At 44.8% G+C, this 69,582-nt stretch overlaps 8 protein-coding genes and 1 pseudogene across 10 annotated transcripts; 5 read left to right on the top strand and 4 right to left on the bottom strand.

The window, feature by feature from the left end:
* The first annotated feature begins 3,917 nt into the window (after positions 1–3,917).
* On the top strand, positions 3,918–5,448 carry LOC133885243 (protein MIZU-KUSSEI 1-like). Its single transcript, XM_062324924.1, has one exon. It carries the CDS (start codon positions 4,209–4,211, stop codon positions 5,100–5,102), a length of 894 nt encoding a protein of 297 aa, XP_062180908.1. The 5' UTR covers positions 3,918–4,208; the 3' UTR covers positions 5,103–5,448.
* An 18,254-nt stretch (positions 5,449–23,702) lies between these two features.
* LOC133885352 (probable auxin efflux carrier component 3b) lies at positions 23,703–26,007 on the top strand. The gene is made up of 6 exons (XM_062325051.1): positions 23,703–24,819; positions 24,931–25,219; positions 25,319–25,404; positions 25,491–25,648; positions 25,724–25,800; positions 25,938–26,007. The coding sequence occupies exons 1-6, from the start codon at positions 23,703–23,705 to the stop codon at positions 26,005–26,007; spliced, it is 1,797 nt and encodes a 598-aa protein (XP_062181035.1).
* A 740-nt stretch (positions 26,008–26,747) lies between these two features.
* On the bottom strand, positions 26,748–29,916 carry LOC133884188 (homeobox-leucine zipper protein HOX3-like). The gene is made up of 4 exons (XM_062323534.1): positions 29,823–29,916; positions 29,437–29,687; positions 28,294–28,367; positions 26,748–27,168 (listed from the first exon to the last, which is right to left on the bottom strand). The coding sequence occupies exons 1-4, from the start codon at positions 29,914–29,916 to the stop codon at positions 26,748–26,750; spliced, it is 840 nt and encodes a 279-aa protein (XP_062179518.1).
* A 7,215-nt stretch (positions 29,917–37,131) lies between these two features.
* LOC133884187 (homeobox-leucine zipper protein HOX3-like) lies at positions 37,132–39,284 on the bottom strand. Its single transcript, XM_062323533.1, has 5 exons — positions 39,209–39,284; positions 38,793–39,049; positions 38,268–38,347; positions 38,005–38,134; positions 37,132–37,239 (listed from the first exon to the last, which is right to left on the bottom strand). The coding sequence occupies exons 1-5, from the start codon at positions 39,282–39,284 to the stop codon at positions 37,132–37,134; spliced, it is 651 nt and encodes a 216-aa protein (XP_062179517.1).
* A 4,285-nt stretch (positions 39,285–43,569) lies between these two features.
* On the bottom strand, positions 43,570–48,798 carry LOC133884915 (mitogen-activated protein kinase 17-like). 2 transcript variants are annotated; one of them, XM_062324517.1, is made up of 11 exons: positions 48,272–48,798; positions 46,964–47,363; positions 46,741–46,868; positions 46,596–46,655; positions 45,908–46,057; positions 45,264–45,419; positions 45,017–45,154; positions 44,865–44,944; positions 44,624–44,725; positions 44,095–44,275; positions 43,570–43,934 (listed from the first exon to the last, which is right to left on the bottom strand). In XM_062324517.1, the coding sequence occupies exons 1-11, from the start codon at positions 48,575–48,577 to the stop codon at positions 43,860–43,862; spliced, it is 1,776 nt and encodes a 591-aa protein (XP_062180501.1). In that variant the 5' UTR covers positions 48,578–48,798; the 3' UTR covers positions 43,570–43,859. The 2 variants fall into 2 exon arrangements, with proteins under 2 accessions (XP_062180501.1, XP_062180500.1); XM_062324516.1 differs by having other exon boundaries at positions 44,086–44,275; positions 48,272–48,797.
* Positions 48,799–50,352: 1,554 nt separating this feature from the next.
* Positions 50,353–55,257, top strand: LOC133884916 (protein CHUP1, chloroplastic-like; annotated as a pseudogene).
* Positions 55,258–56,631: 1,374 nt separating this feature from the next.
* On the top strand, positions 56,632–57,755 carry LOC133885322 (oleosin-like). Its single transcript, XM_062325019.1, has one exon. It carries the CDS (start codon positions 56,950–56,952, stop codon positions 57,430–57,432), a length of 483 nt encoding a protein of 160 aa, XP_062181003.1. The 5' UTR covers positions 56,632–56,949; the 3' UTR covers positions 57,433–57,755.
* A 3,945-nt stretch (positions 57,756–61,700) lies between these two features.
* Positions 61,701–64,094, top strand: LOC133885635 (probable 2-oxoglutarate-dependent dioxygenase AOP1). Its single transcript, XM_062325368.1, has 3 exons — positions 61,701–62,604; positions 62,687–63,008; positions 63,636–64,094. The coding sequence occupies exons 1-3, from the start codon at positions 62,012–62,014 to the stop codon at positions 63,876–63,878; spliced, it is 1,158 nt and encodes a 385-aa protein (XP_062181352.1). The 5' UTR covers positions 61,701–62,011; the 3' UTR covers positions 63,879–64,094.
* Positions 64,095–64,443: 349 nt separating this feature from the next.
* LOC133885636 (zinc finger CCCH domain-containing protein 39-like) lies at positions 64,444–66,704 on the bottom strand. Of its 2 annotated transcripts, none has more exons than XM_062325370.1 (3): positions 66,466–66,704; positions 65,327–66,073; positions 64,444–65,214 (listed from the first exon to the last, which is right to left on the bottom strand). In XM_062325370.1, the coding sequence occupies exons 2-3, from the start codon at positions 66,026–66,028 to the stop codon at positions 64,879–64,881; spliced, it is 1,038 nt and encodes a 345-aa protein (XP_062181354.1). In that variant the 5' UTR covers positions 66,029–66,073; positions 66,466–66,704; the 3' UTR covers positions 64,444–64,878. The 2 variants fall into 2 exon arrangements, with proteins under 2 accessions (XP_062181354.1, XP_062181353.1); XM_062325369.1 differs by having other exon boundaries at positions 64,444–65,217; positions 66,466–66,703.
* Between the last annotated feature and the right edge of the window lie 2,878 nt (positions 66,705–69,582).

The following is a 69,582-nucleotide window of genomic DNA, read 5'->3' as shown; positions in this document are numbered from 1 at the left end:
TCATGTTGGGAGCTTGACCCAAGTCGGGTTTCAATTTTCACCCCGGGTGCCCCACGGGCCTCGACCTCTGATGACCCATTACACAACGTTGGCCCATTCACTTGACCTCACCAGGACTGCGTGGCATGACCATCTTTACGTCACACACCAGGGCTCAGGAACCCTAGCGCGGAGGGCGGCAGTGTGCTGGCACGGTTGCGCAGCGGATGGCGATGCATCCCCCTCCCAGCTGTAGCATCTAGGCCTCTAGGTATATGGTAAGTGTTTCAGTGATTAATAACAACCATATCATTGTGATTAACAATTTATTTTGAAGGGAATCAAAAATTAATTCACAATGATATTTGGGTATTCTTGGTCCCTAAGGCGATTATATGGACGATTAAAGGATATGTGCATGAAGATTAAGTATCGTCTAGTTCTAAATATTACAAAAGAGATGAAAGACACTTAGAGTAGTGTAGGTCTCCTTTCTTAGTCTTTTAACCGTACTATAAAGAGGAATTAAGAGTAGTAGCTTGATCTAGTTGAGTCTAGACTTGTTTTGATGCATACCTGTAAAATTGTAGCACTAGGTAGCTTAGAGAAGTCCATGGATCAGTTGCTGAGGAGTTAGAACTCGAGATTGATTGAATTAGACGAGTTCAGAAGATCTTTTGCCTCATCGGGTGATCCGGTCCTATGTAGAGTGAACTCACCGGAGTATATTTCTTCTCTAGAGGCTGAAAGCTATTGAGCACATAGGATGATCCGGTGATTAAAGAAATGAAATCACCGGAGCCTTTTCTTAGCGACACGTGTTCAGAAAAAAGGTGAAGTGTTACACTGGAAGGTTCGATGCTCGAGCATAGAGCATCACTAGACTATTTTGAGCAGAAGTGAAAACTCTTAGGAAAATGGATTTGACCTCACTGGATGGTTCGGTGATCTGTGGGACGGATCACCGGAGTCTTTTTTTCAGAGAAGATTGCAACATGTAGTTTGAAGTGGTTCTTTGCACCAGATAGTTCGGTGATGGACCAATATTTACATCGAAGTAATTGTTCAGAGGCGATTTCAAGTATTGAAGAATGATAAGTTGACTGGATGGTCCGGTGAAGATATTGTGTACACCGGACAATACACCAGATAAATTCTAACATAGAAGGTTGCAGCTGTTGAAGTTTAATGAGTAACTCACCGAATGACCTCACCGGAGCATTCTTTGTAGTAACAGCTAATGACAGCTGACATAGTGGGGAATTAAAATTTGAACTCACCAGATTGTCCGGTGTGAGTAAGAAGATGCTGACCGTATAATCCGGTGTTAACAGAAAAAGTTGATAGTTAGAAAACGGCTAAATTTAGATCTCTGGCCTATAAATATCTCCTCATTTCGTCTCATTATGATCTCTAGCAACCCAGAGGAATTCATACACTATGTCTGTCATCAAGAAGCAAGAGAGAGCACTTGAGCTGATTTGCAAATCCCTAATTGAAGGTTAAGGATCTCATTAGTGATTAGAAAGTAGCAAATGTGCATCTAGTTGGAGTATAAGCTTGATCTTGGTCAAGTGAAACTATTGACTTGTTACTCTTGGTGGTTGGCAACACCTAGTCAGTCTTGGTGATTGAAGGTATTCTCGGTGAGCTCTTGGAGTTCTTGTGAGAGTCTTGAGAAGGGTTTATACTTGATTTGATGCCCATCAATCCGAAGATAGAGAAGTGGCAATCATGATGGAGCACTTGAGTCTTAATGACTCAAGGGGAGCAATATCCTTAGTGGATGCTCTAACGAGGACTAGAGGGAGTGCTAACTCCTCGATACCTCAGAAAAAAAATCTGATATCCTCTTATCCATCTCTTTACTATTTCATATTTACTTTGAGCATTTACATTCTTGCAAGCTTTTATTTTCGCATTTTTCTTAGTATCTTTGATTTCTAGTTTGTTAGTCTTGTTCTAGCTTGTTCGTGCAGTCATATTTCCTTTCATCTAGACTAAAGTTGCTACTTATTCTAAAAATCAGTAGAAGTTTTTATTTAGAGCCTAATTCACCCTCTACTCTTGGGTCATTCGATCCTTTCACCGGCCTCCGCGGCAGGTCCTGCTCGGCTCTTGGCTGCTCCTCCTCGGTGGACTGGCGGCAGCGATGACGGGGACTGCCCGGCCCTCGACTCATCCTCGGTGGCTACTCGCGGGGCGGCTACGCACGGGAAGACGGCTATGCGGGGGCGGGGGCGGGGGCGAGGCCTACGGGCGTGACCCTGACGGCCTGACAGCAGTAGGCTCCTCCTCGGTGGATTGGCGGCGGTGATGCATGCGGACCCCGACCCCTTCGCCACTGCTAGGTACACCTCCCGCCTACCTCTCCTACTCCCCTTTAGCCGTGGCCTGCCCGGCCGCCCAAATCCCCTCATCATCTCCTCCCCTCTCCTAGTCTCATGGTCGACCACCGGATCCCTCGTCGCGTCTTGGGTCCTTTTTCGGGGCCGAGGGCGGGCTAGATTTGCACCCAGTTTAATCTTTAGCTCTGGATCGGGTTTTAGGTTTTGGCTCAGGTGCGTTCTTGCTCCACCCAGCTCCGACCCACTCTATTGTCACCCTCAATAATTTATAATTATAATATCAATAATTTATCCTAATTAGTACTAATATTTACTAATTATAATTAATTATAACTTAATATGCCACTATTTATTGCTAATTGCCTATATTAATACTTAATTATGACTAATAACATCAAATTGTTACTAATACATAACTAATTGTTTGTAATTCTCACTAATACTTACTAATCATTACTAAGTATATATAGTTATAGGAGCTCATAGATCCTATACAAGATCATTCGGCTAATTTTTTCGTATAAGATGGTTTAGCATCTTGACAGCATATTCTTAAAATCTATATCACTATGTCTTAACAGACTAATATCATTCGTGCAACCAAATACAGATATGTATCATTCCATTCATGTATCACCGTACAGGTAACCAAATCCTCCCTTAGTTAAAGCTGCAAGGCCACGTGTTTGCATATTTTAAGGAAGATGCTTCGGTGGTTGCATTTATTTCACTTGTTCTGAGAAAGATCGTTGGCTTCTTAATTACGAATAGTTCTCAGCCGTAAGTCAATTCTTAGTGACAAGTGACTAGGCACTTCAACAACAAGGCTTGCAGGTGCCATAAGCAGAGAGTTTGCTTATACTCCCCCAGATGAATTCAGGAGAACCCCAGTACAGGTGTACATCAATCAGGCGATCGAGTCTGTGTTTGTTTGGAAATTGGAATGCCGCGACAAGCAGCCCAAAACTAAACTACTCTAGTACACTTAGGTCATTGCTGACATTTATTTATAGTTCTAAAACATCTTAGTAACCCATCATTTTTCTAGCCTGTTGGCCATGAGAGCAGCTGAGAATCTGGTGATCGAGATCTCTGAGTAATCCTCACGCTTCATTACACCCTCATCGGTACATCACCATCCACTCACATGCACAATCACCACTACTACATTAGCAATCTTCTCACACACTTCACTAATAAAGTTAGCCATGAAACCAGTCTCTCTCTCTCAATTATCTTATCAGCCATAAATTTCTCAAGCCTGCCCCACTGTCACAATCTGAGTTCCTGTCTACCACTTCCTCATTAAAAAACAAGGGCAACAATAAAACCATATCCAACTATATTCCTTTCATTTTGTTTTTTTAATTCCCCTTTTCGTTTTAATACATTTTATTTTCTCTTATCTAAAACATCTTCATTTTAAAAAGTTTCGTAAAAGAAAAAAAGGTAATCTAAAAAAAAGGAGAGAGAATCTTTTTATAAAGAAAATATGTTAAAAAGTGAAAAGAAACTAAAATCCCTACATAAAGAGAACATAAACATAACTCACGAAAGTACACTATTGAAGAGATCTAACCACAGCACAAGGCAAAGGAAGGAATTCTTGCTCTGTTTCTTTCTGTTTGCTCAGTTTTGGTGGGTTCTGCTCACCAGCCTCCATCCCCAGTACAGAAGCCCCAGTGCTGCAGGGACACTAGAAACGAGTAGGAGCGGCACACACCACGCAGTCCAGCTTCGAATACACACACATCTTCTGAATATAACCTCACCTCACACAGCCCAACGCAAGCACAGCTCTCTAGTAAAGCATAGGTCCATTGCTTTGCTTTGGTTGCTCCAAGAAGCTTAACCTAGCTCGAGTTAGAAGAAGACAGCACCATGAGAACCATCACGGCAAGAAACCCCCATGATTCCCTCTCCTTCTCCAGGAGGCACTTCAAGTGGCCGGTTCTTGGCAAGAGCAGAAGCCATCGAGCTACGACTGGGGATGAGGAGTACATGAAGAACTCGGAGGCAGAGGAGGATGACGCGACCATGGCCTTCTCCTCGGCCTGTCCGTCCTTCCACTCCGAGGACTTTGTGTCCCCTCCGATGAAGGTGGCACCGCCGCCGGCGCAGCAGCACCAGCAGCCGCAGAGGAGGAGGAAGGTCCGGACGGCCGTGTCGCGTCTGCGCTCCGCGCTGGCCAATGCCGTGGCCGGCCGGGGCCGCCAGGTCGGCCTCGGCGCGCGGCTCACCGGCACGCTGTACGGCCATCGGCGCGGGCACGTCCACCTCGCGTTCCAGGTTGACCCGCGCGCGTGCCCGGCGCTGTTGCTGGAGCTGGCCGCGCCCACGGCGGCGCTGGTGCGCGAGATGGCCTCGGGCCTGGTGCGCATCGCGCTCGAGTGCGAGCGCGCCAAGGGCTCCGCGCTCCTCACCCCGACCGCCGCGCCCACCGCCGGAGGCAACGGCAGGAAGCTGGTCGAGGAGACGGTCTGGCGCGCGTACTGCAACGGCAAGAGCTGCGGGTACGCGGTGCGGCGCGAGTGTGGCGCCGCCGACTGGCGCGTGCTCCGCGCGCTGGAGCCGGTGTCCATGGGCGCCGGGGTCATCCCTGCCGCGAGCTGCGGCGGCGGCGAGGGCGACGTCATGTACATGCGCGCACGGTTCGAGCGCGTGGTGGGCTCCCGTGACTCGGAGGCGTTCTACATGATGAACCCGGACAGCAGCAGCGGTGGCGGCGGCGGCATTGGCGGCCCCGAGCTCAGTGTCTACCTCCTCAGAGTCTGATCGACCATGTCCTTGCTTGTTCACTTCACTTGTTTGCTGATCAAAATCTCCTTTTGTGGATGTCATGCTGTGAAAATGGATTAGGCAGGTGGCGTTTAGACTTTTAGATGGAAACGTAACTAATGGTGATGGAAATTAAAATATTTTTGCTGTTCTTGTTGTGATCAAGTGTTGATGATGCAGAGTGTTAGGTTATGGTGAGGTGAAAGTGAGAGTAGGGAGCCATGCTATTGTCAGCTTGTAATGCCTCTATAGCTCAATAGTGCCCCAGTAAACCGTAAACCAGCTAGAGTTGTAGTACTTGTGATGAATATGTTGTAATGATCAATAAAATAGCCTTATTAGTTTCCTTGTTCTCATTTGAGGTCCTATTTAAACTTTGAAGGTGTAATACCCTGGTCCTCTAGCGTTTCTATTTTCGGCTAGTATGTCTAAGTGTTTTGGTATGGTGTATTTAGTACCATATTGATAGTTTAGATATGTTAAGATTAACTTATAAGCCTTCAAGCTTTAAACATAACACTTCTAGATTAATTTTTTTACACGAAGCGAGCACGAAAGCTATACCTATGCCAGTCTATCCTAAGGTGAGCTAAGTTTTAAACGAATTTTAGAGACAGGAAACACATTTTATTCTTCGATTCATGCGACAAGTGAGCTGCTTTTTATTGAAATTCCTGAAAAAGTGCAAAGTTCTTGATTTCCAAACAGAGGCAATGCTTAGGCCCACGAGGACAATGGAGAAAATATACGTGTATTTTCATTCGTAATACGGGTACTTGCATGTTTAAGTCACTGTTCAAATGTGCCACAAAACATGTCCGCGGAAACTTTGGTGCAAACACTCAGCTATGTGCAAACGTTCAAACTTCGGCTCCGAACCGTCCGTTTCGCATCCAGCAGCATGCCTTCATCCCACCCTGTTGGATTTGCATAAACCCCCTCACCTTTATGATGTTTTGCGATTTCATCCTCCCACTTCCCACCTGCACTCGCCTGCAGCCGCATTTCCCAATTATGTCGGGCTCCTCCTCTGCAGTGTGGAGTGGATACGCCGTCGGGCTCCTCCTCAGCGGCGTGGCGTGGATTAGACGGTGATGGAATCAGCTGCGATGGCCTCGGCGGTGACAGAGTATGGCGCGACGGCTACAAGTGAGAAGGCCAGAGGCGCTGCAGCCAGAGGTGATGCGACCAGAGGCGCACCGGCCACCGACGTGGCGATCACAGGCGAGGCAGCCACCGACGCGATGCCCTGGACAGCGGCAGGCATGGTGCATTCATCTCGGTGCCGACTCCCTAGACGGAGAGTTGCGCTCTCAATCAATACGCCTCGCCACGGAGGACGTCCTCCACGTGAACGACGAAATGCTCCTACGAGCTAGCGCACTCACTGTGTTGCATGTAATGCATCAAAGAAAACAAAAGAAATCCGTTGATTTGCATGCATCTCATCTCAGCGGTGGGGTTCATCCTCGCAGGGAAGGACCTCATCGCCATCACGCTCACGTGGTTCTTCTACATGATGTGCAAGCACCTGAAGGTCGAGGCAAGAATACTCGAGGAGCTCAAGGGCCTGCAAAGCATCACCTGACCCTGGGACTTCTTTGTCTTTGAGTGCGACACTCTCCGGTTTGCCATTTACCTCCAAGCTGCTCTCCTCGAGACACTCAGGTGAGACATCTTTCACCTTCTCCACCGGTCTCCTCCTAACCATCTTGGTCACAATTAGATCTTGTCTCAACCATCTAACCAACAAACCGATGCACTGCTAGTGTTTCAGGCTTTTCCCAACGACGCCATTTGGCCTCGTCGACGACGTTCTACCAAATGGCACCAAGGTGACCAAGGGCACAAGGGACGTCTTCTTGCTCTACGCCATAGGGAGGATAGAAGGGATATGGGGCAAGGACTGCATGGAGTTCAGGCCGGCACAGTGATGTATTTTGAAGCTAGTGGCAACATACTGCTGTTGTAAACTGGAACTTTGTTTCATAAAATCGGAATTTATATTGACAACATTAATCTTGATCTTCACAATCTCAGTTTATATTGACAATCTCAGCTTAACAAAATAATATTCACTTTACAACATGGCAATCCCAGTTTACAACATGAACCTAGTTGACAACATGACATTCTCAGTTTGACAACATGACCTTCCAAGTAGCCGGTAAATCTATTGGGGGTTGCAAAGTGCATACAAAGCTAAGCAATGATGAATTATGTAACGACAATTGGAACAACATGAATACGATCATTTTGAGTGTTTAATCCCAACATTCCAATCAAGGATCATTTGGAATGTAGATTTATCATCCACATTTCACATGTCATGGGAATGGTCTTTGCACTGCCATGCATTTCATCACCAAATCTTAACCCTGTTATAGCAATAGAAGCAACCATGTGAGCGTGACGACGATGAGGTTCTTCCCTGCGAGGATGAACCCCCATCATTGCGATGAGGTGCTTGCACATCAACGGATTTCTTTTGTTTTCTTTTATGCTTTACCTGCAACACAATGAGTGTGCCAGCTCGCATGAGCATTTCGTCGTGCAGGTGGAGGGCGTCCTTGGTGATGAGGCGTACTGACTGCGAGCACAACTCTACGTCTAGGGCGTCAGCGCCGAGCATGGAGGCGTTGTGCCTGTCGCTGTCCAGGGTGTCACGCCTGTGGCCGCCATGGCGGTTGCTATCGTGCTTGTCGCTATCGAGGGCGTCACGCCTGTGGCCGTTGTGGCGCTGGCTGTCGTGCCTGTCGCTGTCCAGGGCGTCATGCTGATGGTTGCCTCTCCTGTGATCGTAGTGTCAGTGTTCGGCACACCTCTGGCCATCTCACCTGTGGCTCTCACCGGTGGCTGGCGTGTCTCTAGCCATCTCACCTGTGGCCGCCGCGCGAGACTCCGTCACCGCCGAGGCCATCACAGCACATCCCATCGCCATCCAATCCACGCCACGCCGTTGAGGAGTAGCCTGATGGCGTATCCACTCCACACCGCGGAGGAGGAGCCCAACGGAATTGAGAAATGGGGTTGTAGCTAGCGGGTGCTGGCAGGAAGTGGGAGGATGAAATAGCAAAACATCGAAAATGCACTGGGGGGGTTTCTACAAATTCGGTGATGTGGGATGTTTGGACGAAGGCATGCCATTAAATTTGGAACAGGCGGTTCAGAACTTAAGTTTGTAAGTTTGCACACCGCTGAGCATTTGCACCAAAGTTTTCGCCAAACATGTCACGTTCGGCATCACATTTCCATGTTCTCCTCAAAAGACTCAAATTTCACTTTTATTGTGGGCCTATACCATACCAACATGCATGAGGTAGTCTCTTTTTTGCAGTCATGTTTCTTTTAGTTATTTTCTCATCTATCCGAGTTAAATATCTTTTTAAAAAGTACCTAGCCGAGTTTAATGACCCCCTAAAAGGCTGTAATTTAATTTCTGCAAGTGCTAAGACTGCCTTAGTTGCACCAAAATTCACTATAGAAGCCCTGTTTTGCATGTATGCAGAACCCAAATACTCATGATTCTCCAGGCCGTACATACATGATCAAACGCCTGAGAAGGGAGCACTCAGTCAGTCAGAAGAATCAATTATGTTTCCTGCAACTCGTGTGCCCAATATCCTGTCCGTCCAAGCCGCATCGAGATTAGTTCTAGGTAATCATGCCCTTTGTATTTCGGTTATATTGTATTTTTTCTTTAACTGTATAATGACGGATACGATACGATATATAGGAAGTGAGCAGGTAAGGGAGTAGGTGGAGACCAGTAGAGCAGAAAGATTCTTGTTAGGACATTCAATGCATTTTTGAATTTTAAATTGCATCCACGTTCTAACACATGGAACGAAGAGATGTAAAATGTGGAATTGGTGCTTCCATGTGTCTAAACCGAATCAAGGTACTAGGTAGTCCACTTTTGTATTTTGAACCATAGTCATGACAAATCCTGCCACTCATGTCTTTATTGACCTTTTTGCTCCACTAGTGCTATCCAACATATGATATAAATATCATGTCTGATGTACTTTTATTATGCAGATTATATAATCTTTTGAATTTTGAATCATGTGTTGTAGGAGAGAGCTACCTTTTAGTGTAGAATCGTGTCATTGAACATATCCAAGCTTCTGTTCAGGTACATAGTCGTGCCCTTGAACATGTCTAAGCTTGTGTTCATATACAAAATTGTGTCATTGAACATGTGCAAGCTTAAATTTAAAATGAGACAAACATGTATTAATCATGACCATAACAAACAAGATTGTACATATAACAAAGTTATATAAACCTGAATGCTCAAAAGTGGAACAAACATAATCTGTACCACTAGAAAACTAAAAACCTCGTTATTTCCATTAACACATAACTAATTGTTGATTTTTTTTGTCACATGAGTTTTTAAATTTAAGTCGTTCTGGTACATGATGCATGAAGTTTTGGTTTCACACGTACACGGTATATGGCGCATGAAGATTTTGAATACATAATACTAATATGTCTTGTATTATTAAAATTTGAAGAAATGAGATATGTACCTCCTATTGATATTTAAAGAAATGAGTCATATATCACCTATATACCAGTTTCACTTAGGTGCCCCTCTATTAATACTTATAAAAAATACAAAAACTTATTGAATCAGTGAATATCGGGAGCTTGTACCTCCTAGTAATCATTAGAAATAAGGTACACTTAACCCAAATCGAGCACTAACAAGATACACTTAACCCAAATCTATAGCTTGAAGGAAGCTATGGTGGAACTCGGCGGTCCACCTCATCTTGAGCTCCTTGGATCTGATGTACCACCTCAACCGGGCATTTCTACCATCGCTACCCATCTTTGACCTAGCAAGGGACCTCGCCCGAGGGCTAGAGCTCACCAGGCCCAAGCAAGGAGAAGCTAGCAGCGCAAAGGAAAGAATCAAAGTTTCACTTTTGTTTTCCTCTTCCGGGGCTCCTGGGTCCCTCGCAGCAAGCGGAGGCAGCCATGGTGGAGCAGGTTGCTGTGCTATAGGCCACCGCCATGGATCTAGTCGAAGTGGAACCAGCCGCCATAGATCCGGCTGTTGTGGTAGAGCAAGTCGCCATGGTGGAGGAGCTCACCGTGGGGGAAGTCGTTGTGGTGGAGGATCTCCCTGTGGATCTCCTGTCCTGCATGGATCCAGCAAGGAGGCAGCGGATCCATCCCTCATGATGTCGTCCCGCACGGATCCGATGAGAGCCGGTGCAGATCCGACGATGGGAGGAGTGGATCCGTCCATCATGAGACCATCCCGCACGGATCCGGCTGTCTTGAGGCTGTTCTGCACGGATCCGGTGAGGCATATCGCGAGGGGAGGGGTGGATCCGGCAGCTTGCACCAGCGAGGCATATCGCCATCGTCGTCCGCCCGTTGCGCTGCGCTGCTGTTGCATGGTTGGGGCGACCTCCCAATCGCCGCTGTCACGCACCATCATGCCAATCCCCAGCGTACCTCCTCTTGTATGGTTCTGTATCAGCTCGTCGGCGGCAAGCTCATCACCATGGAGAGGACAACGAGACCATCGAAGGAGGTGAGAAGGAGGAGAGAGACGGTGTGAAAAATGAGCGAGAGGACTCGTCCCTGTATTCTGTATCCCACCAGTATATATACGCTGGGTCCTGTGTATTAGTAACAATTACTGTATATATTTATTTTCTTCTGACATCTAGCTTATATCTTGGTACAGCGCTGAACGGTCAGGATACCGGTAACCCCAGTTGCCGATCCTTATTCGCACTCAGTCCTCCTCGATAAGCTGCTCCTGTTGTGCTACAATGACAGTCACAGAGCTGTTTGCACTGGTAAAGATTGAAGGAACGCTTCAGGTTTTATCTCTGCGGCAGGATTAGTATCCGACCAGAAGTATCAATAGCTCAGGCTCCCCTGGCGCGGTGTCATGTGTCCTCCTTCTCTCTGTCAGTACCTTCTTCCTTGCCCAGTTTAAATCAATCGCGTCAAATTATCCACGGGATATCATGTGAAATTTATGGTTTCGAAAAAAAAATATCATGTGGAATTTGGGGATCATTACTTGTGAAAACGGCCATCGATCACAGCTAGCCAGCTAGGTGAGTGCACCAGCAATCCAGCGTCACTCAAAACGGAAAGGGAACCCTCACCACACCACTGAAAAACGTAGCTGAATCAGCAGACAACAATGCACAGTTCGTGAATGCAACCTCTGTTACTACGTGTGCTTTATTGTAGAGTATGTGCTGGACTGATGAAATCGGAGCGAGTGGTGTGTGTGGCAAAAGAGGAGCAAGGACAAGAAATGTGGTCCACTTCGGGGTGCGAGACCGCGAGAGGTAGGCATGCATGTCCTGTCCTAGTCGCATTCTGTTTGCCATCCCGAGGCAAGCATGGCGCAGATTGCAGCGGCCTGCCGGAGTAGCAGCACCGCTACCCATACTGTAGCACAGCACCTCAGCTGAGCATCAGGATTCAAACAGACATCTCCAGGGGCGGCAGAACACCACCAGCAAATCAATGCCGTCATGCCGAAAGGATAGAAATGAACAGGTTTGCTTACGACCTGTGCCTTTCATTATTCATCAGTGGTCGTCTTCCAGGGCCCCCAGCTCTCAAATTTTCTGACGCCAACCGGTACTGTACTAGTGCTGCTAGTAACGAGTAGATTTTAATAGTAGCATACTCCATTTTGGAGAGGATGGACCCATCATTCTGGTATCATTATCACCATCACTACGCTAGATGCTGCGAGATGAGGGCCGAGGGGTAGTGTTATGATAACCATGCATAATGGCGCCCGCTTTTGCAGTCTCATCTCCCTTGTGGAGCACAGTCCTCGATAAAGAGCAAGGTGCACTGGGTGAGACACTGAGAGGCGGTCTGTCTCTCTCTCTCTCCATCTGACCCATGTTTGCTTTGCGAGATCTCTTTTGTACAGGAGAAGCCGGCATGTGATGGCGATGCGATGCGATCTCTCACTTTGATCGATCGATCGATCGATCCGAGGAGCATGGAGCGGACTGCAGAGCAGAGTGGTAGCCTCTATCTACCTCAGATCTTCTTCTCGGGTTCTCGTCGAGTATAGCACGATGCTCAGGGCCTATTGACATTTTGCAAGGCACGGGACAGATCAGATCGATCGTCTGATAACGAAGCGTGTTGGAGAACGGTTGCAATCTTATCGAGACTGTGCAGTCCAGCGGGGCCATCCCCCGTGAGGCGCGCTTGGGGTTCGCAGAGACGGTGGCCGGCACCGTGCATGCAGCCGGCTTGCGCGAAGGCTACCCAACCATGCCAGGCACCCGGCGTCTGCTGCCGCGCCGGCGCTTACCCCAACCTACGGAGGGCGTTCTTTCGTTCCATAAACGGACGGGTTTTCAGAGACGGATGATGGGGAGTAGGATACGAGAGCCGACGGTGGAAGGCCAACGCCCGTGGCGAGATGGCGACCGTGGCTGGCCCGGCACAGTGGAGTAGTGGGCTCGGCGCTTTCACACGCTTGGGATGCGGGACTAGGCTGTCAACGAGACTATCTCTAGCGAGCCTACACAGCAGCCGAGCCTGGGGACGGGGCTGGTCAAACTCGAATAGGCTTAAGTTCGGTTCGTGTAAGCTTGATAACGGAAGAAATCTAGAGAATCATTAAGTCTGTCTTGCCGTCTTCATTCGTGGTTGTGATATGATTATCTAGATAGATTTAAGGATAATCTCTCATTTGTGTTCCTTGTAACGTCTCTTCGAGCCTTAGAGATACACAGAGAAAGTTAAGTTTGTATAGATTTGATAAGTAACAAATTTAAATAAAAATTATAACATTTATTAACTCAAGATTTATGGAGCTCAAGCTCATGAGTCTCATGAGTCCTGTCCTAGACTTGACTTTGACTCGTAAGCTGAGCTTAAATGGAGTTTAGAACAAATTGAGCTCAAGTTAACTTGTAAGCTTTGAATTTTTTTTCAGGCCTACAAGACACTAACAACGGAAGTAAATTTTATAGAAACTTTTTACGAAAGATTTCTGTGAGATCCTGATCTAGTTACACATCTTCTGATCCAACGACTAGGCTGAAGAGAAGAGAGATAAATAAGACAATAAGATCATTTAAGGAACTTAATCCTATAAAATTTGCTTTTCTAATAAAAACCTGCTATCTGCTAGCCCCAGCTTGTGGGGGCGCGGGCACATGTTCGGGAAAGGCCGAGAGGGCATAGCCCAGCAACTAACGGCTAAATCCATGGGCCGCCTTCTCCAGGTTTTTTTTTTTATCACGTACGTATTCACGTTGGCCCTTTTTGTTTTCTCGAGAGCCACACATTTGCTTTTGACTCAGACTACGTACCACCGCAGTCGTTGCTCCTGAAGTGAAAGCATGTTCAGTCATCAGGAGTCGATGAGCCAGAGCTCAGATGCAGATAGCATGTGAGTGTGCCAGCCTAATCGTGTTCTTGCACTCGATCTGCGCGCAACGGAAGTACATTACTACCAGCCGGGCCTTTCGATGGCCAAATAAGCTTCATGCGGATTGAAATCCTTGATTTTACTACGGTGAAATTAGAGAGAAATAGTAAAATATGAGATGGTAAATAGTATCTTGTGATTTCAGAGTTCTATAGCAAAACGTATCGATTTTACTGTTCATGCTATATTGTATAAAATCTGATCATCTATCTATCATCCAACGGTTCACATCAATTTAAAGTTATGTGATTTCACGGGTTGATGAAATCAAAGGATCTAAGCTTCATGCACTGCAGCTACTGGCGTCGTCCTGTGTCACTGCATGCTCACGGCTAGAGCCAATTAGTTGCCGTACGGTTGAAAATCCTGTACTCAGCACTGGCAGGCTCGAAGTACCCTGCTACCACCGAGCAATGCACATCCATGAGTCCACCAAATACATAGTCTTTCACGATAGTTCGACGTGACAATACACACTGGGCACATCAACTCATCTATCATAAAATTGTCTAGTTGTTGTCCGGTACATTCGACTGATTTTCAATTTTTTTCAGTGGTGCCATTTTCCAAGAATTATAATTTAAAAAATTGGTAACTCTATATTTTAACCATCCATACCATAGCCACCGACCTAGGGCTCGATGTCAGGCAAGAGAAAAATTGATCGTAACTACAATATAGTGTTTCTTTACATTTCTAACACTGATCTAAGGTTCAGTGTCATAAATCGCGACCAGGGCTATAACGTAGTGTTTCTCTACATCTCTAACACCGATCAAGGGCTCGGTGTTATAGATCACTTGGATAGAGCTACCATCGTGACACTCACCCATACGAGTTTGATCCTTGGGATAGACTTGAGTGCCTCAACGTGGTTTTTTTCAAAAAGGATTCCTGCACGTGCCCAATTGAATAGAGGCGCACACTTGTGTGAGAGTTCAGTGGTACAATGTGTTTCCTACACTTTGAAGATCTTGTAATCTTTGATTAGTTTCCTAGCGTGTGTTGCAGACATGCACGCATGTGATGACATGAGTACGGTGTGCATGAGTTGTGTGTTTCCGCAATGTACCACTCTGAAAACATTACATTTGGTCGAGACCACCTTTCACGCAAGCCTAGTCTAGTCACACCAGGTAACCCCTTCCACCAAGCGTATTTATTATCATGACAAATCTGATTTGGTGCATGAACATGCCAAAGTGGTCATGAAAAATGGGCAATGTGGGTCACTGCAGAAAAAAAATCTTTTGGCAGAAATAGAGACCGAAGATTCTACAGATGGGTATATGGTTGCTTTGCGAGCCAACTAAAGACAAAGTAGGAGGAGTTGAGGTCATTTCCGGGGGTAGTAAATGGTGAGATCCAAGCCCAAATAGGACTTGAGGAATCCCTTGGACTCCATGGATCCCATACAAGGCAGCGCTAGAAAATGCTTAGAAGAGGAGAGGGAAGAGTTGGATGAGGCAACCTGAGATGATGGAAGAGCTGGTGCGTGAGAGGGGTTTTATATGAGGATGTAGGGATGCATAAGTGTAATTTTTTTTCCAAGAGATCAAATGGGTTGGGTGCATATAAGCCAACAACCAAACATGGTTTAGATGCAATAAGCATGACTCCATGGATCATAGGCAAGCTAGGAAGCATTAGAATTCTAGGTGTTGCACAATGGACCTCGTGCACGCTAAACCAACATCCTAGCTCCTCCCTACCATCACCCTTATAAGTTGTGCTCTGGCCACTTCAACAACGGAGTGTGACTATCCAAGTGTACGAGCTAATCCACCCCCTCACATATCATGTGTATGGCCCGGTATACTTGAAGCTTGAGAACTTCTATTCAAGGAAGCCTAGGGCTGACTCTGACACCAATTATTACTTAACTGATCCAAGGCTCGCTAAACCTGTGTCCTGGCCCCCAAAACATTGCGCTTGCTATACTCGTAAGCCCAACTACAGAGCACCAACTTAAAAGGGGTCTTGGGACCGCTCTCCTCAAATGACTAGCATAAGTGGCGGTGTCACACTCATCCTTATAAGTTATCTTCTTACTACTCCCACAACTGATGTGGGATTATCACAAATAAATGTCCTTCACACATCGAAGTGTATGACTTAACCCTTAAGGCTTGATATATGCTATTTGGGGTAGCTGAGGTTGGTTCTGATACCGATGTTGTGCAACACATTAACTTTCATGTGTGTTGGACCCTCAAAGCCCAAATGACTAGCCTAGATGGTGTCACACTCACTTTAATATATAAGTTGTGCTCTGCCCACCTTTTACATTAATGTGATACTATCCCAACATGAGGAGGAGGAGGAGGAGGAGGAGGAGATGGACGAGCTAATGAGGAGAAGTGGCTACCTGACATAAGGGAGGAGCAACTCCTCGGAGGAATTTAATAGGAGGGTGCGGGGAGATATAATAGATGGCATGTTTCCAAGAGACAAATGGGTATGGTGCATATAAGCAAACAGCTAAACATGATTTGGTGATGCAATAAATGGACAGCGTGTCATTCCAAGAGAGAAACATGCATGATGCAACTAAGCAATGAGCTAAACATGATTTAATGATACATCATATAGATGGCTTGTTTTTCCAAGAGAAAAATGGGTATGGTACAAATAAGCAAAGAGCTAAACATATGGTCCATACACTACTAGAGTCATGGATTTTCCCATGTGCCAAAAACACAAGGGGCTAGAAGTCGACTACAATTTGATTATCCTCCTCCCTTCCAAGTTTTCTCTTACTTACTCCCCTCCTCATCCTTAAACTATTTCAAGTGAGGTTCAAACTCCCCAACCCTAACCCAAATAGCATGCCTTTCATGCAAATTATTGTAGCATTGCAAATATGGTGACCTTGGCAAATTTGATATAGCAAGATGGCTTGGGGTAGGTTGAATTTGCCCACACTACTATAGGAATGATCATCCACGCCTTCTCTTCACTGCTAATTCAAAAATAAATGATAGTGATAACATATCACTGTTGGTTCGAAAGTTCCAGGCACACATAAAAAGTCGAGCCAGCAAGAACCAACTGTGATACTAATTAACACTACTGGTTAGTACATCGCTGCCGGATCGTGTCACAAACCGGCAGTGATGTTCAAATTATCACTATCAGCTCGTCGCTAGAACCTGCAGTGATACTAGTACATCAAAAGACATGACTTTAATGACCGACAATGATAATAGGTATCACTGCCATTTCTTAAATACAACCGGTAGTGATATCCAAAAATTCGTACATCTTCACAAGCGTGCCTGCTGGGCTTCACACGCCCACCTGCTCAGCTTCTCCCAGCACCTTGAAATGTTGCTCTCACACTTGATAAACTCTCTCGCTCTCGCTCTCGCTCTCACCCTCTCCCTTTCCATCGCCTTCGTCGCTGCCGCACGATGGATTCGCCACCGTAGATTTCACCGCCGCCTTTTTCGACCACCCCTCCACACCCGCGCCGTCGTCCGGGGAGGATGAGGAGGCCCCACCGGTGCGTTTGTCGGACGAGGCGTCGATGACCTCAGACTCCGGTGACTCGACAGAGTCCCTCTACGAGGATGGGGTGTGGGACTTCTTCGTCGATGAGCCGAAGGCAAAGAAGCCCTGATCCAGCTCGTCATCATCGTCGGAGGAGGCCAACGATGACTTCGGTGATGGCGATGACGCCAAGAAATATGATGACGATGACTTCTTGTCATGGATTGAGTATCAAGTTCGGTAGTCACGCGTTTAGGGGTTTTGCCCATGCAGGTTTAGGGTTTTTGCGCTCGGCCGTGCATGATGTTAGCTTTTGGTGTACAATAATAGATTAGTGTGATATAAACTCTATTATTATGGTAATTAGTAATATTAATCTCGGTTCAATTAATGCCTACATGCTTGATTTTTTTTTATCCTGGATTGAGTATCACTGTTGGTTCGTAGTTGGAACCGTCAGTGATAAGTATACAAATCGTTACAATAAACTCAAGAACTAGCAATGATAGCTCGTATCACTGCCGTTACGAACTTGCAATGACATGTACAATCACTGCTGGTTCTGTAACCGACAGTGATAATCATGTATTATCACTACCGATTTTGTAGTCGACAGTAATGCAGTTTTTGAACCAACGGTGATAACTTTTTCTGTAGTAGTGCCAACTAGACCAAGTTAACACCATATGTCTTGGCCAGACCAAAAGTGCTTAGAAAATTCTTCTCCATCCCCATGTCAACAACACTTGTGGGCTCTACAACCTAGGCACTTGACACCAAGCAAGGGAAGATTGATGGCAACCTAATCACTTGACACTAGGCAAGGAAAGATTGATGGCAACCCAATGTTTCTCGACAGTATTGACAAAATAGACAACATATAGAACCTATATTGTAAAAATAGACAACACGTTATTGTATTTACAAATATAGCATGTATATTCGGTACCTCATTCACCGAAAATATATTTTCAGTACATTGTGCACCGAAAAAAGGGTTCATGTGTTTTCAACATCTCATGTGCCGAATACAGATCACCTATCACACGTCAAGAAGTAAGGGAATAGCTAGCTACAACTATTGATTATCTGTCAGGGCATTTACTAGCAGCAGTGGTACATTTGAATCACCCACGAGATAGAGCACATGGTAAAGCTTCCACAACATGATCTGATCATCCTTGCACTTGGTGCAAATATGCTTCCATGTAATTGTCCACTTAACTGAAAGAATAATGATTCAAGAAGGCTATGAACGTAGATGTGTTTTGCGTCGTCCAGCTTTTTCGAGTTAGCTAAAAAGAAAACTTTCAGATTAACCATGATCACAAGTATGCTTTGGGGGCAAAAGTGACTACTACGCTATTTTTTTGCATTATTGAACATATTATTGCATCTATATATCATTTTATTATAGTGTGGAATGATACATTGGAATGACTCAGTACGGAATGTTCCGTTCCAATAAGCAAAATACAACGATATATAGTCATAAATTCAGAATGGACTAACAAGCAAGGGCAGATCCACCTTAGAGCAACTTCAACTCATTCAGTACTCGGGTCGCTACTCTATTATTTGGCGAGGACGGCCAAAAAACCGACTCCAACCGATTCACTACTTCCATCCCCACTTTTACCCATTCGCCATCTCGCCTCCTCTATTTGCCACATCTAGGGAGACCCTCCCCTTCACCATCGAGCAACGGCTGCCACGGATTCGATCCTTCCCTTCTCCTGTTGTCTCCTTCCTCATACTTTCGGTACTGGGTCAATTTTAAGGGAGTGAGAGGTCGGAGAGGGGAGGGAGTTGCCATAGAGGACGCCCGCTGGAGCTCTCTCCGCCCTCAAGCTCTCGCGCCCTCGAGCTCGCGTCGATGGCTGAGCTCCCGCCACCCTCGAGCTCACGCCACTTGCGCCGTCCTCGAGCTCATGCCGTGCGCCTCCACTGAGCTCACACCGCCCTCAAGCTCACGCCTCCCGCTGCCCTAGAGGTCGCGCCGTGGAGCTTGGGGCGCCCCTAGCCCACCCACGCGTGGCCTCGGTGCCTCTCCTGGTGCTGCGTATTGCTGCCGCCCATGTAGTGCTTCGTGTTGCTGCTGGCTTTTGGTGAGGTAATAGGAGAGATTGCACAGCTTGGATGTGTGTTCCTGCTGGCTTTTGCCTGTGTGTTGTTTGGCTCCGTGTGCTGCTCGAATGTGTGTTGCTGCGTGTGCTGCTCGAATGCGTGTTGCTGCTTGTGCTATGTGCTTGTGCTGCTACTTGTATGTCTGCTGAGTGTTGATTAGTGCTACTTTGATTAATAATGCAGGTAGCTTTTGGAATGGATGGATAGCTTTTATGAAATTGTTGAGTGGCCAAAATATTGGTAGCAACCAATTTTGGGATGACAACCAATTTGCAAGTTCACCTGAGAAACAAGCGATTGAGGAAATGGAAGTTGGGGAAGGTATACCGGTCATGAAACCAATCAAGAAGAGAACAAAAAAAATTAGTGAAAAGGAGGACATTCTTTTGTGTTCAGCATGGCTAGAAATTAGAATGGATCATGTACAAGGCGTTGATCAAACTCGCACTACGTATTGGCAGAGAATTCATGAGTACTTCCATAAGCACACAGACTTCGAATATGATCGCTCTGTCAACTCTCTCATGTGCCGTTAGTCTACCATACTAGAGAGTGTTAACAGGTTTTGTGGATGGTATGCTCAGATTCAAAATATGAGGCAAAGCGAGGTAACAGAGCAAGAACAGGTATATGTTGCATGCATGTGATTCTTCTCTAATTTGATGTAACCGTATATGTTGCTTGCATGTTTAACAACACATGTTCACTTGTGTAGGTACTTCAAGCATGTGCAGTGTACAAGGCCAAAGATAAGTACAACAAATCGTTTAACTTGTTCTATTATTGAAATATCTTGCAGCATGAGCAAAAGTGAAATAATAGATGCTCTCAAAAGAAATAGAAGATAACCAATAATGCAGGTCTAGGACCCTCTACTCCTGGAACCAATAAAAGTCATCATGATAAATAAGGGGAGGGTATTACTTCAGAGGCCGCAGATGCAAGGCCAGATGGTAAGAAGAAGGAAAAAGTACGGCAATGTCGAGGTAAACATTCTATTTCTCCTGGTGATAACCTCTACATGGATGCATTAGAAAATTTGTGGGTCAAGAAGAAAGAGGCCGAAGACTTGAAAGAGATGAAGAAAAAAGAGCGCAATGATGAGAGACTTGCATTAGAGAAGAAAATCAATGATGAGAGAAATGCAATAGAGAAGAAAAACTTGAACCGAAGGAAAGAGATCTAGAATTAAGACAGATGATTGAAAATGATAAAGTGATGAATATGAACTTGAGTAGCAAAAGTGAGCGACAACAACAATACAATACGAGAATGCAAGATGAGATCATTGCTCGACGGTTTAGGAATGCATGATGCTTTATTATGTGTGAACTTGTCCTCTTTATTATGTATGGACTATCATCATATTTTGGTACTCTTTGTTATGTGCACATGATGAGATTGGTATTATTAAATTATTATAATTTGCACAGCATAATACTTTTTATATTGTTTTATGTTCTATGTTGTTTCTGTACTATGCGTTTATTTAAATTGTCTCATGTCATGAGGAGTAGCAAAGGCAAAAGGGAAGAGAAAAGTTGATGGGAGTGGCCCTTCATGCTAGTTTGTGAGAGAGACTACATGCAATGACAATTGCCACTGATGATAAGATAGCAGTTGCTAAAAATTCATCTGGCTTGCTCAAAATCAGAACTCGTTGCCCAGTTTGTTCGAGTGTTGAGGCTTGAAACCATATGGATGAACGTTTAGGAGATCCAATGCCCGATCCTTCTGAACTTCCCCTGCCAATAGAAGTGTGAATCATGAAATATTTTATTAGAGAAAAACAATATTGGATTAATTATGCATTGTAATTTCAGTTACCACACAACCACACATATTATAATAATTTGTAAGAGCAGTTACTACACAAGAACACGTGTTGTAAGAGAAGTTATCACACAAGTACATGTATTATAAGAGCAGTTACCACACAAGTAAGTGTGTTATAAGAATTTGAAAGAACAGTTACCACACAAGTACACACATTGTAAGAATTTATAAGAGCAGTTATCACACAATCACATAAGTTGTAAGAGAAGTTAACGTAGAAGCACACGTATTGTAATAGCAGTTACTACATAAGCACACACGCTGTAAGAATTTGTAAAAGCAGTTACCACATAAGCACAAGGGTTGTAAGAGCAATTACCAACAAGTACACACGTTATAAGACTTTGTAAGAGCAGTTATCACACAAGTACTCATCTTGCAAAAACAGTTACTAGACAATTAATGACAAGAGAATTAATTATGCTTTATTAATATAATACCAAGTACATGATTAATACAATATTGAGTACATGATTAACATAATACCAAGTATATAATTAATACAATACTGAGTACAATAATACAGACTACATAATTAATACATATTTCCATGACGTTGCCAGAGGTGCTCGATTAGATCTTCTTGAAGTTGAGAGTGAGTTTCCATATCTCTGATATTATGGTGAACTTGAATGAACTCACGTAGTTCACGTGTACGCACATTCGAAGGTCTCACAAGCCGTCCAACACCCTCATAATTGAAGACTTCGTCTTCATCTCGTTCATCTTCAATGAACATGTTATGTATGGTGACACAAGCTGTCATGATTTCTTTGAGTGTGTTTTTATCCCAAAAACAGACTGGTCCGCGAACAATGGCAAAACGAGATTGTAGAACTCTAAATGCGCGTTCCACATCTTTCTTAACTGCTTCTTGTACCTTGGAAAATATTTTCTCTTATTGCCTCGCGGAGTTGATATTTACTTCACAAATGTGGCCCATCCCGGATAGATGCCATCAACAAGGTAATACCCCATTGTATAATTATGACCGTTGATGGTATAATTAACTTTTGGAGCTTTTCCTTCGGCTAGCTTTGCAAAAAGATACGAATGGTGAAGAACATTGATATCATTGTGAGACCCCGGTAAACCAAAGAAAGCATGTCAAATCTAAAAATATTTTGAAGCAACGGCTTCTAGAATGATTGTGGGCTCATGCACATGACCGGTATACTGACCTTGCCATGCTGCAGGGTAGTTTTTCCACTTTCAATGCATACAATCTATACTCTCAAGCATTCTGGTAAAACCTCTTCGCTCTCCAATAGCAAATAATCTAGCGGTGTCATACTCATTTGGAGACCTCAGGTACTCATCTCCGAAGACTTCAACAATAACTTTGACAAACCTTCTAAGATTCTCTATAATATTATTTTCACCAATACGAATATATTGATCCATAAAATCTACTAGTACTTCATAGCTTATCATCATGTATGTTGCTATAATCTTCTGTAAACAAGATAACCCAAGGCGTCTATTTGCATCTCTTTTTTGTACAAAATAATCATCATGTTGCTCTGCAACTTCCACTATACGAAGAAACAATGAACGAGCCATTCTAAACCTGAGAGGAAAACAAGAATAAGAACACATGCGCAAAGAAATAGGATGAACAGAGAATACGAATAAAAATAATGGACTACTTGCAAACTTGCACCAAAAGAAAGATGACCCGTAGGTTGGATCATCTAAAAGATAGCCGTTGTACAACCTCCAATGCCCGTCTTTTTTTGTCGCGATAGATATACTGACGTCCGGGCACATAACCGCCCCATCGTGGAGCACTCATAGCCTGATATTAAGTGTGTGTTTGGTGTAATGTGGCAAGGATGAGTATGATGACGACGAATCTAAGAGAGCGGTGACTCATTTCAGATAGAGAATGAACAATAAGGTCAATGACTCATTTCAGATAAATATATCCGTTGAAAATATAGCTGTTAAAAGTATAGCCATTGGAAATATAACCGTAAAAAATAATAAAGTTTAAATATGAAATGGTTATTTATTAGTTATAAGATATTAATAAAATAGAGATGAATGGATTATAGGGAGTTAAATTTAGGGAATCGGTTGGAGAGTGCTAAAAAGTAGGGGGAAAATCGAAATAGGAAATTTTCTATTTAGGGGAATAGGGAACCAGAAATATGAAATAGTTTGGAGTTTCTCTTATATCACATGATGCACGAGACATCGATTAAATTTTTGTTTTCCATTGATTCATCCTATATAATAGCTTTGGTAATACTTTTAACTAAAAAGTAAGATAACCGGATCTCTAACAGATCAATCTGGAACATTCAATTATTTTTGTTTTAGGTTCATCGCTGCTAACGAGTATGCGGGTGAGACCACGGGTGGCGGTCGAAATGACACTACGCCTTTTGGGTGTCCCGAGCTATTGGCTGGACTTGAGGGTGGACACCGGCAGCAATCCGCTGCTGGTGGCCAGCCCAACTTGAGGCTGGAACGGAGCGGGCACGACATTCAGAGATGTAAACAGTAGTAAGTTGGTCGTGCCACGGTATCATGGCGCCCTCAACAAACTCCCTCTTTGCATGCAACTAAGTTGATCCTACATTCTCGATCGATCCGATCGGACTCAATCAACAAACTAGCTTTTCCGCAACCCAAGAGGATCGGCAGAGACTCCCGCCGATCGACCGCCGCCGGGCGCCATGATACCGTGGCACGACCTGTACACGGTGCTGTGCGCGGTGGTGCCGCTGTACGTGGCGATGATCCTGGCGTACGGCTCGGTGCGGTGGTGGGGCGTCCTCACGCCGGACCAGTGCTCCGGCATCAACCGCTTCGTCGCCGTCTTCGCCGTGCCGCTCCTCTCCTTCCACGTCATCTCCACCAGCGACCCCTACGGCATGAACCTCCTCTTCATCGCCGCCGACACGCTGCAAAAGGTCCTCGTCCTCGCCGCCCTCGCCGTCTGGTCGCGTCTCCCCACACGCGGCGGCGCGGCCGGCAGAAGCTGGACGCCGCTCGACTGGTCCATCACGTTCTTCTCCCTCTCCACGCTGCCCAACACGCTCATCATGGGGATACCGCTCCTCGTCGCCATGTACGGCCGCTACTCCGGCGACCTCTTGGTCCAGGTCGTCGTGCTCCAGTGCATCGTGTGGTACACGCTCCTGCTCGTCCTCTTCGAGTTCCGCGCTGCGCGGGTGCTCATCGCGGGGCAGTGCCCGGACACCGCGGCTTCCATCGCCACCGTGCACGTGGATCCGGACGTAGTGTCGCTCCAGGGCAGCCAGGCGGAGGCGCAGGCCGAAGTGGCGCCGGACGGCAGGATGCGCCTGGTCGTGCGCCGGTCGACGTCGCTGCCACGACGGTCCTTGGTGGCCGCCGCGACGCCGCGGCCGTCCAACCTGACGGGCGTGGAGATCTACTCGGTGAGCTCGTCGCGGAACGCCACCCCGAGGGCCTCCAGCTTCATGCACGCCGATCACCTCTCTGCCACCGGCGTCGTGCTGCCGCACAGCGCGGCGAAGCGCGTGTCGAGCTTCGGCGCGGCGGACCTCTTCTCGCTGCACTCGCACTCGTCGAGGCAGCCAACGCCGCGGCAGTCCAGCTTCGACGAACATGCGGTGCGGGCCAGATCAGCCGCCGCGGTGGCGCCCACCAATGACCCCAAGGACGTGCACATGTTGGAGTGGAGCTCCGGTGGTTCCGCGACGTCGGAGTTGAGCGGCTTGCCGGTGTTCCGCAGCGGCGACCTCCACCGCGCCAAGGATGCCCGCCGGCTAGTCCCCAGCGACGCTCCTTCCGTTGGCTCGTCGAGAGGTCAGTCTCGACATCTCCAAACTCCTTTCGATCACATGTGAACACTCGAATCCAATACAGAACGTACATGCACTGAGCCACTGATGCACAAGCACGCGAGTTTTGTTTCAGCGATGCGGCCGGGCGAGCGCGTCGCGAGCTTCAAGGCGGAGGCCGGACAGGACACGCTGGTGAAGTTGGAGTCCGGTTCGACGATGGCAGAGCAGAAGCAGACGGTGAAGGATGCCGGTGGAGAGAGCGGCGGCGGAGGCCCGGGCGCGGGGGAAGCGGGAGGGCAACAGACGGCACCAGCCGGTGTGATGATGCGGCTCATCCTCACTATGGTGTGGCGCCGGCTGATCCGCAACCCCAACACGTACGCCAGCCTCGTCGGTCTCACTTGGTCGCTCATCGCCTTCCGGTAAATTAAAGTTCTTAATTTTGTTGCTAAGTTGTATCAGAAAATTGTATCTTTGCAAATTGTAATCACAGATTCACAGTAAGTCATCGTGTTCTGCAGATTCCACATTTCAATGCCAACCATAGTGAAGAATTCCATCACCATACTCTCCGATGCAGGCCTAGGGATGGCCATGTTTAGCTTAGGTGCGTTCAGCTCCTCGACTTCACTAATCAAGCTTTCGTTTAGTTGAGCCAGCACCCATTCACCCTGTAATCCTTTTGCTGCCCAGGGCTGTTCATGGCCATGCAACCGAAGATCATCGCCTGCGGCAACTCCGTCGCGGCGGTCAGCATGGCGATCCGCTTCCTCTTCGGTCCCGCGGTCATGGCCGCCGCGTCCGTCGCCATCGGCCTTCGAGGCACGCTCCTGCGTATCGCCATTGTTCAGGTAAACACTGCCGGGTTGGCGCTTTTGGTTTACACATTGAGCTAGCCAATGCTGATTCCATGTGCATGTTGCTAGGCTGCTCTGCCACAAGGAATTGTGCCTTTTGTGTTCGCCAAGGAATACAACCTGCACGCCGCCATTCTTTGCACCGGGTAAGCCAAACTGCCACCTGATTACTTGAAACTGCTCCACATATATACCCTTCATTCTACTGGTTTGCAAGGTTGTTAGTGAACTGTGCATCAGTGCATGTGCCTAATTTTGGGTCGAATATTTACATCCTTTTCAGGGTCATCTTTGGCATGCTAATCGCTCTCCCTATCACCTTGGTCTACTACATCATTCTTGGACTACTATGACTGGTCAAGAAAGACCGTGCCACAGCTCACACGTGGCGCATATCGGATGATGCAGGACTGCGGATCGACGGTGCACGAGCATACAAATGTAGATCACTTCAGGCTGCATATGAGCTAAGCATGCAGTTACTTGCAGCTGCTGACTGGGTATTCCTTTCATCTAAAGATCACAGAGAGGGCCCATGGAACTTCCTGGCCATGATCAATGGAGTTCACTACAAGTTGCTCCCTGGCGGACTGAAGAAATAATTATCATTCGTGACAAACGCCAGCTGAATCGAAGTTTCGATTTGTTGTGGGAATGAAGCTTGTTGTCCATACATGTCCCTTAACTATTCTTTTGATCGGATTCTTGCAATGCATACCTGAAAGTTATTTGTCATCTGTATTCCCAGTTCCCAGCAGAGTACGTGCATAATAACATCACATGTTCATTCAAAATAAATAAAAATATCATAGCATGATTTGGAACCACATTTTTTTTCTGGTTGGAGGGATGGAAATAGATCATGGGGAAAATCTATAAGTCGATCCTTATGATAAACACATTATGATCAACGCTAAACACATGATCAACACACAAAGTTCAAACGGAAGGAAGAAACAAACGCTAATCTTGACAATTCCATCATTAACCAATGTAACGCAGAATGACTACTCTCCCAACTAATTGACGCCAATGACGATGACTCTTGTACTCCATCAATCCTTGCTGAGCATACGTCCAAGTGTCCAACACATCAGGTGGAGCCGGCGGCGGCAGAGGAAGGCGGCGGCGGAGTGCTAGTAGTAGCACTAGCACCGCCCTGCGGCTGTGCAAGGGAAACTGCCGAGGCTGCCATGGTTCTGTAGGTGAGCCTGCAGTCGTGGCACAGTCCTACAGATGCCTGAACCGTCCCCGGGACCGGGGGCAACACAGGCGCGGCTGCCATGGTTTTGAAGGTGAGCCCGCAGTCGTGGCACAGTTCTACAAATGCCTTAACCGGCCCCGGGACCGGGAGCAAAACGGGCTCTGCTGGTGGCGGAGGCGCCATAGGCGTTGCCTTGAGCTTCGCAAGCTCGCTCTCGAGGCAGCGCTTTTCCTCAGTCAGTGAGCTGACTTGCTGCTTATATTGATCGCGCTGGATCTCGGTCTGCCTGAGCAGGTTCTTCAACCGACACCTACACGCCACACGGTACGGTGAAGCTATTTTTTACGAGGAAACAAGATATTGTATGTAACTAAATGCTGTGAGAATTCTGCCTTAACTACATCGTTTTATGATCTAGACAGACGATATGATTGTCACAATGTCACTAAATTATATTTATTTGTATCTGGACGACACAGTTCATTGGGTTAACTGGGTTATTATCTTTGGGATTCATAGTACTAACTACTGCGAACCAATTATGAAATGCATAAATAAGAGTATAAGAGTGTCTCTAACAATATAGTCAATTACTAGCTATAACCTATAAATAACATAATAGACAACATTTCAATAGATAGAAGTATGCATGTGTCCTGAATCATGCTATAGACTGACTATTAATTAGTAGCTAGTTTTTCTCTCTCTTCGTCAATCTCACTTCCACGTAGAAAAAAAATCTGATGTGTCCTTGCATGCTTAGAGCATCTCCAACAATCCATATCAGCTAGCTATAAGAGACATTATTTTTTTGCCTATTCGGAAGAGAGAATGAATCAAAATAGAGAAAAGCTAGCTACTGATCACTGATTTTGTAGACAATGTTACAATTATATTATTGGAGAAGTTGAATATTATACTATCTATTGGTGACATGTACAACTCAGCTATCTGTATTCTTAGAGATATTATTTATAGCTAGCTGACATGTATGTTAGAGACATTTTAGGTCTCCCTCAATATATGATGTTTATACATTTTTATTAGAGGAGAGAATAGAAAAAATACATGATAAAAAATAACCTTTCAATGCATAATGTCTACAGCTTGTGTCTAGAGAGCTTTCTATGATAAATAGATAAATGCAAGCACATGCACAAAGGCCACTATCTAATCCCAAATACATATTTACTTATTTCTTATCTCTTGTATTTTGAGTCTAGCTTGTTTCTTCCATAAGACAGTAGCGCATCATCTTTTCTCATTTAATTTCTTGACACATCACATTTCATCTTACGTGGAGATACATTTAATATCTAAGACATAAGGTGGATCATTGGAGTGGCCTAGTAGTATATATGTGTGTGAGAGAATTAGTGAAATCTAGCTAGCACTGAATCACTTTTTGTTCAATCGATCAATACAAGTTTATTACCTGCGGTTCGCGAACCAGACTTGCACTTGCCTCGGCGACACCTTGAGTCTCTTAGCCAAGTCCTCCGTCGTCCTCTGAAAAGCGTTTCATTATTCATTTCATATATCAGTAGAGCTAACTGCATAGTGTGTTCACGTTGAACATTACTGGCGCTTGTGCATATTAGCAAGCAGCTACGCGAGTGTTTACGCCATGGTGCTGTGGGCAGCCCGGGGGTGCGGCGCGTTTGGCCGGTGTTCCGGCGAGCGGTGAGGAAAAGGCCTCGGCGGTGCTGCCCCTGGTCGCGCGTGTAGTGTCCAGTGGCGAGGAAGAGGCCCTCGGTGGCGCGTGTATGCTCATGCGTGGGCGAAGCCTCAGCCGGCGACGAGGTTGAAGATGAGTCTTTCAGAGGCGTTTGTGTGTGCTGCACTTGAGCGTGCAGTACTGTCCGAGGACGAGGCCCTAGGTGGTGCAGGTGTGTCGCGCTTGAGTGGTTGGGTGGTGCTGAGGCCGGCTGCGAGGAAGCGCGCGGTACGTGCTGGTGTGCGTGCATTGCAAGCATGCCGGTGCTGAGTGTGATCAGTGCGGAGTGCGGCAAGAGTTGATGTGTAAGCAGCACGTACTAGGCTTAACTTCTAGATAGAGGTAGTTGTTCCGGTGCTTAATCGTCCTTGGGATATGTGTATTGCCGTTCTAGGCTTAACTGCTAGGCAGTTTTCCTACTTGTTCGTCTCAACAAAATATTGAACACAATGAATTGGGCTACTAGTACAGCTAGCAGCGTACTAGCAAATGGCATGCAAGATGAAACAAAAGAAACTGAAGGAAACAAGACCATATGTGTTCACTCTCAGGGGTGGATCCACGTTAAACGTGAGGTGATATTAGGTAGTGTTTCGTTTTCCAGTGATTTATTACATGTACTAGGCTATATACTCTAATCTAATGAGTGTGACACCAGGATATTTTGTTCTGAATCTGTCACTATTCACTACTAGACAGATCGAAGTACAAAATTAAACATGAAAACAACTCTTTAATTTGGACCTGGACCTAGTCCAACCAAAACACTAAAGATCAAGTATATTAACACGATATAATCACCAAAGTTAATTCAAGATGGTGCTTCTATGGACTGGAAACCAAACTAGTTAAGAAACTCACCTTGTCTAGGAAGGGGCATTGCTCAAAGGCTGCTTCCAGCCAGCCAAACTGCCGGGGGTTGAGCCGCATGTACTTGCAGATCCGGGAAGACGACCCGCCGGCGGCCCCCTTCTCCTCTTCGCCCTCCATCTCCATGCTGAATATAGGAACATCCTCCTCCTCCCCGCCGCCGCTCGCCGGGTGGCTGGTCGTGTCCATGAGTTCCAACGCCCACGCATTCCCGTTCTTGGAGCCATTACCACCATCTGCACCTACGGATTACAACTAATCATGCATGCATGCTACGAATCTAAGATCTACCAGTAGAATAACATCAATCCTGAGACAAAGACGAAATAGAGAAGCTATATGCACGGAGTGTATATACGTTTGTTTTACGAACTTACTGGAGCCGGAGGAGGAGTACTTGAGGACATTTTGTGGGGTAACAACGGTGCGCTCCAAGACCGAAGGGGACTCATGGATTCCCTCGGACTCCATGGCTCGCAGGAAAGCAGGCAGCTCTAGAATGCTAGGAAGAGAACGAAGCGGCTAGCTGAGACGAGGGAGGAGCAGGCGCCTGAGACAATAGGAGGTGCAGGGAGGCGGGAGCTATATATGGCATGCTTTAATTTTCCATGGGACAACTGGGTATGCATGGTGAAGTCAAACAAACAGCCAAACGTGATCTGGTGATTCATGACGCATTTTTTTATTTAATTCATTCCGTTTTGGAGGATGGTTCTTATCTTTAGTATCAACACTTTCGGCTATCCATTATTATTGAGAACTTCAAATTTCAAGTTACCAATTAGAGTGTTATTGAGTATAGTGGAACTCACTTCGGAAGAACTTATTTTCTTTGAACCGCGTATAAAAGCGCTAATCAATATTAGTGCATCATATTTTACATAATTTAAAAAGTGTAGGACCGAAAATGTCAATAATAGAGGGGTGAATAGACGACCTATTAAATTCTTACGAATCGAATCATCTTCTCCTTTGTTTCACCTAACGCAACTCAAAACTTAAATAGAAGCAAAATCTAAAATAAGCAAGTTGTATTAAGAAAACAAATGAAATCATGGCTCTCATGTTTGTATATGAATCCTAAGTTTTATTGAAATCAATTACACGAGTCATAGCCATAAAAGGTTACAACTTGAAGCAAGAAATAATTTGATCCAAAAAGGATAGACACCGGGGGAAGAAACTCTCCAAATTGATGATTTAGAGACAATAGAATTCAATACTCAATTATATACGTTTGTACACGAATTTTATGCCTCCAACAACAAGAAGAATGGCTCCAACAAGATGAAAAATTTCAGCATAATTATAAAAACGAAAATCACAACCGAAAATCCAAAAACTTACAAACTTGAAGGGAACTAATAGAGAGAAAATAGAAGAAAGTGAATACAAACATGAGAAGAAAAATAACTTCACTACTTCCTAAGATCAGCTCTATTTTAAGCAGATTATAAAGATTTTTCTCACAAAACTCTCACCTAATATATAGGCTAAACACTCACCTTCATCTCCTCCAAAACCTTAGCATAAAGCTCTCATATATATAGCTCAAGGGGCTCAAATGGCTGGTTTCACCTCTCCTATAGCTCTACCCTACTATTTATAGGCCTATATTCTTTGACCCATAAGTTTTCTTTTTTTTTTTCCAAAACACATATTTCTTGTAGTACACTCATAAGTACCATCGAGGGTATTTTGGTTCATTTTCTTATCCATCTATCAGACAGCCGTAACGCCTTCATGACTTAGCTACGTCTCGATGCAAGCTTCACAATGATGCTACGTGCACCCTATTATTCCTACGATTTTGAGGTCAAACCGCGAAACAGCCTTGCACACTTCTCAAAGCATGACTCACTACCACTTACTCACACCTTGAGCAAGCACTCCGATGTCGAATCGTGTACTCCACTTTTAGCTCGGTCCAACGAGTATAGCCAGGCATAAAGCTCTTTAGCATCAAGTGGGAATGTATCTGTTGGGTGGTAGAAAACTACTTCTTGTTCTCGCAATCGACGCATGGACAATAATTCACGTCGTTCTTGTACTCTGCGCTCACACAGCTCGTATTGTACATTCATCTTTTGTCCATCTATAATTATATCATTATTGTAAATCCAAATTTATAACATATAGAAGATTTTATGATCACCAATAAATAAATTACATCGTCATCTCTTATCGGTAATTGGCCCGGGTTGAAGGAGCCGTCTTTTGCATTCTTTTACGTCCACTTCCGATAAGTATTTATTGGTGTCATCTCTAAAATTTTCTTTATTATTCAACCCCTTATATATGACTCATTAAGGAAATATGAAAAATAAATATATAAAATTTCTATATTAGAGCTTGCTAATTAAATAAAATATCAAAAATACAATTGGATCTTGCTACATACCTAAATATCATGACAAAAATTTCTAATTCTTTAAAAATCAAAATAGGGATAAGATTAACTTTGGTTTTTAAGGTAATATTTTAAGTTAAAATGCTAAATATAGGATTTAACTTGGAGATTTCAACTTACTTGAGCTCAAGAGACTCCTTTTGCTGTTTGGAAAAAAAATCAGGATTCACTTACCCAAAAAATGAAGAAAAGATAAATGAGTAAATAGATAACTAGAGAGAGCTCATCTAGACCTTCTTCTTGACTAAAAATAAGCTAGAGTGGTGGGAGAATCGAAGGGGGAGAAGGCATGAAGTGGATGCTATCATATGAGAGTTTGTGAAGGGGAGAGAAAGTTCGTATCAAACTGTCTGTTAGCTCGAGCTTGTAGAAGGTGGGGAAGAAGTGCATCACTGTCGGCTCATTTAACTAACCGACAGTGATGTTATGCTATCACTGCTGGTTGGTGGATTAAGCCAGTAGTGATGAGAGAGCAGGACATCACTGTATGCTCAATTCATTGATTAGCAGTGATGACACTTATTATTGTCAGTTCATAAGTTACGATAATTAATTCTTTCTGTGTGGCTTACGAACCAGCATATAAGTCTGGTTTTATAATAGTGATACTATCTTTGTAATCACAGTAAACCATCGTGTTCTCCAGATTAATTACACATGTCCATACCATTTGCCAACCATACTCTCCGATGCGTTTAACTCCATAACTTTATTGATCAAGCTTTTGTTTAGTTCAGCCAGTACTTATGATCACCATATAACACTGCGTAATTCCCGATGCTACCCAGGAGGCCAGGATTGCTCATGGCCATGCAACCAAAGATCATCGCCTGTGGAAACTCCGTCGCGGCGGTCAGCATGGTGATCCACTTCCTCTTCGGTCTCGCGGTCATGGCTGCCACATCAGTCGCCGTCGACCTTCGAGAGGCACGCTCTTGCGCATCGGCATTGTCCAGGTAAACATTGCCGGCTAGAGGCTTTTGGTTAACGCATTGAGCCAGCCAAAATGCTAATTCCATGTACAGGTTGGTAGCCCGCTCTGCCTGAGGGAAATCGTGCCAACCATCGTTTGCACAGGGTAATATAAACCAAAGAGCTACGTACCTTATCACCGTGCAACCGGTGCACATCTTTTTCTTCTCCTTTTCCTCGTTTGATGCTATACCTGCAAGAAGTTGGCATTTCACGGTTGCTGACTGCCGGACCAAACCAATAACATTCGTGACATACAACAGCGCTGAATCGAAGTATTAAGGGCAGCTGGCGGTGGTGCGGCTGCCAAGGCTTCATGTTGCGCTCGAAGTTGGGTCACAATTCTCTTAAGCCATCTCCAGCGGATCGGCAAACTGACGCCCACATTACTGTATTGTATTTTTTCTGCCAGCTCGCGAACGCTCTCTAGCGGAGCCAGAATCGAGCGCAACAGTGACGTAGCAGTCGGATCGTAGCAAATTTGCGGACAGGAAAGGCTATCTCTATCACTGTTCACAGATGGTGACAGTAGGTCCGAAGGAATGAGAAGACTAATAGAAAGTAGAAAATATGTAGTTGTTAGAGATAAAAAAAATAGAGTATGCTGTAATATGTTAGGGAATACTGTAATAGTGTTATAAAAGATAAATTTTTAAAATATCTACTAAAGATAATTTTAATAAGTTAATTAAACGTCCCAGGGAGCAGGAGCAGTATGGCTGGTGATATATAGTAAGTTGCTGGTGGTGGTGCCATAGAAGTTTTCCCTTGAGCTTATTGTTGAGCTTCTTAAACTTGCACCGGAGGTGGCGGGTTTCCTTGTCAGTTATTTGACTGGTTTCTAGGTCTCCTCAATCTACTGCTCCTTCAACCTACACACGCACACACAACAAGATATGAAGATCAAGATATTTTTTTTCAGAGGAAACAAGATTGATGGCAACGAGAATTCTGCTGTAATAGCATCATTTTATGATCTAGTTATGTGTGATTGTCACTAGAAGTGTTAATATCACAGTGAGAAATCTAGCACTGAATCAATTCATGTTTGATGACTTGATCATGTTAGTTACTGTAGAATCTAATACGCGCAAAATACTCTATTAGAGGGGTGAATGATTGCGGAAGCTAAATTTAAAATTTAAATCGCCCTAAACAAATATTCAATCTATTCGCTAAATTCAATTTCGGGACAGACAACTATCATGTCACTAAAAACGATGAAAAAAACCGACGGTTAGATTGACATCAATTTTTCCATACAAACTAGATAATCATACGGAACTATTTCTATAAAAACCAAGTCAATTAGATCTCTAGTTTAAAAGTTACGAAATTCACAAGCAAACTGTGATAGATTGTGACGAAAATAGATTAAATATAAATATCTTAAGAATTACGATATTTTAACTAACTAAATTTCTCACAGAGTTACTTGATGTTTGATGACGATTTTGGATAGATTAAGCCAATGCAAAATCGCAATAATCAAGGGATCCGATGGAAATCACCGCGAATCAACCAAAGCAATAAACACCAAGAAAAACTTACTAAAATTTAATCTTCATTACATAAATAAATTCACAAGATACATTACAAAACATCCCTAAAAGATTCCCTCAAAATCCCTAAAAACTCATCTATTTTTCTCTCCTCCAGAACAGATCGGTTTCTCTCGTCCTCTCTGTTCTGTTCTTCTCTTCTAATCTCTGGCGGCTGTTCTGTTCGACGTCTGTCCACCGCCCAACAACAGACCGACCGATCTTCTATTTATACCAGCCAGCTGATCGACACCAAACCGAACTCGTCGGCCTGCTCAATCCAACTCGGCTTGGACCTCAGCCACCAGTGCCCGAGTAGGCCTCCGCCTCCTGCGTCCAGCCTCCGCTCGGCCCACATGGGCCTTGGTCACCATCGGCCTGCCAACTGGTGAACACGGCCGCGAGGCACTCCTGGCGCACTGCCCCTCCTGGGCCTGCACAGCAGCAGCACACAGGCCGAAGCTCCCTCAGGCCGACAAGGACATGCACAGACACGCAGTACTGTAGCAAACCGAAAATAGGACCCTACTGTACCAACCCAAGCACACAGTACAAGCTCATTTTCCCTTCTCTTTATTCCAATGAACACACGCATGCATCTTGGAATAAATCTTTTTTCACGCCAACAGTAACACAAACTTTTATACTATAGATCGTATAACTTTTATGTACATCTCATAGTATAATCCATCATTATTACACTATAGTCTGAACATCTCACATATACGTCTCATAGTACCACTCTCTACCCTGAATTTACATGCACCACTCTCTACCCTGAACATCTCGTGTAACCTCTTAACTATCTTGACCTTAATTCCTTCTTGAACCGAGTTGCCCTCAGGACATGAACATCATCTGCACATGAACAACTTCAACAACCGATTCGAGCACAAGTTTCACAAACTTTACTCACGTCAATTTGTACAACACAATTCACGCGAGTATATTGCACATATCAAAAACACAAATCACATTATGCTATTGTAAGCATCATCGTCACATAAAACGCTAAATCACTTTTCGTCTTTTGTCAATTTCATAATTATATCAATAATGTATTTAGAATTTTTCAACATATAATCTTAGAGTTACCTTGACATGTGGTTCACTAACCATTTGCACAACATGTGGTTCACTAACCATACTTGCACCTGCTTCAGCGTCACCTTGAGTCTCTCAGCCAAGCTCTCCTTCGTCCCCTTAAAAGCCTTCCATTCATTTCGTATATCAGTAGAGCTAATTGCTGCATGCTGTTCTTACCGGCACATGTGTGCAAGCTACTAGCTAGTAGGCGAGTTAACGCCATGGTCTAGCCTATTCAGTGGTGGAGTTAGTAAGCAACTTAAGGGGCTCATCTCATACTTCCTCCTCCAGCTCTCTTCTTCCTCCTTTTTCTTCTCCATATCATCTCCCTCCTCTTCTCCTTCTCTTAAAAAAAATGGAAAGGGCACTGAAGCAGAGCTCCATGACGCAGCGGGCAGTAGGGGGCTCGAGCCCCCCCCCCCCCCACTATATTGTTGAAGCATCTACAATAGTATAACTAGTTACTATCTATTAGTCTTTCACGTCATCTATAGATAATGCAAAAAACTTAATTCTCCAATAGTTAGTCTATAGTATAATTAAAGTTTTAATTAATCCACCTACCTAGGTTCTCTCAACCAATCATCATGTAACTTTTATCTTATATTTTAATACCTCGTGTATTATAATTTATCTATAGATTAAGAGCTAGATTTTTCCTCTCTTCTTCATCTCTTCTCCATCTAGATAAAAATATGACGTGAATAACTTTATAGCTAGCTAACGTATATTGTTAGAGATTCTTATTTGGCTAATACTTTACTCGGCGTTGGTCCGGCCATTACAAACACAATGAACTCTACAAATACTACAGCATGCATGCTAGCAGTATGGCACGATTTAGAAAAATTGGGAATTTTCTGATCTCACAAAAAAAAATTGTAGTTACAGATTCAAAGCATTTGATTGTTCAAAGACAACCTGAATGAAACAAGATCATATATGCGTACACACTTTAGACAGATCGAAGTGTAAAATTAAACCTACTAATAGCTCTTCCCAATTCCCATCACCATGGTCTACTACGTTGTTCTTGGACTACTATGACTGGTCAAGGACAACCGTGCCGAAGCTCACACGTGATGAAGATCGGACGATGCAGGACCTCGGATGGACGGTGCGTGTCCAAACAATTGTAAATCACTTAGATTATGAGCTAGGCATGGAGTTGCAGCTGCTGCATGACTCGGCATTTTGATCTACACCGTACCCATCTAAGTGCCGAACCTCCTGGCCACCAAGATCAATACGGAGTTGGCATTTCAAAGTTGCTGACTACTGGACCAAACGAAATATTCGCGGCAATCTACAGTTGAATTACAATTTGATTTTTTTTTAAAAATATGTTGTTGGAAGTGAAACTTGTACCACATGTGCCTTTTGTATTGTTTTGATCTGATCTTTGCAATGAATGCATACCTGAAAACTATTTGGCATTTGTATTCCTTTTGTCTAAAGAAAGTTTGCCATATTCCCAATTTCTCATCACAGTACATCATAAAATCATAGCATGATTTGTAACCACATAATTAAACACTTATTTATTTATTTTCTCGTTCGAGAGATAGAAGTAGATGGAGGAAATATATAGTTTATGATAATCTCTGTTCTTTTCGAAATAACATGATTGGCTAAGCTAAAACTGATGTAGACAAAACCCGACTCTCATGATCAACACTAAAGCTGGACCTCGATCGACATAAGTTCAAAAGGAAGGAAGAAACAAACACCAATCTTGTAAATCCCATCATCAGTGAAGTTGCCGTAGCATCTCAGAATTGCTGACTGCCACCAAACAAGTAACGTGCTGACAAACAACAACTGAGTCGAAGTTTGAATTATTCTGGGAAATGAAGCATGTCCACATGTCCCTTCCGGTTTCGATCCGATCCTTGCATACCTGAAGTTGTTTGCCATCTATATATTCCCAGAGTAGTAGATATTAACATGAGTTTTGATTTGTAATAACCACATAATTGAACACACAAAATTTCTAGTTCGAGAAATAGAAATAGGTGAAGGAAGAAAATATATAGTTTATGACATATCAGTCCTTTTCGGAATAACATGATCGACTAATAAGCTGAAGCTGATGTAAATAAAAGATGATACTCTATTTGATCATTACATGATCAAGACTAGACACCAACATATAAGTTCAAGACAAAGGAAGAAACAAACAATAATCTAGTAAAGCCCAACATTATCGATCCATTATTCAATGCCGCTGAATGGCTAACCACAACCCCCAGATAGTACAAAAGATGAATCTTGTACTCCATCCTTGCTGAGCATAGGCCCAAAGCATCAGACGCCAGAGCCGCCGGAAGAGGGAGGCGGCAACAGAGCGGTAGTAGTAGTGGCTAAAGCAGGAGCAGGAGCAGGAGCACCCCCCTGCTGGGTAGCTGCCGCGACTGCCATGGCTGTCACGTTGGGCCACAGTTCTCCAAGTGAGTTTACCGGCCCCGGAAACGGGAGAAACATGACGGGTGGTAGTGCTGCTGCTGGTGGTGGTGGTGGTGGTGGTGGTGGTGGTGGTGGTGGTGGTGCCATATGCGTTGCTTTGAGCTTCTTGTTGAGCTCCTTGAGCTTCTTAATCTTGCGCCGGAGGCGGCGCCTTTCCTTGGCAAATGACTCGAATTGCTTCCGAGTCTCCTCGATCGTCTGCTGCTTCTTCAGCCTACATGCACACGCCACAAGATATGATCAAGATTTCTTTTGGAGGAAACAAGACTATCAATACTACTAGTACTATCGTAAGATACCGATTTAGTTAGGAAAATCTAGCACTGAGTCACTTCTTGCTTGATTACCTTGATCTACGGTTCACAAACCAGGCTCGCAACTGCTTCGGTGTCACCTTGAGTCTCTCAGCCAAGTCATCCTTCGTCCTCTGAAAAGCGTTACATTGATTTCATAGGTCATTAGAGCTACTTGCATGCAGTTCACGATGAGCAGTACTGGCGCACCGCGCACATATATGTGAGCAAGCAGCTACGCGAGTGTTAACGCCATGGTCAAGCCTATTATTATTGGCTGCTTTACTTGGCGTCAGTCCGTTACAAGCACAAGGAATTCTACTAGTAGTACAGCATGCTAGCAATACTAGTAGATGTTACAGATCCAAGCATTTGTTTTTCCAAAGACCTAAATAAAACAAGATCATATGTGCGCTTTAGATAGGTAGAAATGCAAAATTAAACCTGCAAAACTACACTCTTTGGTCCAAGATCTGTCCAACCGAAGTACTAAATATCAAGCAAGATCTATCACGAATCACGAAATTCATGCAAGAGGGTGCTTCTACAGATTAGAACCAAACTAGGTAAGAAACCCACCTTGTCTGGGAACTGGTTTTGCTGAAATGTTGCTTCCAGCTCGTCATGCTGCTCCTGGGAGAGCCGCATGTACGTGCGGGGTTGGGACGACGGCCCGGCGGCGGCCCCCATCTCCTCTTGACCTAGCTCCATGATCTCTAGCTCCACGCCGCTCATATGCACATCATCCTCTTGTCCGCCGCCGCTCGCCGGTTGGCTGATCATGTCTAGGAGGGCCAGCTCCCTCGCGTTCTCCATGTTTGACCCGTTACCACCATCTGCACAACGGATCACACACAACCTATTAACCATGCATGCATTCTGCGAATCTAAGATCTACTGCTGGAATAGCATCGATCGTAAGATAGAGACGATATAAGAATAGATCGATTAATTTCGTGGCACGGAGAAGCTATATGGCATGTATACACGCTTACTGGAGCCGGAGGAGGCCGGGGTGGCGATGGTGAGCTCCAAGCCCAAAGGGGATTTGGGGATTCCGGTGGATTCCATGGATCTAAGACAAGGCAGGAATGCTGGGAAGAAGAGATGGGAGAAAGGGAAGAGCTAAGAAAGAATTGGCTAGCTGAGGGAGGAGCGCGCTGGTGATTCCAGAGAGGGGTTTTATAGGAGGGTGCATGCAGGGAGCTATAAATGGTATGCTTTGAAAAGGGACAACTGGGAACGGTGAAGATAAGCTAACAGCCAAAGATGACCTGGTGATTTCATGATGCATATTTCAATTCTTTAATTCATTCCGCTTTAGGGGATGGTGATTATATTTAGTATCAATACCATTTTGTCCAACTATATATTCACTATTCATGAAATTTTCAATTTTTAAATATTTGTTATTAACAAAAGTTAGTTACCAGAATGAAGCATAAGATGAACCATACATACTTACACTACTACATAACTAGTCATAAGTACCGTATTTTTAGTGCCGGTTCAGTTAAAAACGGTTGATAGCAAAACCAAGCATCAATCAGTCCATTCAGATAAAAACCGACACCGATATAATGATTGGATCCAAAATTTCTATGCAATGAAATTTTGGCTTGCGATCTGACATCCGCTCAGCTCAATCGACCTTATCCTCTCACTCTCTCACCCTCGTGCCCTCATTCCTCTTCCTCTCCCTCCATCTCTCCAAAACGTATTCCTACCAATCAGCCACAGTCCCCTCGATCCACCGCAGACGATGGCTTCATCGGCAGTTCCCTGGTCCAATGGCCTTCATCATTAGATCCCTTAGCTTCTCTTCCTGTCCCCATCTCAGGCGCCCTCCATCATTAGATTCCTCTCTAGATCCACCACCTCGCGGAAGACCTCCGCCGCGGGCGCCTCTGCGGCTCCCACCCTAGCGGTTGGATCGTTGTCGTGCTATGATGACGGCTATTTTCTCTGCATCTTTCTTTTTGTTTCTTTTCTCTGTTTTTTCATTTGTCAATTGTGAATCTATTATGTGGCGGCTTGATGTTTGATGTATGTGTACACGACGATGATGGTCTTGTTTGTATCTTGTGCGACTGTACCTACAGAGAGATTGTTGTACTTACAGGGTTATCAGTTGTTACGAATCAGAAATCACTGGTACTACCTTCGAGCAGCCGCTTCATCTTGTTTTGCAGGTGTGCCCAACGGCAGCGGCGACGGGAGCGGCACCCGAGCCCCTCCCGTCGCGGCCATTTTTTCTCTTTTTGTTTATTCGCTGGAAATAGCAACAATGTCAGGTGGTGAACCGGCACTGATAGTGGCCAACTATCAGTGCTGAGTAAAGAGTGCCGGTTGAAAAACTAACACTGACACCGTTTTTCAACTGACATTGATATGACGTTCTGTAGTAGTGTTATTCAATTCCAAGAGGAGCTTTGTTATGCTCCTGTTGAATAAAAGTCGCAACTGAATTGACGTAAATAGTAGCAATTATTGGGTTGGCGTGTGTAGTCCCATTAGTAGTGAAACCGCTTCCAAACAACTTATTTCTCTTTGAGTTGCGGCATAAAAACACTACTCATAATGCAGAGTCATGTTTTGATAGTTAAAAAAAAATCTTTTCTTTGAACCATGTTGGTAGTTACAAAAATCTCTTGATCTGTTTAATTACTATCAAATTAATGTTAATGGCCTGTACTTACAACATTTATTTCCCAAGAAAGCACTTGGTATGGTGAAGTAAGCAAACAGCCAAACATGATTTGATGATGTCGTTATACATATATTCTGTTCTTCAATTTATTCTGTTTGGGGAGATGGGGCTTATCATTAGTTTCAACATTTCTCCAACTATTTACTATTAATCAAATCAAAACTATAAAAATATATTGTTAATCAATTAAAGTTAGTGACCAAGGTGAAGCATAAGAATGGTTCCGCGCGTTTATTCCGAAAAAAATGTCAATGTGCTTCGGTCAAATAAAACTGCAACTGAGTTGAAGCAAATAGTGTTGGAGCTGCACCGCGTAGCTCCTCTCTCTCTCCGATCTGAGTTGATTCACTCAACCCCTCTCCTATAGAGAACTCGCTTATGGCTATTTTTCTCTCTATTGTTTCTCAGAGACATTCACGTCTAATACAGGAGGAAGAACTCTTCTTGTGGTGTGTCTAGCAAGCAGAACACGAGAGGATTTTTTGTGTTGCTCAACATTTTGCAACCTTTCTGTTTGTTTTTCCTTGCTTTTTAACACAACAAAAGTTGAACATGGCCACAACTGCTAGAGCTATTTGTGCGGATGTCAGACTCGCCCCCATGCAAACACAGCACACGTCGAGCTAACTTCAGCCATGCAAACACGTGTGCATTTCTACGGCAAAGGCTAACGACGGCAATCTCCATGCATGGAAGTTGGAGACCAGTGGCAAGCAAGACGTGCAAATGATCCACATCGGAGAATCGGTAAGTCAAGATTATGGGGTAATCTTGATAGGTAGTATTTGCATGTAGGTTAAGTGTATTTACTAGCATGTGGTGGTACAGGTGCATGTGTTGCATGCTCACTTAGTGCGTGCATGATCAAACGAGTAAAAGTTGAGATATGCCTAGTCGCATGTGTCGAGCTAGCTGCTAGGTGGGCTCTATGGTGGACCGAGTTAGAATACATGTGGCGTAGTGCCTAGATTGGCAGTGCATAGTGAGCGGATCGATAACCAGGAGTTGAGAGCACTTTTGTGTTATAGAGTTAGCTATGCATGTGTTTTCTGCGTTAGGTGTTAAGTTTAGTTTGTCCAGTTCTGTCAGATCTGAGGAGACCTATACGAGTTTTAGATTAGAGGGAGATTGTTAGATAGTCCAGTCATTCAACATCGTTAGGCGTGTGTTATTTAACTATTTCCCCTTAATCTAGAACTCCGATACCAATTGTTGGAGTTGCATCGCGTAGCTTCCTCCGATTGAGTTGATTCACTCGACCTCTCTCCTGGAGAGAACTCGCTCATGCCTATCTTCCTCTCTGTTGTTTCTTATAAACACTCATATCTAATACAGGAGGAAGAACTATTTGTTTGCTTTTCCTTGCTTTTTAACACAACAAAAGTTGAACGTGGCCATAACTGCTAGAGCTATTTGCGCTCACATCTGACTCGCTCCCATGCAAACATAGCACATGTCGAGCTAACTTCAGCCATGCAAACAACCCACGCCTAACGACGCTTAATGGTTGGATTGTCTAACAAACAACAGTAATTATTGGATTAACGCGCGTAGTTCCGTTAGTAAACGGAATGCTTCCAAACAACTTCTTATGTTTCTTTATGCTGTGCATATAAAAATAACGCACTGCTCATAATGTGGCATGATATCTTGAATAACTGAAAGAAATTACTTCATCTATTTATTTACTACAAAATGTTGATGACAAATAATTGTAAACATTAATTTTGCTAAAGAAATGAATAGTTATCTTGTTGGGGATGAGATCTACTACATGAATGTGAAATCTGGGCATATGCTTACAAATTACAGCAATATATAGTTGAGGATGAAATATACTACATTAATGTGAAATCTGGACAGATATGCTTACAGGTTACAGTAATAATTGGGGATTAGATGTATAACATGAATGTGAAATCTGGACAGATATGCTTACAGCAATAGTTGGATACAAAACTGCAGAAATTAATAGTATACAAAATCAGCAATCCTAATCCAAGTTTGTATACAGTTGCAAGACTTAAAGGTGGGTCATGTTACACACCTTTCCATATGGACGACGTGTTGAGAAGCCAAACATTTCAGGAAAGAAATGTGTACCATGCATCGGTTGTGTGGTTGATTAACCTTTGTTGCCTTTGTGTTCTCACCGTGATCGATAGGCAATGGCGTGAGGGCCTGAGGAGTCATCACGACTCGTGTCGCTGTGTGGCAGCATGGCCACTGAGTGCTACGTTTGCAGAACGTACGAGATCGCATCGTGTCTGATCAAATGGCGCTTTGCCGGGCGGTTTCTAGCGTTGGCGTGATTGGATCGCATCGTGCCATTTGACCTTTCCCGGCGTTGCTGAATGGGCACTCCGAACTGCTGGTTCACAATCCACGGCCCAAACGGGGCCGAGTGTGCCATGTACACTTCATGCCAGCCCATAGGCCGCAGGCCTGAGCCGTCCGTTTGTACAGCTCGCGATCGAGCCATGTACCAAGAGACACACACTTCGCCGACGCGGCCTCCACGAAACATCGGAGGACGCCGCCATGTACTCTTGGTCTCCCGGCCGCCGGATACTCGATTAGTAGTATCTCTCACCGCAGCCAACGCTGGACCTGCGGCCACCGAGACAAGCCTGGAGCCAAAAGGACTGGGGAAATTTTCGCAAACTTGCATTTGCTTCCAACTGAAAAAATTTACAGGATCGTGATTGCTCCACACACAGGAAAACACGAGGAGGAGCTATTCAGTCCGTTAGACAGTTCTCTTTGCAGTAAAAGAACACAAAAGATGGGGGCAAATTTACATCATAACGGAGCTATCGAACAACGTGTTGTCTTATTAGCTGCAGATACGTGTAGTAGGCTCATTCTGAACTTGAGAACCTACCAACATGCTGCTGTACGAACTATATATGACAGCTTATGTGAGCCTGAGAAAATCAGGTTTTCAGTTGAGCGATCTTCTTCGACACCTCATTCACTGTTTCGTCCATGCTCTCGGTAAGAGATTCCTCCTAAAAGTGAAGGATACCCATGATATCATCAGTTCATGATTGTAATTTACGGTTCAAAAAGTGAAGAAACTAGCAGTTTTCGCAAGAAAACCGTACTGATATGCATGGATTTTGAGAACTAAATTATGAAGCATGTGATTGATGTACTTACATCTCTGACCTGCTTTTGTTTTTCACCTATACACTTGGAAGCACTGATGCTTTCACTCTTCAGCAAGCTCCTGGCGCTCAAGAGCGGTTGGCTTATGCCATCCGTCACTGATGCATGCGATGGCTTATCACCTACATTCAGCTTAATGCAGTACTCACCATCTCCGTGTTTATTGCCAATTACTCTTTCCCTGAGACAAGATACACGAATTGTTTGTTTCAAGAATAATAATAGTATATTTTAAATAGTACTAACAGGTAACTCAATGAAACTTGTGCTAAACGTCTTTCTTTGGTTTACTGAAAACTACTGTATCTATGCAAATCCTGCATGCCTAACCAATCGAACGTCCCCAACTTTGTTCAAACACAAGGTTCTTTAGGAACAACATGACAACAAAATTTTAAAAATAAGAAAGAAAAACACAAGAGGGCCAAAATACAAAACCAGATAACATCTCCACTTGATCTTTCATGCACTATAGGCACACGAAAATATTGCATGTTAAGGAATAAAAAAATGAAGTTTTGATGTGAACCTTGGCAAGGAAACATTCTGCCGCAGCTGTGGACTGTTTTTTTCACCCTTTGCAATACCTTCTTCCAAATGGGCAAATTGTCGTTTAAAGCGATCCACCCCACTGCCAACCCATACACACAGACATCAGAGTTACACTTGCAATGGTAAACCCTCAACCAAGTACATATAACTAGCATAATCATCACAGAAATTTGCAACACAAGTGAATCTTGTTTGTAAGAGAAAATCAGTGGACCCACCTTGGATACATGAAGCTCATCTGGTTCTGGTCTCCTCCGCATAGGTATTCTTGCAACATTTGAGGATGGTACTCCAAAATCTAAAGAGATGTAACCAGTGTTACTAATGTAACGAGTCAGGTATCATAATCTCAAAAACATAATTGAGCTACCTCTCGGTAAATTAGTTCTCGGACATCATCTTTGGCCAGTTTCCTCTTCTCAAACTCGAACTCAAGTTTTGAGATAGGCTGTGCTATGGGCTCGCGTTCAGAATTTGCTAATCCAGTAAAGTATGGGTCTGTAAGAGCCTTGAACAATATTTCCATATCTCAGTATTGGGAGTAACAATTTATCCAACATTTTAGAAGTGGAATGTATCTTCATGGTGAACAAAAAGATGGACTCGATCAATTCTACCTCTGCAGCACTTGGTCGCTCTTTGGGATCAAAAGCGAGAAGACGCTCAAGCAAATGGAGAGCCATAGGATCCACACCTGGAAATTTTTTGGTGAACGGAACCCGAGGCTTTTTCCTCATATTACTCAAGTATCGTCGAGCTTTCTCATTCCTTATCTGCAACCGTTCAATAGTTTAGTGTAAAAGACATGGTTTGGCATCAGTCTACAATAGCAATTTTATTTGTACAATAATCTATAGAAGCGTAGCAGAAGACTGCTTCTATTGCACAATGATGTCAGCTGGTGCAGAACTTTGTACTCCCTGGTAACTAACCATTCAAGCATTTATTGAAAATTTCAGAGTTTATAAATATGCAATGTCAAGAGACAGTGAAATAGTCCTCAATAAACAAGGATATGATGAAATAGACTAAACAATCAGCAAATTCATTACTATGCACTTTCCAATGCAAGATTGACCATTTTACAGGAATTTCGTACTGAAGGCTGACTGTGAAGGGGTCTGCCTTAGTTCCCTCAAAAAGAAAAAAGAAACATAGAGTGATGGCAAGGATAAAAAAAAAAAACTAAATAAAATTGTGGAAGAAATTGGATGGACGCCAGCTGCTGTCCTATTTAACTGCTAGTGAGGAGTTTGCATACCTTAGAGATGGATTCTGCTGAAGGAGTACCAAGTAGATCAGTCATAAGATCCAACTGATGCACAACATTCTTCCCTGGAAAGAGTGGCTTCCCTGTAAGCAATTCTGCAAATATACATCCTACGCTCCAAATATCAATAGCAGGAGTGTACTGCAAAAATCAAATTGACAAATTCAGAACCTTGCAATCCTATAACACTTGTTAAACATGCACACACATCAATTTCAAACCATGTACATAGTTAAAACAATGCCCAGCCAGTTCCATAACGTTATCAATATTAATTTAGTGTATGCCATGTCTGTGTGTTCAATATTCACACTTTCATGAAAGCAGCATAGGGAGGAAACACAAGTATGTCCATTGGAGATTGCTGGGAAGAAAAAACATACATGCCGATATGGCATGACAAGATGAAAAGGATGAAATTTGAATTAGACATCTTAGAAGAGTAATAGAAACTCTAACAAGATAGGAGAAATGCACTTGCACACAGGGAAGTTAATCGATATATATAACCAGTGGAAGTCAAGAACTGATGCCTAAAACCAATTTGAACAACACCACCTAATAACATTCCAGAACCAGTATTGCTATTCTCGGTCCAACCTTAATTAATATAATAACTTCAGAAGGAAATCCATAACAGGCTCATTGTAATATGAAGTTAGGGTGAAAATTCCCTCACCTTTGCAAAAAATGAGCCACATAATTCCGGAGCTCGATACCATCTAGTTGCCACGTAATCCTATGGAAAAGGATGCAAAATAATAAGAAAACAACTTTGGCTATTCATAAATAAAACTTGTGCTCAACATTTTCAAAATGGCTACCGTCCAGAATATGGCTGATGGTGTGTCACAAAATGACACACGAGCAAGGCCGAAATCACAAATCTTCAGCTTGCAGTCAGCATTGGCTAGAATATTCTTGGGCTTAAGATCCCGATGGAAAACATTCGCTGCCAAGCCAACAGGTAGACAATGAGCATAGAATCCACAAATCAAAAGATCCTACAAACAATTACCTAGTTTCCTCTATGGGTTGTCTAACCACCTGCATGAATGTACTTCATTCCCCGAAGCAGCTGATACAAGAAGAACTGGTGATGCTCCGGTGTGAGATCATCGTTCGCTTTTATTACCTGATGGAGATCCGACTCCATCAGTTCAAATATTACATATATGTCCCTGAATTCCCTCCTCGAAGGAGGTAGCATAATGTGCTTGATCTCAACTATGTCTGGGTGACGCAGCAACCGGAGCAACTTGATCTCCCTAAGGATGCGGGTGGCATCGGAGACATGATCGAAGACATCAACGATCTTCTTGATAGCCACACGCTCACCAGTCTGAGTGTCGACAGCAGCGGCCACAACACCGTAGCTCCCTTTGCCAATGACCTCGCTGACCTCATACCGGCTTGCCTCACTATACTCTGTGAAGAAGTCAGACTCCTGAAAAGGAGCAAGAGAGTTCAAGTTAGTATAACTGCTACAGACTGCTGATTGGTGTCAATATTCTGATGTAACAGTCCATAGATGAGATGTATTAAGTGGAAAAATAAATAAATACCACAATTCATTGGATGGACACTGATGAACAAGTATTGAAGCTTCAAAGACATGCACCTATTAGAAGACAATGTGTGGTCCTTTTCGGATTCAGATTGATTTAGATGTTACTGAACGTTGGCAAACTGTAAATACTAACAGTTGTTCCAGTTTCCTTGCAAATTAAGCATAAGCTGACAAGAGCCTGCACCTCATCAGAAGTCAACAAAGGGGCACTGCAAAAACAAAAAACCTAAACCTCTTCTACTGTTGGCATTAACTCAACTTGAAATGAGACAGGGACAAGAAAAAAGGCAGCAGGACCCCTAAATCTTCCAAAATGTAGTGCTGCACAAACGGTACCTATGAGACCAATAAAGCAAAGGGCTTTTCCTAAACCGACACGCTTTACAGATTCATACGACTCGAACCGCATTGATATATGACGATCTGTAAATCACAACACATAAATAGTGATGCCAAGCATTTGGTTACTGAAGAATTCGGATGCCTCATCCAGCGCCACCATATCTAAACGCAACCAAGCGGATTCACAAGAACTGACAAGAACGCAAGAACAAGACCATCCAATGGAATTATGTGCCCTGCCCAGGAAGCAAGGACCACAACTCCTTCACGCACCGAGTTCAACTTCTCATCACCGGAAGTCGTAACCGCCATTAGAATTCAGCAGCCACGGATGGATTCAAACATCACAGCAGAAGCAGATGGGACAGAAAGAGCCAAAGAAAAAACAGTAAAACAAATCGCAAAGATCCAAAAGCGCGATCACGGGGACGCTCTTCACCCACCTTCTTGCTCGGGTCCATGCGTGGCGGCTTCGTGCGCACCGGCGCGCGCGTTCCCGTGCCCCACTCCTCCAACACGATGTACCCCTCGGACGCGGACTCGGACTCGGGCCCCTCGGCGACCTCTTCCCACCCTTCCTCTTCTCCCTCCCCCTCCTCGTCCGCGTGGTCTTGATGCGGGAACGAGTGAGCGCGGAGGTCACTAGTGGTGGTGGTGGCGTTGGCGTTGCTGGTGGTCAGGTGGAAGGAGGAGACGCGGCGGGAGCGGTGACGGAGCCAGCGGAGGAGGGAGCGGGCGCGTCCGCCCATAAACCGCGCTTCCTGGGCATTGGGCGCGCGCGCGGCGCGGGCGGGGGCCTGCTCCTGGGACACCTGGGGACGCCCGGTCGCCGCGGGGAGCGCGTCGCTGGGGGGCAGAGGGAGCAAGAGCAGCGAGGCCGAGGCCGTGGCGCGCGGGGAAGCGCGGGCGGTGGCGAGGCGGTTCGGGCCTGTTGGTGGTGGCGGGGTCCGGCGGTTAGACCCTCTACAATTATATTGCCTTTATTTCATTTTTTATTTTTCTTTATGTTTTTATTCTCTTTATTTCTATCCTACCTTTAACAGTTTCTTTCCAATGAGATTCGAATTGATAAAAAAGAAAATTTTAAAATAAAAAAATGCAGATGGAAATCTTTTTATAATAAGAATTATGAAAGAAAACTATTAAAATACTAAATGAAATAAAAATCTCTTTGTAAAGATAACAGTAACCAACTAGCAAGTGGGACGTGATGGGTGGGGAGCACGGAACGTTTCAATCTGCAGACTGGGCAACACGTCGGTAGAATAGGAAATTGTTTTATTTTCCCAGTGTCTTTACGTTTTATGGGAACTTGGAAAGGGATTTGAACGTCAACTGGTGACATCTCAAGAAAGGAAAAAAACACAAATTCATTAAAAAATTTTTGGAGTTTTCTGGTGAAATCCTGTGTTAAATTGCTAGGATTTTTAAGTGGTAACTTGCTTGTTTTTTTTTTTCTCTTTAGAGAGTACAAAATAAACGCACACTCCCTTACCACGGGGATTTGGAACCTTGGCAGAGACACTGAACATCTGATAAAAAGGTAAATTTTATCATCGCAGTAAAAGAAGACCAATAAGATTTCATAGGGTCAAATACAAGGAATACCAACTATCGCATGCACCATGTGAAATGTATATGGGGAAGGGCTTCGACCGTTGTTTTTCATGTTGTGATCTTGTTACGAGGAGAAAAATATATAATCAGGTATTACATCATGCATTGCATACAACTACAAACTAAGGTCTGTACCTAATCTTAATCAATGAGAATATAAAGGCAAAAAAACCCTAAGGCAACAATAATCATTCAGCAGACTGATGACTAGCGTCCAAACTAAATGGCTATTTGTTCTGCTGTGCACCAGCTCTACCCCACTATATTCAGTAATCATACACCAGATATATGAAATGATTCTCTGCTTGTGTTCATGAATCCTGTTGCTGCTTCTGAGCCACCAGATATCAGGTATGGTTGCCATGACCAAGTTGTCAACTACTTTGATGACAAACATGCTTCCCTTTCCATGGAGATTCCAAACCTGAAAACGTACACAATGGTATCAGATGGTAAAAGGTTACAGCTCTTATCAGTGAACAGCTCAGTTTATATCAAACAAGAAGGATCTTCTAGTACAGCAAAAAGAAAAATGACAGACTTTCAACTAATTACAGAAGTAAATAGTTAACCATGTCAGTTCTTCCAAGTACGTCCAGGCAAAAATCGTCTAATTTTCCAGCAGGTACAGATGCCAATAGTAAGAGTCCACTATTGCTTTGGATAAAATAGATATAGACTAGCATCCAGGATAGGGTAATGACATGTTCAATCCTGTGAGCCTAATAACTCCCCTCTCACTTCTCCTGTGACACCCAAGCACACCAGCCACCACCCATTATTGTGCAAAGCAAATGGGCTACTAGCTTCCAAGCCACAAGTCTTTCGTGTATCACGGCAGTGCCAAAAGAATCCACGAAGATGCAGCTCCCCCCTCCCCCCGGGTACCATCAGCATATGGAAATTTTGTCACCTACCAAGTAGAAGCACACTACGGGACACAGAGAGACGAAAGAGACTTCTGTGATATATGAGTTTGTTTTTGCAAGGGATAAACACAGATAGGTAATTGCAGCGCCAATATGGAATGAATAAGGCCAGCCACATGTTCTGGTGGTGTTCACCAGCTCTCACTGGCGCCGAGTTTCTCCTTCTCCAATCCATCTCTGGGCTAAGATATGAAGAGAGTGTAGCCGCCTAGGCCATTCATACCTGCTCTAACTCTGCTTTGCCATTTTTTGATGAGTAGAGTCTCTCTGCCTCGGCCCTCCTGCCGGTTGAGGCCGGCAGAGTGATGGGTGAACGGAGTCATGCTTGTGAGATTAGGCTTCGTGGTTGTAGCCTCCGTCGCAGCTTTAACTCTTAAGAGAGCTAACAGTAGGGGCAGACGTAATAAAGGTACAACTCTAGTTCTTCAATTTTCATTCAATAGTTCCTTGTGTTCATTTGAGTTCTTCACTCAAGCTCTACCCAATCCCTGCTTTCAGACAATGGCCAAGCAAAGAAAAGGAAGGACAAAACTCACCATTCTGAACATGTATGTATATCTTTTAGTTACAGTTTGCTAAAAAGTATTGTTGTATTAGTGACCTGTCTGCCTGTACTGATATGTCCGACTGTTACAGGGGGAGAAAGAATAAGAGAAGGAAGAGGTTAAAACAATCAGCGGCATAATCAATTCAGCTCGGTCGCTAGACGACGACGACGATGATATGCTTTCGGAGATTGAGAGCCTCCAGTCAGGAGAGATCGACATCCCTATACCAAGCGATAGGTTTGATGTCAACGGGCGGTATCGTACAACGCTCACACGACTAACGACACCTCTGAGGTAGACAGGCTGCGCAGCCTGGTAAGGGAGATGGAGGAGAGGGAGGTGAAGCTCGAAGGCGAGCTGTACTACGGCATGAAGGAGATGGAGACTGACGTCACTGAACTGCAAAAGCAGCTCAAGATCAAAATAGTAGAGATCAACATGCTCAACAACACCATCAACTCACTGCAGGCAGAGCGGAAGAAGCTGAAGGATGGCGTTGCACGTGGAGCGACAGTCAAGAAAGAGCTTGACGTGGCTAGGAGCAAGATTAAGGAGCTGCAGCGGCAGATACATCTGGAGGTTGGCCAGACAAAAGGTTAGCTGATGCTACTGAAACAGCAGGTCATAGGATTGAAGGCCAAGGAGGAAGAGGCCGCCAAAAAAGAAGCTGAGGTCGAGCGAAAGCTGAAGAAGCTTAAGGAGTTGGAAGTGGAGGTGGTTGAGCTGAGGAGGAAGAACAAGGAGCTGTTGTATGAGAAGAGAGATCTCATGGTGAAGTTGGATCCAGCAGAAGGCAAAATAACAGATGCATCTTAGTACTGTTACTCTGCACAATTAGTGAAGCTTTGAATTTGCATGACATAATTTGCAGCAGCAGATTTTGAATGCCAGCGGTTTGTCTGGTCCCTAAGAATTCTAGTTTATGTGGCAGACTGACAGTAGTTGTGCTATATTTGAAGAGTTTTGATTTTTTTGGTATAAGCCTATCCTCTGCTTGCCTTTAGTTGGATTTTTTTTTTTTGCTTGTGATGTTGTTTTTACTTACAAAAGTAGAACCAAATTATATGCTTCCCCTTTTAAGTTTTATTTTGCCTTTTTCCTATAACCAAAACAATAATTTCATGACCATGACTGCAATTTTGAATGTCCTCTTATTCATGATTACCACCGTACTATTTTTAGCTGCGAAAGTTATTGTACAGCCTAGTATACAAATAATTTCAATGTTTTTGCCACAGTGCTTTACTAGAACAAGAGTTAGAGGTAGACTTATGTGTAACGTTTATGTCAGAATTTCAGATTTTCTATAAAAGAAGAATGATGCGTACTAGTTTCCAGCAAAATATTAGGTAGTGTTTTTTGACGCAAAGTATTAGGCAGTATTGATTGTACTTTTCCAACATGTGCTAATGATATATTCTATAATCATGCAGAGTGATGTAGTTGCCCACGCAGGAGAAGAGATAAACAAGCTGAGGCATACAATGAGGACCTTACAAAGCAAGTGGAAGGCCCACAAATGAGCAGGTTCAGTGAAGTAGAGGAGCTGGTTTACCTGCGTTGGGTCAATGCTTGTCTGAGATTCGAGCTCCGGAACTATCAGACACCATCAGGGAAAGTCTCTGCCCGTGACCTTAACAGGACCCTGAGCCCGAAGTCACAGGAGAGGGTCAAAAAGTTGATGTTCGAGTATGCAGGATCTGAACGAGGTCAGGGTGACACTGACCTTGAGAGTGCTTCTTCTATGCCTTCTTCAACCAGAAGTGAAGACTTTGACAATGTTTCAATTGACAGTTCTTCCAGCAGATACAGCTTCCTAAGCGAAAGGCCTAATCCGATGCAAAAGCTCAAGAAGCGGGGAAGGAGCAAGGATGATAGCAGCAGTTTAGCCTCCCCAACACGCTCCCTGACCAGTGGCTCTCCAAGGAGACAAAGTACCAGCCACAAACCAAAGGGCCCCCTGGAAGCTCTCATGCTAAAAAATGCGGGAGATGGTATAGCCATAACGACATTTGGAAAGAGGGAACATGATCCCAATGACACCTTGGATGAGGCAAATGTTGCATCCTCATTCCATCTGATGTCGAAGACTGTCGAAGGTTTTGCTGATGAGAAGTATCCCGCTTACAAAGATAGGCACAAGCTTGCAACTGAACGAGAGAAAGCGATAAAAGAGAAGGCTAGGCAAGCAAGAGCACAAAGGTTTGGTGGTGGACATAGTTCAGCCCTTGTTTCCTCTCCGAAAGGTGCACTCCCTCCAAAACTTGCTCAGATTAAGGAGAGGGCCCCTGCAGCTAATGCTGAACCCAGTGAGCAATCTAGTGACAACCAGAACAACACCCTGGTGGTGAGCCAGTTGAAGCTTGCCAACATTGAGAAGAGGGCTCCAAGAGTCCCCAGGCCACCTCCCGCGCCATCAGCCACTGCTTCAGGGGCTACAAATACTGCAAGTGGAGTACCACCGCCACGTCCACCAGGTGCGCCTCCTCCACCACCGCCTCCTGGGAAACCTGGTGGCCCACCGCCGCCCCCGCCACCTCCAGGTTCTCTATCCAGGAACCTTGCTGATGGTGACAAGGTACACCGTGCGCCGGAGATTGTGGAGTTCTATCAAAGTCTCATGAAGCGTGAAGCCGAGAAGGAGACATCTCTGGGATCAACATCATCCAGTGTTTCTGATGCCAGGAGTAATATGATCGGAGAGATAGAAAACAGATCAACATTCCTCTTAGCTGTAAGTATCTTCTGCTGGCACCACCTTGTATAATAATCCTGCCAAATATATGTGATTTATAATTAATGCAGCTCATTGTAATTGGTAGTCAACGTTTAACATGAGAAGTGACAAATGTTTTTTTAAAATGGAATGCTTCAGGTCAAAGCTGATGTGGAGACACAAGGAGAATTTGTTGAGTCTCTAGCAAATGAGATCCGATCAGCGAGTTATGCAAAGATAGATGATGTTGTTGCATTTGTAAATTGGCTGGATGAGGAGTTGTCATTCTTGGTAAGCAGTCCCACCATGTTCTCCATACAACACATATAAATTAATAGGGCATCCTGTATGAGGTTTTGTACTTCAGGACTCAAATACATATGATCTACTACTGAAAAAGCATCAACAAACCTTTTTAGGTTGATGAGCGAGCAGTGCTAAAGCACTTCGATTGGCCAGAGAGCAAAACTGATGCATTAAGAGAAGCAGCCTTTGAGTACCAAGACCTGTTGAAGTTAGAGAATAAGGTCTCAAGCTTTACCGATGAACCAAAACTTGCATGTGAAGAAGCTCTCAAGAAGATGTATTCCTTGCTTGAAAAGTAAGTGCCTTCTTTGAACTAGAATTCTCCCTAACATAGTTCGTTAGAGTCTAACAAGAAATTTTTTTCCAGGTCTCAGATAAATGTGATAAACATAATATTGCCCAGAATGATGATTTCACTGAACTAACTAGTGTCAAACTTATGCCAGAGTGGAGCAGAGTGTCTATGCACTACTCCGTACTAGAGACATGACCATCTCACGCTACAAGGAGTATGGGATCCCAGTTGACTGGCTGTCTGATTCTGGAGTCGTTGGCAAGGTGTGCATCTCTAGCATATGCTCCATTTGTTTTCACCTGATTAACAGCCTATGTTGCCAACCTTATGTTACAAAACCATAAGTTTTCAATTTTCTTATAATATTGAGTATATTTTGGTCAGAATATGCATCAAAACTAAATCAAATTTTATTTTGTATGTTGGAATAGATCAAATTGGCACCTGTTCAGCTTGCAAACAAGTATATGAAGAGGGTTGCCTCAGAACTTGATGCATTGCAAGGAACCGAGAAAGAGCCCAATAGAGAGTTTTTGCTTCTCCAGGGTGTGAGGTTCGCTTTCCGAGTTCATCAGGTAAATACTTCAAATTTATATTCGATACTTAGTTAATTCACAAGTGAAATTAGAGATTCGAATCATTAACTTATTTGTCGACCTTCTACAGTTTGCCGGCTTCGATGCAGAAAGCATGAAAGCTTTTGAAGAGCTAAGAAGCAAGATGACTACACAGACATCAGCCCCACAAATGTCTGAAGCATAAGTCAAACACAGGATTCGGCACGTCTCATTGGTTGGAAATGCATTGTTGGTTGAATGGCCTAAGTGTACAAAAGAAAATTGTAAATTTCAGGGTTGTATCAAGCAAGTTGTATATGCCAAGAAGAGATTACAAGTCTTCAGGTTTTGTTCATACGTATACCAGTTTTAGTGCAAGCGTATACCTTTGCATTTAAAGGTTGTAAATTGTAAAGAAGCAGTTCGTAAAAATAAATCACATCAGATGCATAGTTTTGCTACCTTTTTTTTTTTTTTTTTGAACTGAGCATAGTTTTGGTACTAAATGTCCAATCTGGTAGTCTGTTACTATGGAGGTTTTTACTCCAGATGAACCTCACTGGATTTGAAATTTTGTAGGAATTGCCTTGTTTCCCCCAAGCGCGCAATGCATGGATAGCAGATCTAATTTTGAAAGAGAAAAAACTCACCTGAAGGGAGAAGGTCGAGGTTGCGGCGGCGAGCTCGACCTGAAGGGAAAAGCGACCGCTTCCAATGGGCAGTTGTGCTTGGTTCGCCGCCAACTACTCGCCGGAGCCGCCTCGGATTGCTGCGTCAGCGATCAAAGGCTCAAAGCGATGGTCGCGTCGCGTGGGTGGAAGAATCGGTTGGTGGGTTGGGGCCGGCCGCCGCCGGCCGCCGAGGTATCCGAGCGACGAGGAAGGCCGTCGTGTGATAAGTGGGCCTTCATTCCATGTGGGCTGCATGATGTCTGGCTGAAGAAAGAACTGACACAGCCCACCCCGGAAATTCCTATAGGTTGGTGTTTGAGATTCGTGCAACACGGAGCAACGGCCAAGATGAGAGGAGAAAGGGGAGTGATTTTCAAACTTTAATGCATTTTTCTAAAAAAAGGTAAGTTCGTTTTCAAATTCGTTTGAACCACAGTGTGTTTAGAAATAATACAACAAAATGAGATTCGATAGGAATATTTTTCTTTTTTAACATTTTTTTAAAATCTAACATTTTCAATGTTTTAATTCAGCATTTCCAATGTACTAGTTCAACATTTTGAACGCAATGTTGGACTGGTTTTCTCAAAATGTTGAACCGGATTTTACAAAATATTGAATCTAGTCTTCCAAACTGTTGAGTGTATAAAAAAAGCATGAAATCAACATTTGGTGTGAAAATGTTGAGCTAGTTTTTTTTTTCAAAACGTTAAAATAGGTTTACAAAATTTTGAATATAAAAAGTCACGAAATTAGATACCAGTAAAATAGTGGATTCGTAATAAAGTTTAGAAAAAACAGAAAAAGAAACGAAAAAGAGAGCAAATACTTGAGTGGATTGGCCATGCGTTTTTGCTGCTGGGCCGCAAGCAGGGGAGGTTTCTGAGCCTTTATGGGCAGCGCTAAGCTTATAAAATGGTGCACCCCACCATTTTACTCTAGCTTCTTCACCGACGGGAGTGCTGCACCGCCACCGCTGCGACCGCCGCTGTGAACAACGTCTGCTCCGCTGACCAGTGATCATCACATGCTCTCCCAAAACCAGCTTGATCTTCGCACGAACCTCGCGTTGCACACGACAAAACCTGTCCCCGCCCACCTGCCGACCGCGACGCGTGCTAGCCACCTCTACTCGAATCGTCGATGCCGTTGCACACGTGCCACTAGACGTACGTAGCTCGTGCCAAAGCTGGCATCTTCCTCAGTTGAAGGAGGATCTGGTCCGAAGAAGACGGTGAAAGAGAAATGCCAGGAGCAAAAGCGCAAGCGAGGTAGCGTACGTACGGTCGTGGCCTTGCTCCCCTCCACACACGTCGCGCATGCACGCGTGGCGCCCAGACACGTGCCCGCGCTCGCACGTCCCTCTCCGCGCCTTTAACTCCTCCCCGCCATTTCCCAGCCACCACAGTGCCATCTCGACACCTCCGAGCTGCCCCGACTCCTCAAAGCCACGCGTCGCGCGACTAGGCCGTGCGTAGGAGCATGGCAGATCGACAGCAGCACGTGCACGGCGAGGGCGTGTCCCCGGCGGACTCGTCAGCGACGCTGCTCCGGCGGGTGCAGACCCACGCGCCCAACTCCAAGCAGGTGGTCGGCTTCCTGACGCTCCTCGTCTCCGGCGCCGTGCTCCTCCTCTTGACGGGGCTCACGCTGACGGGCGCCGTCGTCGCGCTCGTCTTCCTGGCCCCGCTCGCGCTGCTGACCAGCCCCATCTGGGTGCCCATCGCCATCGTGCTCTTCGTCCTCGTCGCGGCCGCGCTCTCCGCCTGCGGCTTCGTCGTCGCCGCGCTCGCGGCGGGAACGTGGATGTACCGGTACTTCACGGGGCGCCACCCCGTGGGCGCCGACCGGGTGGACTACGCGCGCAGCCGGATCGCCGACACGGCCAGCCACGTCAAGGACTACGCAAGCGAATACGGCGGGTACCTGCACAGCCGCACCAAGGACGCCGCGCCGGGCGCCTAGGCGCACGCCGGCGCCACGGAGCATGTCGCCGTTACGTTAGGTCGCTGAAGCTTTTTTGCTCGTGTTCTTTGTACTCTCTCGTGCCGTTAATCTCCTCTGCTTTTCATAAGGTTGGTGTTCTTTTGTAGAGTGAATTAGTTGGATCTAGTGCTGATCAAATGGGCGATTCGGCACGGCATGGCCCGAGTCAGAAATGGCATAGCCCGTTTAGGCACGGCTTGGTTTGGCCTGTTAACCAACGTGCCGTGTCGGTCTGCTTGTTGAGCCGTCAGCCCAAGGCCGTGGCACGATAGGACGTGGAAAATCAGAAATAAAAAATAAAAAATGAGTTATATCAATACGGACATTTTTTTGCTGTGCGGGCCCATCCACCACATGCATCAATGCGTGCAGGCTGTAGCTCTTATAAAAATTGGGAGGTGCTAGTTTTCACTCGTATATTTTACTTAACAACAACAGTAATCGTTGGAGCAAGATCTAATAGCTGAAAAAAAAACTGATTTATAAGCGAACAATAATTTTCTATAGTAGAGATATGTATAATTTTTTAAGTATATATTACATACAAATTTTTGACGAAGTATAGATTAAAAGACAAACTCACGATCGAACATCGGATAGGCAACACGTCAAATGAAAAAAAAAAAGCTTTGATTTTGAGTCAATTGAAATATAGTAAATCCACTCAATTGAAATATAGTAAATCCGTTAAAAATTCCAATTTTCTATCCGATGCATGATGTACAATACCTACCCGTAGTAATAGACTAGTGCCTACGTCCAAGTCTTTGAGGCCTGAGGCGCTGACGCACTGCTGTTGCGCGGCCGCGGGAGACGTGACGACTGACGAGCGAGACGTTGCTAAGTACCTGAGTACAACGCGGAGCCCGCACGGCCGCACGCGAGCTGCTTGGAGCGGCCGCGGGACGGCGGGAGAACGTTGCCGAGGGAAGCGGACCGAGTGGCCGAGTGCCGCGCCGTGACGATGGGCCAGGCAGTGCCGTCGGCCGGCATGCCACGGTTCAAGTTCAAGTCCAGCCCAGCCCGGCCCTTCATGCTGTGCCGGCCCGACACAATAATAAACGGGCCGTGCCGTTTTTTAACATGCCCACAATACCGAGCCATGTACTGGTTTATTAGGTCCGGCCTATTTGACCAGGTCTAGTTAGATTATAAGAGGTTGGTTGTCTATATTAGATTGGTCATAAGTTACCGTGTCACACTATAAATTAGATAAAAACTTAAATACATAAAACTAGATTTTATAAGATGGTTTACCTTTAGTGTAAAAGGGCAGTTAAGTGCTCCATCCGTAGTAAACTATAAAGCCCTTACCCTCCGAAAAGGGAGGGGGTTGGATGAGCAATTTCTACTTGGATCCTCTGGTTGTGTGTATCCATAGTATCCATAGTGCTTGTACAATGTACACGACAAGTGGCAAAAAATTTAAAAAAGATAACATACTCCACATATTTGCTAAAATAGATAGTATAATAATGTATTTATAAATTTAGCATCTATATCCGACACTTCAAACACCGAAAACCTGATTTCGGTACGCGAGGCACTGAAAAACGATGGGCGCGGACTGTGTTTGGCACCTGAGGTGCCGAATATAGGCTGCCAGTGTCATTTCGTCGTCCACGTCGTGTTTTGTCGTGTGTCATTTCAGGGTTGAATAAAGTACAATAACACAACTTTATTTCATTAGGTTGCGAGTGAATAAATAAATAAATGAACTTGATGAGTGAGTGTTATTTCGTGTCATTTCTCTGCGTAGAGTACAGTACCTACTTGTGATAGCGGGGCTGAATAGAGTGTAGTAGCACAACTTTATTTTATTAGTGCACGAGCGAATAAATAAAGAAATGAACTGGATGAGTGAGTTTGTGTAAATTTGTTCAAATGTAATTTGTTGATATTTTATTATTCATTTAATGTATATGTGTAGGTAATTTTTTAGTGAAGTAACGTTGTGGGATATAAATTCTAATTGTCAAACAATAATAGTTGTGAAGTACGATTATCATATAATCTGGTATAGATGTTACATACACTGATAAATATTATACGGGATATAGGATTTTCGTCAGTGCAGCAATGGACTATACCAAAAAGAGATAACGACAACAAATATTGACATGTATGGTACGTCTAAAATTAACTTAATAGCGTGTCACTACTAAACCAAACATACCTTAGGGAATAAAAATAGACCATGTTATAATAGATGATTTCTACCGAGTATAACTAGGATATTTACCCTTTCGCAGGGCATTGGGGTCATTCGCTTTAGCGCGACAGGCCCTCTCCCGCTTCCTCTCCCTCTCTGTTTCGCGTGCCTCACACGCTCCTCCTCCTGACGCTTGAGCTGTAGTTACTCCTGTTGTTGCTCGTACTATCAGAGTTCATACGCTTTCCTCCTCCATCGTATGCTCATATCGACCCATTGCTTCTGGTGCGTAATTTGCTCCATATCCAGCCATTCTATGAAGTCATATATTGGTGGAGGTGACTGTACAAATAAAAGAAGAGGGGAGATTAAGTAAGACAATGCATGAAATCGTAAGAAAAGTACCACATTAGGGATATACGTCGCTATACTGGTGGGTACTCGTACGGTCTATGTCGAGACTTATCGTACTGGTAGTTGGCACACATGAAGAAGCGTAGGCTATAGGTGTAGGAGATGTCTTAGGACTCATGAAACCTACAAGGGTTGCCACAGAAACACATCGGTGTTCGACACTCTGGGGGTGAAAATCCCCTAATATTTCTTGGGTAGGATTGGTGGAGCTGAGGAAGACATTGTAGTTGAGAGAGCTAAAGAAGTAGTGGTTTATCCATGGATGAGGGTGGGGTTATTTATGGTGGCTGAGTGCTAGTGCATGGACTGAGTACATGGGTTTGGCTGGGAGCTGGAGCATATGATTCCTTATGAAAACTAAAAAAATTATGGTATTGATGATTGGTTGAGATTCTTTGTGAAAGTTGTTGTTTAGTGTGGTTATTTTATTTTGCAAAAGTTCAGTAATGAGTTATTATTTTCTTCGCATGGAGACGTGGAATCCTATAAAAACATTCTCTATGAAAGCTATTAATATTGAGTGGGTATAGAAGTAGCATCTATCCATTTGATCTTAATCCAAAGTCAAAGCCTGATTTAAGCATTCATCCTAAAGCAAGCACAACCCGAGATTGAATGGTTCATACAATCACATGGTTGATGCTAGAGCTGTAATTAATGTTAGTCCCTGAGGTGCTAGTGATACAACGTCTATGCTAGTCCTCAAGATGCTCGTGCTACAACATTAGTCATAAGAGGGCACTAGCATAAGCATTAGCGTGTCTAAAGCCTGAGTTCATAAATACTTTTCATATGTTGGAAAGAATTATGTTTGGATAGTACGTTAATATAATAAACTTACCATCACATTGATTAGACATAAAATTCATAAATAGTTCATAACATAGTACATTAATATAAGACACTAACTATATACCCATCAAACTGAACTAATAAAATAGAAAGATAAATAAAATAAATAGTCATGCATGGTATTTGCATAGTGCATAGCGTATATATGTTGAATAACTAGATCATTTTAAGACGGCGGAGGAAAGTGACGACGCAAATTAGCAGAAGAATCCTAGCTATGCCAGTTAATACTACCAAGGTAAGATGGTTGTCGTCTTCAATATGGTAATGAAAAGTTATAAGGATAGTTACCAGCAAATTCACCATTATTTTTAGGGTCGTCAATGTCCTTCAGAGATGGAGCCCTCGGATGAAGGGGTCATTGTGGCACGAAATCATCATCGTCGTCGTCATCTTAAGCTATCATGGTAGTAGCATGTCCTATTTCTTTGTCGGTTGTACGCCATCTTGTTGTGGTGCATGAACGTCCTCTTACGATGATCATTGAACCTTCTTCTATATTGCTACTAGAACGTCAAGGTATTGGTGGCATGAAATCATCATCCTCATCGTTCTCGTTATTTTCTGGATAAGTAGTAGAGGCGCCCATGTACCCTTTAGGTTTACTGACCATTGCCATCTTCTATGCGAACGAGACATGACATCCCCTCGAAAGCATATATATCACTCAGAAATTTGTGATGTCTTGTTGATCAATTGTTGTGGAAATCCCTTTAATCATGAAAATCTCTTTTATGATAAAAATCCTGATCATAAAGATATAGACTGACCACACGATACTATCCTAATCCGAACAAGAATCTTCTAACCGCTAGTATTTGCCAGGATAAGTCCTCAGAATAGAAGACCCACGCTCGAATTGGGCGATACTTTTGCTGCTACTTGAAACATTTCCGAGACCTTGCTTGTTTGAAACTTCCCATCTGCTTTTGAAATGCTTGGCAGGAGATGATCCAGACAAAACAATGATATGCTGTTGCTTAAGCAAAAACAGAGTCATCGTCAGGTCTAATCGGAGAGAAGATTGAGGTAACTTGAAGCTTTCGTGCATGTAGACATCAGTGACCGAGGATTTGACTGACCGGGTTGCATTTCTATTCCTCTTTTGGAAGAGAGAACATCGGTGATTTGCACTAAAACATGAACCCAGTGGGCTTGTCCCAGGGCCGAGTTCTGGCTAGTGCTGGAATTATCAGGCACATTTCTATTCCTCTCTTGGAAGAGAGAATCTTTCCATTTCCACATGCAGGGCAGGGGAAGTCAACCATGGCGGCCACCAACCACGACGGGAAGCAAACCCATCGCTATCTGAATCGAACACACAGAGAGCTGACGCAGGTGAGCATGAGCGGCGAGGCGATGCAGCTCCCTTGGATCGACTTCTCTGGCGTCGAGCCGTCGGCGCCCGGCACCGGGACCTGGTCGGAGGTGCGCTCCCAGGTGATGGACGCGCTGGCCTCCTTCGGCTGCTTCGAAGCGCGCTACCCGCCCCTGACCCCGGAGCTCCGCGCCGCGCTCTTCGACACCGCCGTCAGGCCGCTGTTCGCGCTGCCCGTCGACGTCAAGCGCCGCAACTACTACGGCGCCGACAAGCCCTTCCACGGCTACCTCGGCGGCCTCCCGGGCCTCGACGCCTACGAGAGCCTCGCCATCGTTGACGGCTCCAAGCCGGATCCCGTCCGCGCCTTCGCCGACCTCGTGTGGCCCGACGGCGGCGGCGACGCTAGCTTCTGGTTAGTATAAGACCTCTTGTTTCTTGCCCAAGGACTGCTCCCGCAAGACGACCGACGCTTACGGCTTTCGCTGCGCGTGCAGCGAGACCGTCCATGGCGCGGCGAAGCGGATCACCGAGCTGGAGGAGGCGGTGCGGAGGATGGTGATGGAGGGGCTAGGGGTGGCCAAGTACCACGAGCCGCTGGACGAGTCGACGTGGCACCTGTTCCGGATGTCCGAGTACAAGGCGCCCAACGCCGCGGAAAAGGCGCTCGGGTACCTGTCGCATCAGGACACCAACTCGCTCAGCGTGGTGTGCCAGCGCGCGGTGGAGGGGCTGGAGGTGCAGACGAGGGACGGGGAGTGGATCCTCGTCAAGCCGTCGCCGACCTCGCTCGTCGTCATCGCCGGCAACGCACTCCGGGTACGCATTGATCACTGCAGTTAGTTCTGTTTCCCTCCCTAATTTCAGTTGGCAAGAGGTTGCAATGCAACAACTCTCGCGGTTGCTGGTGATCCCAGTCATTTGAGCTGATTAAGCAAGAATGCTAGCAAGTTTCATTGAGCAGACTGATAGCAAGTAGCTAGATTGCTCAGTTCTGTTGTGGAAAACTGGAAATTGAACGGCTACCCTTAGGCAAAAGTGGACCATTGCTTAACTTGCCTTGCACTGTTGCAACCATTCAGAAAACATTGTCAGCCGCAATAATATGCAGGTGTCAGGAGTGATAAGATGATGGCCTACTCCTAAGAGATCAGCATATGAGTTTCGTTTGCGCTCGAATTAACCGACACCTTCGCTGCTACTTGACATAATTTTCCAGACCTGCTTGTATTGTTTACTAAGACACAGAGCACTGGAATCATGTGCATGGGTATATCAGGCATTGTGTTCCTACTCCTACATTGCAGAATCTAAGCCTGCCTAAATCATTATGGAACCATAGATCATGTCTGCATTGCTCACCAAGTTCTAGCTTTTCTTATGGTTTAAACAATCCATTTCTGCACTGATCACGTCTCCTGACATCTGATTTTTCACATTCTCTAGGCATGGACAAATGACCGTCTGTACGCGCCATTTCATCGGGTCACCGTCAGTGGGGATGTCACCAGGTACTCCGCCATCCTGTTCTCGGTCCCCAGCTTCAAGATCCAGGCGCCCGATGAACTTGTGGACGACCAGCACCCTCCCCGTTTCAAGCCCCATTGCAACGACGACTTCGTCCGCTTCTGTGTTTCTGAAGAAGGCGCTCGCCACCAAGATAAACTCAAGGCCTTCTGTGGAGTATAGGCAACAAATTGCATCTGCTGTTGAGCCCCAACCGCACCCTCACGTGATTCACTTCGTTCGACCAGCATTCATTCTGTCTCGGCGCTGGACTCCCCCTGTACACTTAAACGTACAGACCGGACCAGAGAAGACACTGGTTGCATTTCCTATGGTCTGAATTCTGAAACATGGATAATCTGGCAGGCATGAAAGAAATGGATAAGTTTATGTTGGGTTTTGTAAAGTGTAATCCCACTATTGACTTCCGCGGTAGAGACCAAACTTGTCTGCACTGCGAATCAAGCTACAGAGACAGCAAGGCAGAGCTGCACCGAGCAGAGCAGATTTTAGGACGCAAGATGAAAAGAACACAGTTATCACTTGTTCATACATAAGTACCAGCCAAGCAGCCATTGTAATGTCAGGAAAATCACCGGCCGTTGCAAATGATAGACTGTAAATTAGGACAGCAAGATCGTCTGCAGAAAACAAAGAGCACCAGAAACTGGAGGCAGGCAGAATGCCACCTATACAAGCTACATATGTTCCTCATCAGAAATATAATTCACTGCTTTAAATGTTCAGAAACAATACAACTGAAGACGCTCGCATTTGCCAAGTGTGCAAGTGTTCAACACATCAATGAAATATTCAGATAACAGCCTTACTTAGTTTACTTACAGGAGTTGAGCAATTTATCGCCCGATTCGCCCAAAAAACGCAACTAGGATAATGGCATTAACATATACCGGAATAGTAAACCATATTCCAAATACAATTAACCCCAACATAATTCACATATTTGATGACCGGATCAGCCCCGTATGAACAGCTCGGTGTCTAGATCTCTATATTCACATCTTGCCTGTGTGTAACTCAATATCGTTTTCTATGTCGCGTATCTAACTACACCTTATTTACGGCTCTAATTTTCTGCCTCGTCTTTGATAATGACATAGTTTTTTTACGACTGTGACAATGACATAGTGAGAGAGTGGCGGTTGGTGATGGACTGACATAATCAGGGGCGCAGGACGCGGCGGTCGGCGGGGGTGATGGAGTGGCGAAAGTGGCAGCGGTGGCCGTAGGGGCAGACGTCGCCGGCGAGCACCATTCGGCAGACCTCGGTCTTGTAGCGCGGGTGGCGGATGACGGGGCGGAGCTCGGCGATGCCGTGCGCGAACTGGCACTGGTCGCCGTACGGGCACGCGCTGGTCTCCTCCCACTTGTTGCACAGCTCCGTCTTGAGCATGCCCTGGTTGTACACCTCGAACTCCAGCCCGCCATTAAGCTTCTTCTCCTTCCCACCCTTGTGCTCTTCCCCCTTCGCGGCGCCGTCCATGCCCACGAACACGCGCTGCTGCTTGCATGGCCGCGTTGAGAACAACAGACGAACAGGTAAGACTCATGGACCGATTGACCACTAGACTCGGTCACAACGGAGGAAGTGGATTGGGGACTGATCTCACCGAGCCCACGTTCGTCGGCTTGGACACGCGATGCTTGCCGTTCTGGTTCATCTTGAGGTAGCCGGTCGAACGGACGGAAATGCTCTTCGGCAGCATCGCGTGCTTCTCTCCCGGGGGGAGGGGTAGCATCTGTGCGGCTGGCGGCGGCGGCGGAAGTGGTGGTGGCATGGCCTTGGCCTGCTCGTCGGCGAGGTGGAGACCGCGGAGCTCGTCGGCGAGGGCGAGGGCGGAGCTCTGCTTGCCGCCAACCATGGCGATGCAGCGCGCAAGGTCGCCGTTGGCGACGCGGAGCTCCTCATTCTCCCGGCGGAGCGCTGCCGCCTCGTCGCTGGCGTCGGCGAGGTGCGTGAGGCAGAGCTCGTAGCGGCTGGCCACCTCCTGGTACTGGAGCGCGAGGCGGGCGAGGCGGAGGCGGTGCTCCGCGGCGGCGGCCGCGTCGTCCCCGTCGTCGATGACAGAGTCGGAGTCGGAGGAGCCGCGGGAGAGCGAGGCGGCGCGCGGCGACGGCGTGGAAAGCCCGCGGCCGTAGCCGGAAACGAAAGGGGAGGAGGTGGAGTATCCGTAGAAGAGATCGTCGCCGTTGGTAAGCAGGTTGGGTGAGGAGAGGCTGGAAGCGAACCGTGGATCTCCGAAGCCGAACTGCTTGGGCCCAAACGCCGCGTACAGGCCGCTGGGCTGGGCAAGGGGGAGGAGAGCTTCCATGGCGTGCTGCTCCCTGTCCCTCTCCGCTCCGCAGACAACTTGTCTCTGCAACCAAATCGAATCAAAATGTCATGGAAAATCGAAGAAAAACCGCAGTAAATCTCTGGAGCGAAAGGGACTGCAGAAAACATACACGACCACGAAGCATATTGCTCAACTCAACCCCAAAAACTAGCCGAACACGATCCAGATTCAAACAGAAAAATCGCAATAAGCAATCAGAGAGTAGCCAATGAGTCCCATCTGCAACTTGTTCCGCGTCGTGTAGAACTGAAACTTTCAATCCAGTTACGATCTCAAGAACTACAACGATCAAACCACACGCAAAACAACGGCCGGATCGACCAAACGCACATCCCAAATGAATGACCGAAGCGTAGAGCAACAAAAAGCCGATCCCAATCGAGCGGAAGCTTAGAACCAAACACATCACTCACCTCTTAATTCGCCTCCACTGCCGGAGTGCGCGCTCGCTTTGAGACGCGGATTTGGGGCTGGGGGAGAGACTTGAAGGAGGGAGAGGGAGGTGGCGCGGGTAGAATGATGCTCGGTGCGTGCGGGCTGGCGCCGGGGCGCGTTTACATAGGCCGCCGCATGCAGCGGCGGGCGGGGAGCGATCGGGCGGCCGATGCAGTGGGGCCCGCGTGTCTGCGGAGTGGCAGGCTGTTAACAGGAGTGGGGGGACAGCCGAGGCCGTTCGCCGCGCCGTGCGAATTGTGTCTTGCCGCGCACGGTGCAGAGCAGTGTTGGGGATTGTGGGCCCGTTTGGATGGCGCCAATATTCTGCGGAGGATTTCGCCGTCACCGTAGGGGTGTGAAAATGAGAGCTTGTTTATTTAAGTTTCTGTTTTTAGTTTTTTTTGAAAAATTGTGTTTTTAGTTTTTTTTTGAAAAATTGTGTTTTTAGTTTTGTTGAAAAGTTGTTTTCGAATTTTAGCAATTTATTTTTATAATATTTTTTAGCTTCTTAGCACACTATTTTTTTTTAAAAAACTACTCTCAATTAAATTTTCATCTTCTAGTTTATTTTAAAAAAAATAAATTTCTGATTTCTCCAAAAATTACTTTCAACGATCTATTTGTTTGGATTTGTAACTTCTAACCTCTGACAGAAGTAGAAGCTAGAAACTGGTTCAAACAAATATGCCCTGAAGGTAAAAGCGCATGCTAGCCTAGGAGAGCAAAAGCATTGGTGTTGATCCAAACGCCTACACACGCATTTGGGCAACGACATTTTTTAGCAGGGTGAGTCCGGGCGCCTGGACGCCCGGAGCTGAGTGCCTTGCTCCCGTTCCAATTTGCCCGCCGACCGGTTCGATGTGCTCTGATCAGTGAACGAGCATGAGTTGACTACGGGAGCCAGGCACCTAATCTTGTGTAAATTTCAGAATTCAACCTGTTGCAGCACCTTCAGATTGCGGTAATTTTGCCATACATTTTCAGTAAGGTCATATCTCATTTCTCATATGGTTAACGGATAAGAACCCTTATTTCACAATGAAGCTACTAGCTTGCTTTGTTCTTACGGGTCTATCCCTTTCCAATCGAGCTAACCATCGCCGTCTTGAGGAAGAAACTAACACCAAAAAGGCGGAAAAAAAAAGTGTCACACAGTCCATAGCGTTGCTTCTTCAGCACAGCTTTAACAGAACTTGGTCCACCGCGACCGTGCACGTACGCACGTCCGGGCGGCGGAGGGGCTCAGGCCCTGTTTGGCTCAGAAGGTCCAATTAAATATGCTATTGAGAAGTTAGTTTTTGAAAAATTCAAAAACTGGTTGTTGAGAAAATAAACTAAAAGTTAAAAATCAGTTAAAATGAGCTTTTAATTTTTACGTGCTGAGAAGCTAAAAATTTATTATAAAAACTAATAAAAAAACTATTAGCCAGAAAACAAAAGTCAACTTTTTAACCAAAAATAAAAAACCTCAACCCAACCACCAAACACAGCCTAAAGCCCTCCTACCCCGGACACATCTGGATCTTTTATTTTTTTTAGTTAATTTTACAAACCCAACATTTTCTTAGTCTAATAGTCACAAAACTAGCATTTTTTTTCTATTTCACAAACACACCACTATTTTAGTTCCTTCTCACAAAACTACCACTCGTACTATTCTATCATTATGCTATTCGGAATTCACTGTTCATCAATATTATTGTTTATGAGCACGGTGGTCTTCTGTTTCTCAAAAAATTATAGAACTTTTTATATATGTTTTATAATCTATATGCAATCCATTTTAATTGGATTCACCAAAAGTCCTACTTAGAATTTAAATTTAAATTATCAAAAAGACTACTTTTATAACTTCTAACGATGGCTAGGACCTTAAATAAAATCCAAAAATCTAGAAACATTCACTAATATTCTTACTATATGACGTAATAATTTCTAAATTTATTTTCAGCTATAGTTTATATAGTGAAAAGTGAATTTCTTTGTAATGCTCTATTTATATACAACGTGATAAAATAGATGGAAATAAAGCATTACAAAGGAAATCAATTTTTCACCATATAACCTAGGGATAAAGATAATTTTAGAAATTATTCATCATATAATAAGAATATTAGTGAATTTTATCATATTTTTGATATTTTATTTAAGGCCCTAACAATTGGTAGAAGTTATAAAAGTAGCATTTTTAAGAATTTTAATTTAAATTCTACAAAGGATTTTTGTGTGAATCCAATTAAAATGGGTTCCAAATTGATTATGGAACATGTACAAAAATTTATAGGATTTTTTAGAAATAAAAGACTACTGATTTTTTAAGAAACAGAAGACCTCTATATCCATAAACAGTACTATTAGTGAATAGTAAATTTCAAACGGTAGACTGTCGGAATTACAGAAGTAGTAGTTTTGTTAGAAAGAACTTAAAACAGTGATGAGTTTGTGAAATAGACGTGTAAGTGGAAAAAGAAGGGAAGAGAAGAAGCAGAGAAAGGAAAGAAGATGAGGGAGAGGCCCAATGACTCCGATCCGTCACTACTCTAAATAACGCATCACGCACCCACGGCCCGAGGCCACGGCAACTGGCTGAAAAGAGGAGAAACAAGCAAGTGCGTCCGCGACGCCGACGCCCAAACGAATCGGAGAGACTTTTAGGTGCGTGTTTCGGCTCGGCGATGCCAATCAGTCCGGCGAGACGGACCTGTGCTGGCGCGGAGATCCCCATCGGATTAGTTATACACGTCGCTCGTGTTTGGTACGTGCGGATGAAGGCATGCACGGCGATGTTGGACGTCTTGATGTGCAGGTCGGACCTGAAACTAATGGATTCTGTACTGTGTTCCCCGGACTGCCTCCCTGCGTGGCCATCCGTTTGGTGCCAGATCATGTCGAGCCATGCACCTGATGCGAACCAGTACGAGCTAGAGTCGTTGTACTTAATCTTGCCCGTGATCGTGCGTACAGGTCGGTCGAAAACCAAATCATGTGATGTAAAATAACTTGAAATGTGTGATGCTGGGCTAGAAAACTGGTACAGTCCAGTTGAAGTCAGGCGTGGCCTAGTTCAGTGGCTTAAGCCCTCTCGCCATGTTTAA

The sequence above is a fragment of the Phragmites australis genome, chromosome 11 (assembly GCF_958298935.1).
Source record: "Phragmites australis chromosome 11, lpPhrAust1.1, whole genome shotgun sequence".
Taxonomy (NCBI): Eukaryota; Viridiplantae; Streptophyta; class Magnoliopsida; order Poales; family Poaceae; genus Phragmites; species Phragmites australis.
The sequence above is the reverse complement of the archived record's forward strand: the minus strand, read 5'-3'. Positions and strand labels throughout refer to the sequence as shown.

Bases quoted from the DNA above. Each gene is read 5' to 3' on its own strand.
- LOC133885243 (XM_062324924.1), top strand. From the start codon at position 4,209: ATGAGAACCATCACGGCAAGAAACCCCCATGATTCCCTCTCCTTCTCC.
- LOC133885352 (XM_062325051.1), top strand. From the start codon at position 23,703: ATGATACCGTGGCACGACCTGTACACGGTGCTGTGCGCGGTGGTGCCG. The intron at 25,220-25,318 runs GTAAATTAAAGT...CGTGTTCTGCAG, and splicing joins TGGTCGCTCATCGCCTTCCG to ATTCCACATTTCAATGCCAA. The intron at 25,405-25,490 runs GTGCGTTCAGCT...TTTGCTGCCCAG, and splicing joins GATGGCCATGTTTAGCTTAG to GGCTGTTCATGGCCATGCAA.
- LOC133884188 (XM_062323534.1), bottom strand. From the start codon at position 29,916: ATGGAGTCCGAGGGAATCCATGAGTCCCCTTCGGTCTTGGAGCGCACC. The intron at 29,688-29,822 runs GTAAGTTCGTAA...TGTAATCCGTAG, and splicing joins GTACTCCTCCTCCGGCTCCA to GTGCAGATGGTGGTAATGGC. The intron at 27,169-28,293 runs GTAATAAACTTG...TGTGGCGTGTAG, and splicing joins GTCTGGTTCGCGAACCGCAG to GTGTCGGTTGAAGAACCTGC.
- LOC133884187 (XM_062323533.1), bottom strand. From the start codon at position 39,284: ATGGAATCCACCGGAATCCCCAAATCCCCTTTGGGCTTGGAGCTCACC. The intron at 38,348-38,792 runs GTGGGTTTCTTA...AACGCTTTTCAG, and splicing joins AAAACCAGTTCCCAGACAAG to AGGACGAAGGATGACTTGGC. The intron at 38,135-38,267 runs GTAATCAAGCAA...GTGTGCATGTAG, and splicing joins TTTGTGAACCGTAGATCAAG to GCTGAAGAAGCAGCAGACGA.
- LOC133884915 (XM_062324516.1), bottom strand. From the start codon at position 48,577: ATGGGCGGACGCGCCCGCTCCCTCCTCCGCTGGCTCCGTCACCGCTCC. The intron at 46,656-46,740 runs GTAGCCATTTTG...CCTTTTCCATAG, and splicing joins CATCAGCCATATTCTGGACG to GATTACGTGGCAACTAGATG. The intron at 46,058-46,595 runs GTGAGGGAATTT...TGATTTTTGCAG, and splicing joins GTGGCTCATTTTTTGCAAAG to TACACTCCTGCTATTGATAT.
- LOC133885322 (XM_062325019.1), top strand. From the start codon at position 56,950: ATGGCAGATCGACAGCAGCACGTGCACGGCGAGGGCGTGTCCCCGGCG.
- LOC133885635 (XM_062325368.1), top strand. From the start codon at position 62,012: ATGAACCCAGTGGGCTTGTCCCAGGGCCGAGTTCTGGCTAGTGCTGGA. The intron at 62,605-62,686 runs GTTAGTATAAGA...CTGCGCGTGCAG, and splicing joins GGCGGCGACGCTAGCTTCTG to CGAGACCGTCCATGGCGCGG. The intron at 63,009-63,635 runs GTACGCATTGAT...CACATTCTCTAG, and splicing joins TCGCCGGCAACGCACTCCGG to GCATGGACAAATGACCGTCT.
- LOC133885636 (XM_062325369.1), bottom strand. From the start codon at position 66,028: ATGGAAGCTCTCCTCCCCCTTGCCCAGCCCAGCGGCCTGTACGCGGCG. The intron at 65,218-65,326 runs GTGAGATCAGTC...CCATGCAAGCAG, and splicing joins AGCCGACGAACGTGGGCTCG to CAGCGCGTGTTCGTGGGCAT.